The sequence below is a fragment of the Arctopsyche grandis genome, chromosome 7, assembly GCF_051622035.1.
Source record: "Arctopsyche grandis isolate Sample6627 chromosome 7, ASM5162203v2, whole genome shotgun sequence".
NCBI classification, from domain to species: domain Eukaryota; kingdom Metazoa; phylum Arthropoda; class Insecta; order Trichoptera; family Hydropsychidae; genus Arctopsyche; species Arctopsyche grandis.
Genome location: NC_135361.1, coordinates 28,448,510 through 28,520,598, shown reverse-complemented (window position 1 = coordinate 28,520,598; position 72,089 = coordinate 28,448,510). Strand labels below are relative to the sequence as shown.

The following is a 72,089-nucleotide window of genomic DNA, read 5'->3' as shown; positions in this document are numbered from 1 at the left end:
ATGAGCGCAGACTACCAGATAAATGAGTTAGAGTAATTTCCGACAATTTACGCTCACTAAGGTGGAAAATATCACATTCAGTCTCGGCAGCAACAATTTCATTAAGAAGTCGAATAGCTCTTGGAATAGGAGCCATTCGAAAAAGGACTGTGCGGGCAGGAGGTACAGCCAGCAAATGATGATGTCTACCACGCACATAGTGATATACCGTTACGATTATCGTTATATATGTTTTGTTTTCGTTATGTCTAATTTTTTTAGTTATTATTTTATTTATTTTCTTTTCTGTTATATTTTTGACCATTGTGGCGCATTATGAATTCCTGCAATGCTACAATGGTCCAAACATTAATTAAATAAATAATAAATGATTGAATGTGCAGTAAGAAGTCGAGTCAATAGTGGTGATGTAATATGTTCGTTGAAAGCATCTGCATTTAACTTTGCCTGCTTTTTAATTTGTATAATAAATGAGATTTAAGTGAGGGCGTCTCTCAGCTCAAAATTTCAAATTGAAATGTTTTAAAATTGAAAAGTCTGAAAAATTGTGTAGTTCCGTACGGAGACGGAAAAAGTCAATTTTATCAAAGCACAACGCAAACGACACGGCTAGTTTAATTACCGTGAAAGCTTTCAAATATTAAGCTCTTCTGGTCGAACGTCGAAAGATAAAGACGAAAAAAGGTTATCAACTAATGGCGCGTGCCTGGGTCCAGGGGGTTAATAAGAGCCTCCACGAGACTCCAGCAGACCCACGAGACTCGGAAAAACCTGCTTGAGCGTACATATTACATATATTTTAATGGACTATTTATGTACTCGTACATATGTACATATGTACGTGAACAAGATAAAAATTAAATTTTTGAACACATGCGTGTGTAAATAAATCTGTGGTAACAAAATTGCTAGTTTGATTTTTGTCATCACAAAAACTTAAATCAATGTCATAAAGTCTCATTTAAAATGGCCCGCTAAATACCATATGATCAAGGCATTTACATAATTTTCCAAAGCTTAGCCTATGTACTTATAATCCACAACTGGGAATATTTTATTCGTTTTTCCCATCAAATGAGGTTCATTATGAAAAGTCTTTCGAAGTGAGTTTAAAAAAAAAACATTCAAAAGACCTATAACTTGCGATCTTCTGCTTTCACTGTTATCACCAATCATAGATTAAACCCATCGAGTTTGTATATATGTATGTCATCATCATCATCATCATCTACAGCCATTCACCATACACTGTTGAATGAAGGCCTCTCCAATACGTTTCCACTCATCTCTGTTTTGCGCAACTCTCATCCATCTCACTCCACAAAAATTTTCCTAACTTCTAACCATCTGACCTGTGGTCTTCCTTTTACCCTCTTGCATTCTCTCGGGTACCATTCTAGCACTTATTTTGTTCAACCTTCATCCATTCTTCTAGCCAGCTGGCCCACCCATTGCCATTTCAATCCTTTCACTCTATCCACTACCTTTTCATACATCTCACCCACGTATTCCGTTTCCTGTCTTTCCTTATTATACCAAACATACAACGTTCATTCCATTGTACGTTGTATAGCAACTTGGCGTTCAATGTCCCAGTTTCAAATCCATACGTCATCACATTGTTTGACGATATTTTTCTTCGGGCAAAGTGATGTATGTATCCAGTATTTAATAATTACTTATATAAGACTATGTAGGACAGCCTTCTCCATTTAAATGGTTCCCCTTAACACATTTAAAAAAAATATGGAAGAACATCAACACCTTCTATATCGGTCGTTAAGTAATATTATTCTTTTCGATTTAAAGCAATTTAATTAATAAACAAATGAAAGTTTTTTTCATGGTTTTCATTTACCGAACGAAGCCTGATAGCACCACTAGTTTTATATAAATAAACCATACTGCATACTGTTTAGGAGTGACTTAAAATTTTCCACTCGTATTTCAGATACATATGTGCTGTAGGGCTACCAAAATGCTTGGATTTGTTTTGCGCAATGCTCACTACTTCCAAGATCCAAGTATAATGGTGTTGCATTATTGTTTGCTTGTCCGGAGCATATTCGAGTTTGGGTCTGCAATTTGGAATCCCACTATAATTAAACTCTCTCTTGATAGAAAGAGTTCAAAAAAAGTTTCCTTTATATGAGGAAATATAAATATTAGCCCTATTTATTTCCCCCTGCCTTTTTACAAGATATGCTAGGCTTTGACTCACTATCTTCGAGAAGATTTATTGCCATTTCCAAATATTTCTTTGGAGTATTAAAGGGAAGAATTGACAACCCTTTGATTTTATTGGAATTTAAATTTTCGGCGCCTGAATGTGGTAGAGCTTTGCTTCATCATTTACTTTTCCAACCTATTCCTGCGAAAACTTCTGCTTTCAATAACTCGTTTCTTATTTATTTATTTTTAATATATGTACAAGTATATCACAGTGTCTTTACAGGTCACCCCAATATGACACTGTGGCTTATAAGGCTTTCCGGTTCCTTAATGTGATAGATGAACATTTGGACCTGTTCAATTGTCATGTTGATGAGCTGGTCAGTTTCAATGAGATTCAACACAAGTTTATTTGAATGAGATGAATGTTTGGTTATTTGTATTGTTCTTTTCTTTTTTTTGTAAGACTGGTGTGACACTTTGGGGCGACCTGTCAGTTCACATAGGTCATATTATTGTTATTATTATTATAAAAATAATAAATAAAAGCAATCGTTATGTACATAAACCCTAATGTATGTACATAGGGTGATACGATGAGTGCGACAGAGACAGCAATCGAACCACGACTAGTAGTAGAACTGTACTCTTAAGTGGAAAACGTAAATTGAAGTATTTGACACGTCTTGGTTAGCTGGTGGGTGGTTGGGTGGGTGGGTGGGTGGGTGGGTGGTCTCGCTATCAGTCGACGGTCGTTCCCGGTAAAATTATCTCGTCGGCAGTTTCGCTTATCATCACTTCCTGCCGTCTAGTTGGAGCTGTGTTCTCGCCTTTCCTCTTTCCCTTCGTTTCATTGCCTGCTCCCCCTCCCAAAACACCACCCCCTTTACACATTCAAAAGCGAAATAACACTTGTGAAACATCGACACCATACAACGCACGATATCGCGATTCGGCGCAAGAGCAAACCCAAACTATAAATTTGATTTCGATAGGCTACAAATCCTACAACTAACCTTATCAAATAGAACCATCGAAAAAATCCAATAGATATTCCGACTTTTACTAGTTTTAATGTACCACCTTTGCATATATCGTCATCTTTATTTTTACAAGGTTTTTATTAATTTAACTTGTGCAACGATAAGTGTTCCCTTCTTAAAACTCTTCCGTTCGCTTTGAAACTTCGCCATTTTGCGAGGTTTGGCCCCCGATAAAAATTTTAATTGTGTCCGCTAATTCTATAATCAAATATAATCGTAATTCACATCTTTAAAGCGACAATTTTGAGATTGGTGACAGCTCACTCTTAGCTTAGAGACCGAAGCCTTATTTCTTTGACTTTCCGCCACCCACTCGCTTTGTAAAATTTTAGTTGTTAAACACTTGTAACTTTATTATTTTCACACTATATCTTATAAAATTTAGCCAGCAGCGTGGCTCGGTCGTTAAGCTTCTGCTTAACACTGAGAGGCGCCGAGTTCGATCCCTTGAGCTGACCTCGATTGAAAAGAATTTTTCTGAGTATATCTGTAATGCTGCTGGTCAGACCAGGATTTGTGACTCCTGGTTGATTGTTTCCTATCAGAGTTTGCCAATTTTCTCTGATTTCATTGTTGAAACGATTCCCGATTAAAAATTGGCTAAAAATCCTTCCTACTCACTATGTCACCACTATTTGAGTATGATTAATGTAAATATTACAATAAAAATGTATGTACAATTCATAGATGTCTCGTTAATTGTCGAGTTTAAGTCAGTGTCTCGTAATTTAGCGACTTATATAATAAAAAATGCTGTATTGTTTGTAATTTGGCCAGGAAGGCGCATTGGGGTTTACCTGTAATGCCTTCCTGGTATGAAAAAAAAATAAATAAATAAATAAATTTGCATTATAGGCTCTCATTGTATCTCATATACTTTTTTACTTCACCAATACACATGTTTTTTTAATCTAATATATAATTTCGAAATAGACTTTGTGTGTAAGTTTTTAAGCATTTTTAGCTAGGAACATCGAAAACAACTCAAGGTATATTATTTTTCGGATGCGTTGCATCCGCTCTAAAATCGCCAGACAAATTGAACGACAGATTAACGGACGGCTGCTTTAAATGCAATTCTCATCTTCTCGAATGATAGATTGCACATCAGATGACGGGTAACCTTTCGATGTGCACAGATGCAATTATTAAAATTGAGTTGGATCTTTCAGGCGAGTTTAATAAGGCAAGATTCGATAAGTTCCGAATCTTGCCTTATTAAACTCGCCAGAACGATCCAACTCAATTTTAATAATTGCATCTGTGCACATCGAAAGGTTGCAATCTATCATTCGAGAAAACGAGAATTACGTTTAAAGCTGCCGTTCTGTTAATCTGGCGATTTTAGAGCGGATGCACCAAACCCTATTTTTCGATTCAAATAATTTTAATAAAAAAAACAAATGAATATTTACTATTAGATTTGCCATGTTTAAGCTGTTTATATTACAAATACTGAGCGAAGCCGGGTAAAACAACTAGTTACAATATATTTTTATATAATTGAAATGGTCGATGCGGTAACCGCTCTTTGGCCAATAGTGGGACTCTAACCCGTGCTCAAAAGCATAATATGCTAACCACTAGTCCACGCTGCTGGTCCTGCATTCTTATTTATTTATGTATTTGCATAGTTTTGCCACAGTGACATTACAGAATACTCTAACGCGTCACTGTGACCAAACATACAAGCATAATACAAATACCATATATATCGTGTGCTATCGTTGTGTCTGGACGTGTTAAATCGTTCGCATTCTACCATGGAGGATATTGTTACTATAAGCCAGAGAATACTCGCGGACCTTTCAAAAAAAGGATCTGGTGCCAATGTCCTTACCAAGGACAGGGTGCGATACATCAGCGACGAAATTAAAAATATAGTATCCATCGCACGCGTCGCTTTTAATAACCTGGCCTCGCTAAAAATCGCTGTGGAGTCCCTCCAGACTATCCACACTGATGTCGGTGAAATAAAGAGGATGATGTGTCGTCCCTTTCCAGCAGCTCTGGCTCCAGCTGTTTTTGTTGAACCTACAACTCTGCAACCGGGCGAGGTAACATTACGAGAACTCTCCACACTGTCAACTGAATGTAACAATACTACAGTACATAAACAAACACCTGTCAGATGCCCGTATGACGTTATAGCGGCATCCTCTACCGTTTCACCTCCGCCTTATTCAGCTTCAACTTCACTCGCGTCTGCTTTAGCTTCAGCATCTACTCCTGGGTGTGCTACTGTTTCTGCTTCTACTGTTTCTGTTTCTGCTTCTCCTCCTTCTCCTATAAAACCTGCGAAATCTTACAGTCAGGTCGCAGCGCTATCTTCTACTGCTTCACCTCTGCCATCTTCATCTTCAACTACACTTACATCAGCTTCTGCTTCAACATCTGATTATGTTCCTGTCTCTTGTGCTCCTGCTTCTGCTTCTACTGTAGATCCTTCAAATTCGTTCAGTCAGGTCGCTGGGACTTCTTCCGGGAGACTGCCATACACTCGTGGATCTGGAGCACCTGATAAAACTTTACAGGTGGCCACTATTCCGAAATTGAAGAATGTACACGTTTTTAATTTGGCAAATAACTGCACTTGTGATACTGTGAAACAGTTCATATTAAATAAAATTAAAAATAAAAGAATCAACGTTTCTCAGGTTGCTAAAACTGACATGTGCTCGTCATTTAAAATTAGTGTAGATACTGAAACTTTTAATATAATTATCAATCCTGAATTTTGGCCTATAGGTACTGGCATAAGAGAATGGTTATTTCTCAAAAAAATCTCTTCGAAACCGATTGCCCAAACCCGTGACCCGTAACATTAAACTTTATTATCAAAATGTGCGGGGTTTAAATACAAAACTCAAGGAATTCTACAACAACGCCGCTTCTAGATCTATTGACGTCCTTGCTATTACTGAAACATGGCTAAACTCATCTGTACATGATGCCGAAGTACTTGACAGCAGTTTCAATATATATCGCCATGATAGATCTGCCAGAGGTGGTGGTGTTCTTCTAGCAGTTAAAAATACAAATATTATTTCGGTTGAAAGACTTAGTCATCTTGAGGACATTCATGAATGTGTATGGCTAAAACTAAGATTTGTTAACATTCCTTTTTTTATATACATATGTACTATTTATTTTCCACCAAGATCTCCACCAAATATTTATAAGCGATTTTTTGATTTAATTATATCTAATTATTCACATTTTAGTAATGGTCGCATTTTTATATCTGGAGATTTTAATCTGAATTCTTCTAACTGTTTTCCTGATGACCTTAATTTTTTTATATCTTTATTCAACTTAAAACAAATTAATACTATTCGAAACTATTTTAATAATTCCATGTTGGATTTTCTATTAACAAATTTAGATTGTCAGAATATTATTATTTCAAATTCAGTTGATTCCTTGGTTCCTGAAGACAGCTATCATCCTGCTCTTGATATTCATTTAAAATTAACTATAACTTATTCCTCACTTCGTTTAATAAATAACTGTCTTAATACCTCTGTCCTAAATGGATGGTTATTTACAAATGTTGATTTCAAATATTTAAATGATATTCTTTGTAATTGTCAATGGGAGCGAGTTTATGAGTGCAAAGATGTTAATTTGGCCCTCTCTAATTTCTATGACATTATATATTCTATTTTTAATGATTGTTTTCGGTTGAAAGGATTAGTGACGAGTAAAAGGATTTATCCGCCTTGGTTTACTAAAGAAATTATTAATCTCTTAAAAAGTAAATATCAAACACATAAACTCTGGAAGAAATCGAGCAATCCTCTTATCTTAAATAATTTCCGTATTTTACGTACGGAAATTAAGAAATTAATTAATAATGCATATAATGTTTATGTAGTTGATTGTGAAAGTTCCATAGTTAAAAACCCTAAGAAATTCTGGAACTTCATCAATTCTAAACGTGTAAATCGTGTAAAGTCGACCATTATGTACAATGATTCTGGATTGTTAGAGGGTGATCAAAACATTGCTAATGGATTTGCCGACTTTTTTAAATCAGTTTTCAATAATCCTACTGATTCCATGGAACCTACCAATGACTCGGAATTTACTTTCCCCACTTTAGCGATTAATCATCTTGACTCTTCCGATCTGAAATATGGCTTTCTAAAGTTAAAAAATATTTATTCTTCCGGTCCTGACTCCATCCCTAATTACATCCTAAAAGGATGTGAGGTTAGTCTCTTAGAACCTTTAAAATTCATTTTTAATTTAATTCTAAGGAACTCTTCATTCCCCAATTTATGGAAATGCTCTAAAGTAACTCCTATTCATAAGAAGGACGATAAATCTTGTGTAAGGAACTACAGACCAATAACTATCTTGTCAGCGCCAGCCAAAATGTTTGAGGTAATATTACACAGATACATTTTTAATCACTTTCAAAGTATGCTCATTGATCAGCAGCATGGCTTTCGTCCGGCCAGATCAGCTATTACCAACTTGTTATGTTTCTCTAATGACATAACCAGCACTTTGGATTGTAATAATCAAATGGATGTAATATATACTGATTTTGAGAAGGCGTTTGATAAAGTTGATCATAAAATTTTGGTTAGTAAATTAAGTTTTATTGGATTTACTTATAATCTTGTTGGTCTTTTTATTTCTTATTTACAGGATCGACGTCAATTCGTTAAGTTTGGGAGTTGCTTTTCTTATGAGTATGTTGCCACTTCTGGGATTCCCCAAGGATCAAATCTTGGCCCTTTATTATTCCTAATATTATTCAATCTTCTATTCACCATTCTAAATTTTTATTATATGCGGATGACTTAAAAATCTATAAGAGAATAATTGATTTACCTGACGCTCTTTATTTGCAAGAGGATTTGAATTCTATTTATGAATGGGCTAATGTTAATAAACTTCCCTTCAATATCCTAAAGTGTCGGGTCATTTCGTACTCTCGTTCTCGTTCTCCTATTAAATATCCGTATAAATTTCATGATTCTCTTCTTCAGAGAGAATTATTTATATCTGATCTGGGAATAGTCTTCGAAAATAGTTGGAGTTTCAACATTCACATTGAGAATATCTGTGATAGGGCAACAAAAATCCTTGGATTCGTAATCCGTAATTCGTCTGAACTAGGGCTCACTGCCATTCGTCTCTTATATTGTACATTAGTTCGCAGTGTGCTCGAGTTTGGCTCCATTATATGGTCTCCCTATCAACTTCGTTACTCTCTAATGTTGGAACGAGTCCAAAGGAAATTCCTTAGATTTTTATATCTGAAAACATTTGGATTTTATCCATATCTGTTCCCTAGTGCCTTTGTCTTGGGATCTTTGGGTTTCAACTCCCTGGCAAAGAGAAGAGATTTATTTCTTGGGAAACATTTCGTAAAATTACTTAGAGGAGAGATTCACAATCCCACTATCCTGGAGAAACTAAAATTCTGGGCCCCGGAAAATCGTAGAGTTTTAAGAAAACATGATATATTTTTACCAATTAGGGCTAAATCAAACGTGCTCATGAACTCCCCCCTCTCGAGAGCTGTTCGACTCCTTAACTTACTGGCACAATACTTGGACCTATTCGATGCCAGTTATGTTGAGTTGGTGGAACACATCCTAAATAGCACGATATAAATTTTTCAATCTTATTTCTTTGTTTTTATTTTGTGTACATATTTTTTACTTGATTTTTATTATTTTTTTATGATGTTTTTTTTTATTTATGATTTTTATTATTTTCTTATGTTTTTTTTTTTTATTTATGATTTTTATTATTTTTTTTTATGATGTTTTTTTTTGTAATTTTTATGATTTTTATTATTTGTATTGTAGCGTTGCATAGGGAGACGCCCCGTGGACCGGTGACGTCATGGTGACGCCGACCAATGGTGGAGTCGGGCGTTGTGGCCAATGGCTACACCCGACTCCTTGACCAATGACTGTACTTGTTGACGTGTCATAAACGTGTATGCGCTGAGCGCTCTATGATATAAGAACGGTACGCTCTCGATCGGTGGCATTCGGATCCTGACCTCCACCGGACGAGCAGCAATAAAGAACTGGAACCTGCCTGCGTGTTTTCTTGTACCTCGACCTGACTCCACTTACCTTTGAATACTCTTCACTGGTGTCAGAAGTGGGATCTACATGGTTGAGACAAGGAGCCACAAAGGTGCGGATTCGGGGTCTTCATCGCTGCCGGAAGAAATGGAGCCGAATCGAGAACAAAGCCCTGGGGAGCCGAGCAACGGAGGACGGAGACGGGAGGAGCAGAGGAGCCGGGTGTCGAGGAGCCGGGTGCCAAGGACACCGGAACCGAGCTACAAGGAGCTAAGCCAGGGAATGGCGAGCTGCCAAGAGCAGGTCCAGTCCCTGCAAAACACCTTCGCCACGTTTTTGCAGTCCTGGGAGAAGTCTGCGACACCAACGCAGCCGAAAGCCGACGTACATCCAGAACCACCGAGGAGATCAGAGGTATGTTACGAGGACAGGCGGACCACACAGCGAGACACGTACGGGGTGCGGCAACATTCCCACCGGTACGAATACACCACGTTCGACGGTACTGAACGGTGGAAGGACTTCCTCAACCACTTCGAGTTTGCTGCACGGCTGAACAAGGAGACGACGAACCTGGAGGACCGACTGTGCTGCCAACTCCGAGGTGCGGCCGCCATTTTCGCCAGTCAGCTGCCATCGACGCTGAGCTACGACGAATTGACGGAAGAGCTGGCACAACGTTTCAGAAGACAGGGCACACCGATTGCATGCCATGCGGCAGCGGAACAGAGAAGATGGAGTGCGGAAGAACCAGCCGCGGACCACGTAGACGCGATACGAGCCCTCTGCGAAGACATGCTGGAGGGCGTCCACACGAACGCCGAAGCAGTCGAACGCATGACCGTGTGCATAGCGGCGAACTCCTTCACGTACCCCAGTCTACGGGCCAAACTTGGCGCGCTCCGGATCACCCCGACTACAGCGGACGTGATAACCAGAGCCGACGCAACACGACAAGCCGTCATCTTCGAAGCGAAGGAACAACGGTCGGCACAACCAACGTCGAGAACAGTACGTCCCGACGCGGGAGCGTTCAGACCATCTCGACCGGCCGTGCGACCCCCACGATGGGTGTCATCGGACCAGACAGCGCGACCAGCCACTACCACTCCAACGTGTTGGAACTGCGGACAAACGGGACACATTAGCCGGTTGTGCCGCAAGAAGAGGGTCCGGAAGCTAGAGCCAACGAACGACGAGGATGAAGACGACGAGGAGGAGGCGGCTTCGGGAAACGAGCAGTGATCGGCCTGTTACGGGTCAGACCGATCACCGGTGCACGCAAAACACCCGGAGTGAAAAAACTGGACGGCAGCGGCACGGCCGGCTCGTTTGTCGTGAAAGGAGAGATTGGAGGCGTGCCGTGTCGAATGGTGGGGGACACCGGGGCGTGCATCACGGTGATCAACCCGGAACTGTTCGCGAAGATCTCTCCTAAAGATTACACCGTCGTGAAGGGCCATTACAGCAGAGCGCGGCAAGCGGCGGGCCAAACCATCAAGATCCACCGATGGATACGGGTGACCCTTAATCTGCAGGGCGAAAAGTTTCCGTGGAACGTAGCGGTGGCGGATATCCAGGATCCCATATTGTTGGGACTGGACGCACTGAGACATGTCCGAGCTACGTTCGAGTTGGGCGGAGAGGAGAAGTGTATCATCAGGGGCGTGCAACGCGAGAAAGGCAAGAAAAACGCACCTGCTGTCAAGAGCATCCGCGGGGAAGTACCCCACCCGAAGATCACGGCGTTACTCGAGAGGGCCGATATTCTGCCAGAAGAGAAACGGCGCCTCGAGACCATGATTCGGGAAAATCGGAAAGCGTTCGCCCGGGACGAGAAGGACCAAGGAAGGACCACCAAGGCGGTCCACACCATCGACGTGGGAGACGCGAAGCCGATGAAACAGCCGCCGAGAAGGATACCGCTAGCACGGAAAGAGGAAGTACGCGCTATGATCGACGACTTACTGAAGCAGGGCGCGATAGAACCGGGGCACGGGCCGTGGGCGTCACCGGTAGTTCCGGTCGCCAAAAAGGACGGGTCGCTAAGGATGTGCGTGGACTACCGGAAACTGAACACCGTCACCAAAATAGACTCACACCCCATCCCGAGGATCGACGACACTTTCGACCAGTTGAACGGAGCGAGCTACTTCAGCACACTGGATCTGCAGAGCGGATTCTGGCAGGTACCGGTCGCCCCGGAAGACCGCGAGAAGACAGCGTTCGTCACAGAGTTCGGTCTGTTTCAGTTCAAAGTGATGCCATTCGGGTTGTGTAACGCGCCAGCGACGTTCGTACGGTTAATGACAAAAGTGGTCGGTGACATAAGCAATGTCCTCGTGTATCTAGACGACATTATCGTGCACAGCAAAACTTACGACGAACACTTGGTGCATTTAAACAATGTGTTCGAACGGATACAGGCAGCCGGCCTTAAATTGAATGCAGACAAGTGTCGATTGTGCTGCCGCGAGGTCGAATTTCTGGGACACCGAGTGTCAGCCGAAGGAATTTCGACAGATCCGAAGAAAGTCCAAACCGTGCGGGACTGGACGACTCCGAAAACACAAACCCAAATGCGCAGCTTCCTGGGACTGGCCACGTACTACCGAAAATTTGTGCGCAATTTCGCCGAGATCGCGAAACCACTCCATCAGCTAACGGAAAAAGGGCGCGAGTTCAAGTGGACACCGACGTGCGAACAAGCGTTCGAAAAGTTGAAAGAAGCGCTGACTACCACGCCAATTATGTCGTATCCCCAGCCGGGAGAGCGATATGTGTTGGACACCGACGCCAGTCAACATAGCATCGGTGCAGTTTTGTCTCAAGTTCAAGGGGGGGTGGAGAAAGTGATCGGGTATTTCAGCCGGACAATGAACAAACCCGAACAAAACTATTGCGTGACCCGAAAAGAACTATTGGCGGCAATTAAAGCCATTCAACACTTCCACCACTACCTATCGGGCTCGAAGTTCACGTTACGAACCGACCACTCAGCGTTAACGTGGCTGAAGAACTTCAAAAGACCGGAGGGCCAGTTGGCGAGGTGGCTGGAAATTCTGGGCCAGTACAACGTGACCATCATTCATCGACCGGGGATAAAGCACGGGAACGCGGACGCACTATCGCGAAGGCCGTGTACGGAAGAGTGTCCCAAATGCTCACGCGCAGAGACAACCGATCAAGAAAACGACTCGGCCCGAACGGAACCAGTAGAACCCGCAGAACCGGAAGCACGAGTAGCCCTCGTAGGGATCTTGCCCAACGAGATGACAAACTCGACGATCGACAAAATCGTCGAGTGGAAGAACGCCGGAACGAGACCACCGTGGGAAACAGTATCTGCTGAGGAGCAGGAACTGAAAATACTGTGGACCCAATGGGACGCATTGGAGGTGGAAGGCGGTAAGCTGTACCGGAGATGGGAGAACACCGCGGGAACACGTCACACAAAGCAGCTGGTGGTGCCGACTGAGAAGATACCCGAAATCATGTGGGAGATGCACAACGCGCCCACGGGGGGCCACTTCGGTATCAATAAAACGTACCGAAACGTGCGCCAAAAATATTACTGGCCGACGTGTCGAATCGACGTCACCCAGTGGTGCGAACGATGCGCACAGTGCGGGGCCCACAACGGACCACACCGAAGGAATCGCGGGGCACTTCAACCGTACCTTTCGGGGACGCCACTACAACGAATGGCAGTCGACATTCTGGGTCCACTCCCGGCCACCGAACGAGGAAACCGATACATACTGGTGGCCATGGACTACTTCACGAAGTGGCCGGAAGCGATTCCACTACCGAACCAGGAGGCAGAGACCGTAGCAGACGCCCTGGTAGAACAAGTGTTCACGCGGCTAGGCGTCCCGAACGAGCTGCACTCTGACCAGGGACGAAACTTCGAGTCGAAGTTGTTCCGTCAGGCACTGGACCGGCTGGGCGTACACAAAACGAGAACAACACCATACCGACCTCAGTCCGATGGAATGGTCGAGCGACTCAATCGAACCATGCGGGCGCACTTGACGAAGTTCGTCAACGACGAGCAGGACGACTGGGACACGCTGGTTCCGCACTTCCTCATGGCATATAGAGCGGCCCAACACGATGCGACAGGAGCATCACCAGCAGCCATGATGTACGGACGAGAACTGCGCATGCCGGCGGACCTACTATATGGGGGCCCTCCACCAGACAGCGAACCTCAAGATCCACACCGATATACCACGAAGTTGACCGAAGGCATGGCCAAGGTACATCGGTTCGCCAGAGCCCACCTCCGGATGCAGAATAGCCGTATGAAGACGCGATACGACGTCCGCAGAACCGAACCGGCGTACGAAACAGGTGACCGAGTATGGCTGTACAACCCTGCCAAGACTCCAGGGCTTTCACCAAAGCTGCAATCGTTGTGGGAAGGACCGTACACCATAGTGACTAAACTTAGTGACGTAGTATATAGGATACGCAGGGAATTCGACGGCTCAAACCGATTAATGGTGGTGCACCTGGATAGACTCGCAAGGTATAAGGCCGTCGAATATTGACTGTAATTGTATGTAGCTGTTTTGTAATTGTAAATTAATGTGTAAATTAATGTGTAAATTAATGTGTAAATTAAGGTGTAAATTGGTGGGTCGATCGGGACGATCTCTCTTAAGAGGGGGGTTGTGTAGCGTTGCATAGGGAGACGCCCCGTGGACCGGTGACGTCATGGTGACGCCGACCAATGGTGGAGTCGGGCGTTGTGGCCAATGGCTACACCCGACTCCTTGACCAATGACTGTACTTGTTGACGTGTCATAAACGTGTATGCGCTGAGCGCTCTATGATATAAGAACGGTACGCTCTCGATCGGTGGCATTCGGATCCTGACCTCCACCGGACGAGCAGCAATAAAGAACTGGAACCTGCCTGCGTGTTTTCTTGTACCTCGACCTGACTCCACTTACCTTTGAATACTCTTCAGTATTAAAATCACATTGACGCTTTGGGGCAACCTGTCAAGTCTCTGTGGTATTGATTTTTTAAAATAAAATAAAATAAAATAAGAATTAGCGAGACATCTATGTTATAGATAATAATAATTTTTTGAAATCATATTCAAATAGTGGGTAGGATGGTGTCATGGAACCGCTTCAACAATTTAATTAGATCATTTGGCAAATTCTGATAGGAAGCGATCGACTTGGTGCCACAAATATCCAAGTCTGTCCAGCAGCATTTAGGTTTATACTCGGAATAAATTCTTTTCAATCGAGCTCAGCTGACGGGATCGAACTCGACAACGTCTCGGTGCTTAGTATGAACGCAACCACCGAGCCACGCTGCTGGCTTATGAACTTCTGATAATTGTAATATTTGTTTTTGGAAATCACCACAGTCGTCCATGCGAAAAAACATATATGAATTATTTCCGTTTTTATATATATAGGTACATAAATTTATTATATTTGTCTATTAATCAACCGTTGCATATTTCAATGCAAACCTGCGTTGTTTAATTAACACAAATTATCATAATCAAAACTAGTTCGTTAGGCAAATTAGCATTTGACGTCAATAAAAGGTGTGGTGTTATAAAAGCACTCTTTTTTATTATTATTACTAGCCTTTTCTTACTTCGCTTTCGATTTTTACGTCTGATTTCGTCTGACGAAATTTGGGTTCTTATCCGATCGTTTTCAAACTTTGCCATTTTGCTCGGTTTGGTCATCAATATATGTGGAAATCAAGTCCGCCATTACGATGGTGAAAAATAATCGTAATTTGACACATTTGAAAGTACTCCATTATCTTTCTCGGTGGCGTCTATCGTCCACACTGTCACATTTGTCCACACTGTTCTGATCGATTTTTCCCTTTTCGCCCCCCTCTCGCTTTGGTAGATTGAGCACTTTGCCATATTCATGATCAAAGTTTACGGAGAGAATTGGTAATTTATCAATTAGGTTTTTTATATATGTACATTTATTTTTGATATATGTCGTCTTAATTTTTCATCCAATGCTAAATGATTTCAGTACTTTAGCTCGTCACCTCGTCACCAGATTTATAGCTCGTCACCACGTCGCGTAGCCGAATCTGGAAACAGACCTTTACGCGTTTTTTCTTTCGGCGAGACATATGTACATACAACACTGTGTGTAAACAGAGTGCAGTTGAGCAAACGAGACTTGCATCAAAGGGTCGTCGTCGTTGCAATTGCAGTGGCGCGCGAACACCACATTTGCATACCGGCTGATTAACCGGTCCGTATCGCTGTCAGTCAGATGACATAGGAATGGGGCGGTGGGTGGGTGGGTGGGATGTGTAAAGAGGGGGGTTGTTGCAGTCGCGAATAATCAGGTCCGGTGCAACGGCGAGCGAATGCAACCACGGTGCAGGCGAGAGGGCAAATTGTGCGGTTGCATGCAAGTACCTAGCGATCGTCACGAGCCGTCGATAAACAAGGCCGCTTTCAAATGTAACAGATTGCATAGAATCTGCATATAGTATAATCCAAAGACTAGTTGGAGTCTGTTTTTTGATGTATTTCTAATTTTGGCGAAGAACTACACCACTCGTGGGGGTGCGTATTGACGTACTTGAAGAGGGCTGTACACCCGAAACCTTAATTTTGTTACCGTTCCTTTCTTCGATATATATATTGAGTGTATGTATATATTGAGTGAATGCGACAATATATGTATATCAATATATATATATTGAGTGAATGCGACAGTTGCGCTTCGACCAGATAAAACGTATTTAAAATTGACAAAATCGAGGTTTCGTATTCTCCTATTTTCTCCTCCAAAACTGGACCAATTTTTTAAAAAATTTCATCATCGGTATGAGAAAGATACTTTCTGTGCATCTATCGGCGTATTTTTTTTTAAATCGACCATTAAATAAGCACGCTGGACTTGTTTCGTGGGTGTAAAAAAGAGGTGATTTTATTTATGTTTGGCGGCTCCTAGCTCCTATAAAAAATAATTAATCAAAAAAATAAAACGATAGATGCACCCCAATGGTGGATATCCATAGCATATTAAAAAATAATTTCTCTAGTGCCGTAATTGAGGAAGGGAGAAGTATAGTACGTTTGTATGGACAAGGCGCTGCTGTCCAGCCCTCTTAATGACGCTTCTAATAATCTCTAATTAGTTGGCTTGGTAATTTACAGTCAATGAGTAGTGCTACATTAAAGTTAGTTTATAAATGTATCGGATAAAAGTCCACTGAACGTTCGAAATAAGAGAAACTATTGCTATCAGTTTGGTTTTAATGTCTAAATTAATCTTTGATTAAGGCCAGGATCCTTTTTCCACCTTTACAATACGTACTCGATATCTTTGTTTAAAATACTTAACATCAAGGCATTTAGGTTAATAAAATCCGTATAGTCATTTAAAACATCTTCTCCATATGATTGTCTATATTTGCCCATCTTTGATCACAATTTCAGTATCTTCAACCAGTAATATATGTAGATCAGTGGTAGGGTTGCAATAATGCAATTAATTGTCCAAGAAGGCGCATTGGGGTCTTCCTGTCAAGCCTTCCTGGTATATATCTATGTAAAATTCAAAAATAAAATAAAATATCTATGTGAAAATAGAATAAAATATAAAATTGTATGCACTTAGTATTTTTAAATAAATTTAATACACTTCATTGCTTGTCTGAAGCCAGAATATGGGAAAATGGGTGTACCTTTTTGTATGTATGTATGTTCCAAATGCATTCGCGTATATTACAGGTGCGGCAATATTACATGTTGGCTGCGACAAGCTGCACCTTCATACGAATTCAATCGAGGCGAAATGCAATTTCGTTGCAAACAGCTGCGTTACCACATATCAAAAATTTCCACCACAAACACTCAAACTTTCCCACCAATAATTACACATGCGATTTTATCCCGGTTTGGGAGTTGCGCGAGAATGCGGATGTCTTTCGCTCTTCTTACGTGGAAAATGCAATTATTCCCGAGGTCGCGTACTGTACGACTTTTCCTTTTTGCCGACCCCTGACGGCGTGATACGGCGAGAGGAAAGTTTGAGGAAAACTGGGGGGGGGCGGGGGGAGGAGGCGAAGCTTTGGCAGTTGGAAAACTTTGCCGTCTTTGTTCGCGTTTTGTGTGAGCGATCTGATACCGTTCATATGCCATTTTCTCTACGTTGGAAATGTGTGGGAAATTTTTAAATTTCATGCAAATTCAACGTCAATCTCATTTGAATACTACTTCGTGCATGAATTTTTTAATATACACAATTTTTATACGGTTTCTGCAATTACACGTGTATTTCTGATACACTTTGATATTAAAATATCACTTTAAATTTTGGGTTTCCAGATCAAATTTAATATTATAATACACCGGTATATCTATTAAGAAAAATAAATTACACGTATATTTAATATGCTTTTCTGATATGAAAATCCACAGTTTTTAAATGAAAACGTTAATGTACAGCAGGGTTTCCCAAACTATGTTCCGTGGAACTTGAATAGGTGTTCCGCATCAAATTAGCAATGGTTTTATAGGCTCCTACACATTTAAATAACTTCTACCTCAAATTGAAAGGCGAGTAATGGTCAATCTCTACTGATGTTTATGACGTCAAGAATCTAAGTACATGCGGGCGGAGAGTTTGAATGTAAATTCGATACGGAAATAAAAATTGTGGAAAAAGTATTACAATATAAGGGAAAAGTAATACAATTTTTAATACAAGAGATAAAATTCAATTTTGGATTTCATCATACTCAAAATTATCAAAGTTGTTAAGAGCTTTGTTTATTTTATTTAAAAATAATTATGAAATAAATAATAGTAGTTTTAATAATATAATATTTTATTTTATATTTACTTTCAAAATTCCAGATTTGTGAAGTATTTGCAGAAAATATATTGCAGAAAAAGTTTGGAAAACCCTGATGTAGAGCATTATCTATATATGTAAATCAGGGCTTCGAACTGAACCGAAATTCAGAACAACCGTTATTTTTTACCGGAACAAAAACCGGAACCGAACTGATGTATATTTTTTGAATTAACCTATTCTACTCTGGCTTTTTTTCCCAAAACCAACCAGCAGCTCTGGTTAAAATTTGAATGAGATAAAAATAAGAATTTTAGTTCGTATTTTCAGGGACATACTATCGAATAATTTGTGTGACTACTACCGAGAGAATTTATTTTGGTACACTTCGCTTAAAAATATTTGCTTTATTGCACTTAAATATATTAATAGAAATACGTATGCCCTCAATATGTTTTATATCCATCATTTATATCTATTTCATACAAACAATTGTGTGTTATATAGGTACTAGTTTTATGCCCGTTGAAATTTCAACCGGTGCTTTCGGATATATACATGATTTAAATATAGGTTATTTAAAAAGGATAGATGATTTAAAATAAAGTTACAATATGAATAGGAATAATTAATCGGAATCGGAACTGAAACAGAAATCGGCGATTGTGGTTAGCTCACCAAACTGAGATATACCTATAAGAGGATATTTGTGTTCGAGAATTCACTGGTTCGACACCGCCGCAAGTCTCGACGAATGAATTAATACAAATTTTAGTCTTTTTATCGATTCATTATGTTCTACTAGCGTTAGGACACGCACACAGATTACCATCTTTATATATAATATTAGAAACAAAATATGTTTATAATTCCTTTGAACAGTTTCCTTTCTAATTATATTGTCACATTTCTTCGAAAAGCAGACGCCTTCTTTAAAAGGTTTATTATTGACCCTTAAAAAAAGTTATAGTTATTTTTGAAAAATATGTGAAAATTACAGTTATGTGTTTATGTTTCATCACTTATTATTCAGAAATGTTATTATCAGGAAAATAATTGAATTATCCTTTTAAGCTGAATATTGAATAACAAAATATTAAATCAAACTTCGTGGTTTGATTAGAGTGAATTTTCGCTAATTTTCAGAAGGAGAAAATTCGAATTTTCCGCACGATTTCCGTTTACGACGGTCGTCGATGCAAACCGCGAATCACCGAAAGTGCACTAAAACCTTAATTATAAAACAATATTTTCCGAGCGGTTGCCTTCGATTTTCCTCTGTGGCTTTTCGCGGAAATTTTCCGAAATGCACCGCACCAAGCCGCTATTAATTGAAAGAAAACAATCTCGGCTAATTCTATTTCGACGGGAAAAATATTTTCACAGAATTTTCCCGATGATGCAAGTTTCCACTGCAGTAAAATAATAATCCAATCGAAACGGTTGATCTGAAAGCGAATTCGTCATCTTCTTTTTTGTATACTTTGAAATTAGACTTAGTTGTGCGGATCGGCTGCCTTTCGTACGTCAATATGACGCATCGGGGAAAATTCGGAAATAAAAATATATTGGAAAATTTTCGACTCCGTTTTACGACGACGATCTTTTTTATTGGAGTCCCGATCCGGGACACTCCCCTCAAGGGTTATCAGTTCGAATCCGTTTATACATTCAATAACGCAACGCGTATACTTGATCGTAAAAAATGAGAATTTATCAATAGAGCGGAAAGTTTTCCATGAAAACAATAACTTGAAATATGTACCTAAATATGCTTACAACTTATAATACAATCATCTCGATCGGGCTTCAAATTTTTCCTTGACCTACATATACATATACTATTATATATACTAAGTATAATATATTAACAAGAAGGAAAATCACATTTTAATGGTTTGAATTCCTAATTCCCGGTCCATCTAAATTCACCATTTACTATTTACCACACAAAACCAACTTACGATAAAGTAGTTCAAGTGGACATAATTCAAATTGATTTCGTATGGAATCGTCTGTTGAACGTATGGAAATATTATCATCAGTTAAAATAAATAAACAAATTATTATTGAAAGACGATGACACATTGAATAATATTTTTATTAATTTTGACCAGGGTTTGCATCTACGACCTCTCAACGGCTAAAGAATTGCTTAACTTTTGAATTTCCATTGACTATATTTATGAATAAGTACAACAAGGAGTTATACATACATACGTCTGACTTTTGATTATAATATTCACTTTTGGTACAGCAAGTAAAGACTGCCAAAATCAAAAACCTGTAAAACTTGCACATATTTTTAAACGCCCATATCTCTTAAATAAGAGCAAGCCAACATAAATCGTTGTCATTTTCGAATTCTAGTCAAACTTAGTAAAGATTGATAATTTTCTAAATAATAATAAAATTGAATAATATGCAAAAAATAACAGTTACAATATTTAAGATTCTTCTTTACAGTTCTTAAATGCTGTTAGCTTACATTAATTTTTAATCTTAAATATTCACGAATTGATAAATATTAGAATTACATATCCAAAACTACTAAATTACTATAAAAGCCAATCTATGCCCATATAATACTTTACCTCTTCATCTACTTACTCACTCATACAGGAATGTAAACTCTTCTTATTCTCTTTTCATATACTGCACTACCTTTTGAATATCGACTGGAATATCGAAAATTGGATTTTAAATTATACAAAAAATGTTGAAGATTTGAAAAATGTATTTTTAAACCAATTATTTAACACAACATATTCGAATAATTATTACAAATTAATTTGTTAACCAAATAATTCCATCAAACATGAATTTATATATTTTAAAACGGACAAAGTAATAGTGAATATGTACATAAGTATATGAAGTCAATAAACTGTAAAATCAAATACATAAAAATGAATATTTCTAAATAAAATGTCTACATATGTATATCAATCATGATGTAATCAATTTAAATATTCGTATTATAATCATTAGTAGTCTTCTTATTTTATAACATTAATATAAAATAAAAGTTCAAATCCTAAATTTTGCCTTCTTCTAGTAATAAATATACAACGTTGTTTAAGAAAATGAAAACTGAGCAATACTATAATTCAAATTAAAACACACGCCTATATTATTTTCATATATTATATTAAGTATATGTATAATCAAAATTTCCAACAAGCACAGTTCATATTACGAACGGCTATATCAATATTTAATTAATTTTAGCTTTCCTATCCTAAAACACACATTGGGAGATTAGGTATTATAATGCGACAGCTATACATACATACATATATGTACAAATGAATGTACGCACAAACGTAAACAACCAGTGATTAAATCCTCCAAAATCCACCATTTTAAACACACAAATTTTATGCAAAATACCACAATCACAAAATATCTGACATGCAAAATTATTCATCTAAATTAAATTAATGCATTATACATAAATTTAAATTTTTCATTTCAAAAGTTAAAACAAACATCATTATGATTATTTTATACAGCAAAACGTCATTTGGTTCCACAGGAAAACACAGGCAGCGCCACTATATTCTTTACTCAGTTCACGAACTAAGCAATGATCCCCTGCAAATTTTGCAAGATTCTATTGAAAGGCTTACGCCTTTTTTTTATTTAACATTTGTACACGAATCGATGTAACATACATAAACATTCAAACTTTAATTTTGAAATTTATTTTTGTAAGCAGATGGTTCGATTCGGGATTTATTAGCGCGATTCGTTATTAAGCAATTACGATATGCACTTAGCCGCCGTGTTGCCTTGTGAAAAATGGCGCATATTTTCTAGACATGCATATTTTTTCGACACCGCAACTAAAAATGGTATTCTCATTAAGCCAAAGCGATAAAAACGGCGAGAGCACAGTTTGGCCCAGATGTGTAATTATGCCGTAACTAAATTTACCTACGTTTTATACGCGCGCAAAAGGGTTTGTTGCATTGCCAACAAACAACAAAGTGCAAGCATTTCAAATTGTGCATTCTGCATACGTTATGGAATTATTGCCTTTTTTCACAATGGAAAATATGCACGTGTGCTATTTAATTTGATTTTGAAACGAACTCTCTCTCTCTCTTTCTCCCGCCGTAATGAATATTTGAGCGAAATGATTTCACGAATTGCTTTTTAGTATGGTAGCTTCACCCCGATTGAGATCACATTTTATTTTACACTAGCCGGTTCTTCCTGGCAAAGCTGCACTTCGTCCGGCGTTACTCAGGCGAATACAAGTTTAGAAAAATCTTAAAAATCCCATTCCAAAATTATTATCTTTTTTTATTTTTAAATGCTTTTTATTATTACTGATTTCTGAAAATATATATCGATAAATTATTAAATACTTAGTACGGTAAAAAATAACAAAAGAAGAAAGAATAAGAAAAAATTGTCATTTGTTATTTTTTTTTATTTGAATTTTTACAATGGGCGATTGTTGTAACATGTGGCGTGAACTATGTGTCAATGCAATTGATCGTATTGAGAAAAGATTTTCATCCTTAGAGCAGTTAATACGAGGCTTGAATTCTCCTGTACTTATTAGAAGTGTTGTGCCTTCTCCTTCTGTTTCTCTCGTTGCTGATGCAGCCGTGAATATGGGCAAAAAGAAAATAAATAAACGTAAATCTGGTCTGCGAATTAATCATGAAAAACCTGGACAACCCGCATTACCTGACCGACCTTCGGCTGAACAACCTCCACTTAGACGTAAATTTGAGGTGGGAACAGCAGCTTCTGGAATTATTGTTTCCGTCAAAAGGAATGTCAATATACATATATGGAAGCTCTCATTGGACACTTCGTGTGACGAGGTTTTGACTCACGTTAGTGCCATCTGTGGATTAAAGGATGGCATTGTGGTTTCCCCTCTTAATGCACGAGGATCTTATACATCCTTTAAGGTATCTGTTCCTGCTTCTGTCGCTGGCTTGTTATTTTCTGCTGGTTCTTGGCCTGCTGGTGTTCATTTTGGTAGATTTAAAGATTGGGGAATGAGCATTAAGAATATAAAATCGAATACTAATACTACTTCTATGTCTGCCACTGACGTTGTTTCATCATTAGAGCTGCGCCCAAGTGTTTCATTTGCTGATGTTTGTACGGGAGCTGCTAGATGTTTGAAGCCTGATATTAAAACTACGTCTGCAAGTATTAGTGAATCTTCTATGGAAACGGTCGCAGTGACGTCGATGTTTGCCTCTTCTCCTACATCTGCCTGCTTAAATGGTCCTGATAGTCGTGATTCTGTTGTGACTGTGTTGGCTTCTTCTTCTTCTGCTTCCTCTTCCGTTTCGTCTCCATTGGCTCAACCTCCGTTGGCTCAATCAAAACTGCCATTTCTTGTCTCAAAGAAAGTCACGCGCCAAACTGGGAGACCGAAAATTGGTAATTTATTACCAAAATGCACGAGGTCTCAGGACAAAGCTGGCTGCGTTTAATTCAGCCGTTTCTACTACATATTTGTGATGATATGGTAGCACTAACGGAAACGTGGTTGACTTCATCATTTTTTGATGCTGTACTTTTTGATTCTTCCTGGAGGCTGCATCGTCGCGATAGAGTAAATCGACGTGGTGGTGGTGTATTATTTGCTTGTCGTGATTGGTTTCGGTCAGTCCGGATGACAAATTTTGAAACTCTATCTGGTGAGGACTTATGGAATTCATAACTTGAAAATCATAATCGAGAAAGAATATTACGAAATACAAAAACCTTGTAAACATAGAATGAATTCAAGACGATAAACGATATATAATAATAATAATTATTATTTTTAGTTGTTTGTGTATATATATGTTTTGTTTTTGTTATGTCTAATTTATTATTTTGTTTCTTGTCTTTTCTGTTATATTTTTGACCATTGTGGCGCATTAGGAATTCCTGTAATGCTACAACGGTCCAAACTTTAAATAAATAAATAAATAAATTATTACTAAATTATGTTCACTCACCTGTATGGAATAACGCCTCGAATACTAATCTTTCCAAACTCCAAATGATACAAAATAAATCTCTAAAAATAATTTATAATACACCCATATATACTAAGTTGAAAAAACTGCATGCCAAAAATAATATTCCATTTGTTATAGACATTACTAACAAACTAACCAGTAGATTCTATGACAGAATCACTAATAACCATACTAACACACTTGTGAAGATTCTCGGTGATTACAACAAAATGTCTATACCCTTCAGGTATAAATACAGATTACCTAAACACAATCTGCTTTAGGTCATCGCCTTTGGAGAGTCTTTAATTAATATTATGTATTAGATGTATTATGAGCATTTATAAGAAGTGTGCGTGCATTCGCACGGCACATTTCAGGTATTGTTTCCCAATGCATGCGCGCTTTATGTGTTCATGCGTTGTTGTTTATTTTGTACTTGGTTATGTACAGTGTGTTTTTTTTTTAATAGAACAGTGATGTGCGGTTGTTCTTGTGCGATATTCATGAACAACCGTCTCGTTCTCCGACGAAAGGGTCTCTTAGACTGTATTCGTTGGGGGGGTGGTGTCATGTTGAGGGCTTTAAGGGTCAAATTCCTTGACCTTTAAAGCGGGCTTAGTATGAGCATTTATAAGAATTGTAAATAGGTTTTTTAGCTCTTTGTCCTATTACGCTGTACATATTAACATTAGAATAATATAATACTATGATTACTAACAAAATTAAATTAAAATTGTAAAATAGAAAATGATCAGTAGATCAGTAACTATTAATATATATATATATATATATATATATATATATATATATATATATATATATATATATATATATATATGTATATATATATATATATATATATATATATATATATATATATATATATATATATATATATAAGATATATTGTGAACCTAATTTAGTAATATTAAAAAGCATTTGAAAATCAAAAACAAAAATTATGTTCACCATACATCTTATATCTATTAATTACGATGCATTCGTCGATTAGTTTCAGTACCGAATAAAATACTAACATAAACAGCTTTAGGAAGAATATATGTACGTATATGGATGATAATAAATATAGTTTAAATGTTAAGCGTATTATTGTCGTTCGTAACACGAACTTTTGAATTTATGAGCACCGCTTCCCAAATTGGGGCACACATTTCAGTGAACGTCAAATGAACGACACCACCACGTAATAGATAATAATTATAATTACGGGGCTTAAATTTGAAGCAATTTAAGCACTGAACGTGGTAAAACAGTCATATTGTATTACCACGTACGTCGTTAAAAAAACGATGCCACAAGTATGTTGGCCATTAAGGTGTTCAATTTTCAACAGTACTGTATTTTATTATGGCTTCTGAAAGGGACGACGATATCAAATATTTATAGTGGTAATATATCACTATTCATATTAAATACCAAATTCTTAATTGCCGAAATAGATGAGCTAAGCTTTAAACAGCCGAAAATCCTATTCGAAATCATCAAATTAATATAAATTATCCAGCAGTATGGCTTAATGTTAGCGTATATGTACATATGTTTAGCACCAAGTGATCAGTGGGTTCGATCCGCCATACTGCTGGTTAGATTTGAGGGTATTTGTGACTCCAAATCGATCGTTTCTTATCAGATTTTGCCAATTTTATCTGATCATTATTGAAATTTTATCTGAAATACCAATGATAAGCTGTCTTAAAATATTAAAACATAATATATAGATGTAGGATCTGGTTGTTCGGAGACATGGGCAGTGCAGTATATAATACTCGTTCAACTGTTTTTAATCGTTCTCTATTTCTCAATCCGCCATGACATATGTACACTACTGACGACTAGTTAACAAATCGTTTACATTTCAGTATTTAGGTCGTTTTTTTTCTTACCTTTTTTGGGGTTCTCTCATTGTTAGCCGACTTGCACTTAAGCCTGGAGATAATCCTCGAAACAATTATGACGGCGGCTCCTTTGAGCATACGCTACAATATATTACTATATAATTTAATAATATAGACAGCAGCATAGCTCTGTCTTTAAGCTTCTGCTTAGCGTCGAGAGGCGCCGGGTTCGATCCCATGAGCTGACCTCGATTGAAAAGAATTTTTCTCAGTATATCTGTAGTGCTGCTGGTCAGACCTGAATATTTATGACTCCAGGTTGATCGCTTCCTATCAGAGTTTGCCAATTTTCTCTGATTTCATTGTTGAAACGGTTCCCGGTAAAATTGGCTAAATATCCTTCCTACCTACTATGTCACCACTATTTGAGTTTGATTAATGTACAATCAAATTTATGTACAATTCATAGATGTCTCGTTAATTTGCGAGTTTTTCAGTGTCTCGTAATTCAGAGACTTGTATAATAAAAAAAATGCTGCAATGTTTGTAATTGGCCAGGAAGGCGCATTGGGGTTACCTGTAAGGCCTTCCTGGTATATATGTAAAAAATAAATATATTCAATTTATTTGTAAATGATATTAGTATTAAACTGGTCAATTGTCGTTTCTCACTATACGCTGATGATTTAAAGCTCTATTTGAGTCTCGATTCTGACCGTTCTTGTGAGCTTTCACAAGATGATCTTAATGCTCTTCATGATTGGTCGTTAACCAACTGTTTGCCTCTTAATGTCTCCAAGTGCAAGGTTATGTGTTACTCCAGATCCAGATCCACGCCCGATCGTACCTTTCCATATCTTGTTGGTAACTTTTTATTGAACTGGATCGATTCAACTGTTGATCTTGGGGTTGCATTCCAGAGTGACCTAAATTTCTCTGTTCATATCGACTCTGTGTGTTCCTCTGCCTCACGAATGCTTGGGTTTGTCTTTCGTAATTCTCGACACTACCATAATCCCGCTGTTTTGAGATTGCTGTACAATGCTCTAGTTAGGAGTATCTTGGAATACGCCTCTATAATCTGGAATCCTTACACTAAGTCTCTATCTGTGAAGCTTGAACTTGTCCAAAGACGATTTCTCAGACTGCTTTATAAGGAACAATATGGGATTTACCCATACTTATATCCTTCAAAATTCGTCATGGGTATGGTCAGCTACACTTCTCTTGACCACAGGAGGAGTGTTGCCCTCATCAAGTTGCCCTCATCAAGTATCCTGGCTGAGTTGGGCCTTCATGCTCCAGAGAGTGTGATATGGATCCACCATCGTCCCCTTTTTCACACTCCTTTGGTTAGAACTGTGGCATTTAGTTATTCTCCCATTCCTCGCGGCCTCCGTTTCTAAAATTCACTGGATGGAGCCATTGACATTTGTCACGTCTCTCTACATTATCTGCACCAATTCCTAAGTTATGGAGGTCGCGACCATTTAGAAAGGTTGAGTTAGTGTTTTTAATTATGATTTTATTATGATTTCATGTTTTATTTAGTTATCCTTTCCTTATTTAATTTGTATATTTGTATATATAATTTTTTTATTTAACTTGTATTTTTTCCTATTGTACTTCTTAATCTTTTTAGCATACTCGTCGCTTTGGAGCAATCTGTTAGACGAGTGTGCTTGATTAATTGATTTTGTAAAATAAAAAAATAAATAAAAAATATGTACATTGTTACAAAGCAGCGATTTGCAGGTATTATTGCTATGCAACAGCCGATCTCGGATTTACAGCAAATGCATGTACATACATATGTATGTTCTACGTGAAAATGGGTCTACATTGAAATTTGACACACGGCGACATGATCCAGCGTGCATCCATACCTAATCGCATATAATGTAATATGCGATACGAATGAGGTGTGTGTATCGGGCCAATTAGGAATTCGCGAGATACGAGTTGTGTCGCGACACGCGCCAGGGGTAACAAACCGACGACGGCAGTGCTTATTAGCGGGCGTCTTGTTTTCGAAACAAACACGACGTAAGTCGAAACGCGTATGAGCTGAATAATTCTGAATAAATTTGCAGGAATTACCAGCCCCGAATATCGGGAAGGGAGAGCGCGGCAGACATGTTTGTCTAACGGTTCATCAATATACGGAGCGTACACACGGCCGCAGACTTAATCAGAGTGCTACCACGACACGTACATTTGGGAACGTATGTTTATATAGGTATATACACATTTTATACATATACATATTTTATTTTATTTTATTTTTCACATAGATATATACAGTGGTGTAGTGCTAAATAAAAAAGAACCAGGTCGGTGTTCAATTTTTATGACCCCCCCCCTCCGCTTTTTTCCTTGCTAAATAATAAGCCTAGAATTTTTTTTTTTAAAAACATACCTCTTCTAAAATTTGTATATAAAATTATTATTTTGATTGAAAATACCAATAATTTTATTTTACTACCGCCATCTATGTTTAAAACTAAGAACTGGATAGACGTCAGGCACTTTTCATAAATTCAAATTTCAAATGCGTCTTACACGATATTTTTGCACCATCGTAATGGCGGAGGAGAGGCAGACTTTTTCCTGAATTGTAATTGTAAGTGAAACGTAAAGGAGGTATGTAAAAAGTTGTATCCTAATTGTTAGTTGAAATATTAATTTAAAAAAAATCAAATAATAATTAACAAATATTCTTACTTGTTGAAATTATGATGTATTTTTTTTGTATTTTAGAGATTATTTTTATACATATAATAATGTTACGTACGCCGCGGATTGAGCGAATTGCACTTAGACCAACGGATATCTGTTATCGGATTAACTAAGTGCATTTAGGCTAAACAATGACCGTTATTAGTTATTTCTCAGAATCGGTACGGGGAGACACAATGTCGTGGAAATACATATCCGAATACGTGACTATACAACAGGTAAACAGATTAGGCGTCCTGAGAGATCTACCTTTTATAAAGCGGTACGTAGGCGATATCATGTCATTCTGGACTGAGCACTGCCAGTGCGTGTATCTCCTTAATCATCAATAAATGCTGTGAAACGATTTGAATTATTAAGTATTTTGCAAAACAGCAACTTTTTCATGTCATTTCCGCAATAAAGCATAAGCAAGGGCGTACGCAGTTTTACTTCTGAACACAGATTCCGAATCCATTCACATATTTTATTTTATTTCATAGAATAAAATATGCAGATACAATACAACAATACAATCAATACAAGCAATTTATACAATGTATTGATTGTATTGTTGCATTGTATCTGCATATTTTATTCTATGAAATAAAATAAAATATGTGAATGGATTCGGAATCTGTGTTCAGAAGTAAAACTGCGTTTGTATAAACTGCATTTTAAAAGTTTGTATAAACTGCATTTTATTATAGAAATTAACGAACCTCAAGACGCTGAATAACTTGAGATTTGCAAGAGAAATTGGAATGGAGGTGCTAATTAACAGGATCCGTTTCAATGAAAATCAGAAAAATTGACAAACTCTGGCCTGGAGTCCTGAAGACAAATTGAACTGGAGTCACTAACCAAGGTCTGGCCTACATGTTGGCCTTTTACTTGGATCCTCCACCCACCCCTACGCAACAATATGATGTGTAATAATAATTTGTTCAATTTGATTTATTTTTTATTAATATGAAATTTATTTATGTACAAAGTATAAAAAAAAACATAATTATTAACTGGAAAAAATTTAATTATAAAACTAAATTTATTTAAAATATGTAGATTCTTAAGCCAACATATTTCTGCATTTAGTATAAATATTTCCAGCAATGAAAAAAAATTTTATTACTTAATTTTATTTTTTAAACTTAAGACTATTTAAAGTTTTCGTTATTTACAGTGTTTATTTATAGAATCTCTTTAATTTGTATGTGTGTGTGTGTGAGTGTGTAAGTGACGCTCTCCGTAGTATAATAGTCGTGTCGATTCGACATACGTTACAGTTAAAACACTGCCAACATAATGTACAAATATATAGTTGAACTGAGCAAGCATGAGACTTACGTAAAATTTAAGTTTGAAGAGAATTTATTCCGAGTATTTCTGCAATGCTACTGGTCAGACTTGGATATTTGAGTCACCAAGTCAATTGTTTTCTATCATAGTTTGCAAATTTGTCTGATTTTATTGTAGAAACGGTTCCATATCAAATTGGCAAAACTATCTCACCTACTATTTGAATATGATTTCAAATATAATCTATAAATTTATATATATGTATGTACAAGTTTTATTCCAATTGTATAGAGATATCTCATGAAAATAACATTTTATCTATAAATAGTGTAAAATAAATCATGGCTGTCATAAATTTCATATTAATATCTTCGATCTTTGAATACTTTATACACAAAATTATAATTCGATAGCAAAATTCATTTAGAACGATAATGAGATGGTGATTTATTTATTGAGATTTGAACCTCGTCAACTTCTGACAGCATTAGAAAATGAAATGCAAATATTAATTAAAGCTCTGCGACACTTTATTTTTATAAATATATTTAAAATACTGCAACAGCGTAGCTCACTGATTAAGAAACAGTTTACCAGTAGAGAGGTCGTGGATTCAAATCCCTGTCTAGAATCGAAAAATTTATTCAATTTTCTTGAAGACGTTTATCACTGCGGGTAATATTTGAGTGGTAGTTATATCGGAATCATACGTTTCCTATAAGAATTTGTCAATTTCTCTAGCTTAATTGTTATAATATACTCCGATTTTGTTGATTATTGCAATAAATACATATGCTTGCGGTTTGTAATAAGGTTTGTACACCTTTATTGTACAGCTAGTGTTATACCGGATGAAATATCATCGCATGGGTGTTGGCATATTAAGTTATTAAATAAAAAAATATTAAAAGAAATGTGACGGTCCTGTATTAAATCTGCACATGGTCAATTTTTTTTTTGAAATACCTTTTAAATATGTTTAATTTATATTTAATTGTTTAATACGAACAAAGGTAAAAACGACCTTCCTACCTGCATATAAACAATATACAACACCAATTGAAAAAATTATTAATTAAATAAATTTTCAATAGATGGCGATAAATTCTCTGCCAAGAGGAAACACTGGTATCAAACAGTATATATAGAAGTTTTTTTTTCTTTTGTTATTGTATTCGTATATACGTTTTCGCAGTGGTTTAGCTGTGACGTACATATGTATGTCGAATCGAAACGTATATATGTATGTATGTTATCTCAGACAGACAGACACACAGACGTAATAGCGATATTATATACGAGTACCTATATATGTATGATGATATGATATGTTCAAATATATTATGTATTTGGATAACATGTTGTTGATTTAGGGCAACCTTTCGTTACACTATGGCATATATGTATGTATAAAAACCACGTTGATACTTTAGACAAAGTAAAAATATATTACATAAAGGAAAATTGAAACTTTTTCATTTGGATTAAAATTCAACATAAATGAATGTGATTAAACTTGTCGTCGCTTGTTTAATGTATGATTATGGATTCTGAAGTCAAGTTTTATTTTCTGGCCGAATTGTTCCGAGGAGGTCTCGAGCTTGGTCTGGTGACCAATGGCGGATGAAATTGCCAGAAACCCCGGGGAGCCATTGAGCTGATTGCGTCATCAGACGAGGCGCCATCTGCCACCAGGTAGTCCCGGGACAGAAGCGCCAAACCATTGCCAATAACAACTACCTAATATAATAGATATATAGAAGGTTTGCTCAAGCGTAACTCCACCCATGTGCACCCATGCTCGTTTTTGCCAAACCGATAGTTATCACATCGGCGATAAACTAGTAGCAGGCTCGCGAGAATAAAGAATTGCAGACGAACGGTTTGAATAAAAAATAATGATTTATATTATATTATATTCAGTACAAGAGCTGATTACGGACTTGAATTCTAACGGTATCGAGTTTATTTACTCTTCTTTAAAAAAAAAAAGTGTTGAAGACACGTGTCGTACAATTTTGGTTAGTCCAGTGCTTAAGGTGTACCATAAATCAATGGTGTTACTTATTTAATTAGGTGTGCCACAAATCAATGGTGCTACTTATTAAATTAGGTGTGCCACAAATCAATGGTGTGTCTTATCCCTACTGGTTAGTCGTTTTAATTGATTACACATCATGTGACAATGAAAGAGTCATACATGATGGTGTCATACAATTGACGAATTGGTGATATCTTAATATAATGGTAGAGGGTTGTCCTCAGCCCTTAGCTCGAACAAATTCTCATACTAAATATAATTGTTTAAACCATCAATAGAATATAAATTTATTTTTAATGCTAATACTACTTACACGATCCCTTAGTTTAATGAAATGCTAATCGTTACGTATTAATTTTTTTAATTGGAAAAAAATTATTTGTACTTGTATGCATATGTATGTATGTATATTGATCCACTTGCTTATTTATTTATTAATTTTATACCCAAACACACACTGATATAAACAATTTTTACATAACATTAAGAGACATCTATGGACAAATTTGAATAACAGTTTTGCAGCATTTTATAAATCAGAAAATTCAAGATGCCGAAAATTTTAATATTGTGCGAAAAACATAAAAGAGGTTTGTAAAAAGGACATGGTTGCCAATTTGTTTGAATGGAATCAGATACATTGGCCAACTTTGATAGGAAACCATCGACCTGGAGTCACTTATCCAAAGTCCGGCCAGCAGCACCGGTCCAGGAAATAAACCCGTGACCACTCAGTTGAAAGCATTAAACGCTAACCACTGTGCTGCTAGTTAGTTACATATATAATTATATGTCCGAAATTTAAAATAATATCAGCACAAATTTAAAAGTACACTTTCAAAATAAATAAACGATTCTTACTTTATTACAAGGCTTTTATATGTTTTACTTTCGTACCAAATTTCTTACAGTCTTCCGATCGTTTTGAAACTTAGCCATTTTGCACGATTTGGTCAACGATGGAAATTTCAATCGATTTTTATAGTTCGATGGTGAAAAATAATCGTTATAAACACTTCTAAATTTGCAAAATTTTTGAAGATGTTGACGTTTAATAGCTAGTAGGCTTACATGTTTGACTTTCCGTCACGCACTCGTCTTGTCTGATTTTAATTGTGTAAAAGCCTATAGCTTTTTCTTTTTCACACTATCTTATAAAATTTGCATTTAAAGGTTTTCATTGTCTTTTTACTTCACTCATAAGCTTTATATTAAATTTTAAAATGTTTATATTATAATGGTGATTCAATATGCTTGTTATGGCCAACGCTCAACGCTCCACATTCATCGCGACTCGTGCGCCTCATAGCGGCTGCGAGCGAAAATAAATTCGATTTAAGTGTGCAAATGCGTTTCAAACGTTGCATTTCAAAATGCGTTTTTTCACGCTATCATACATATTTTTAGTATTAAGTTAAAAAACTGTATATGTTTAAAAAAAAAAAAAAAAGCTTTTATTATCATAGCTGTGTTCTATGGATTCTTCTTATACATTAAACCTGTTTTTAATTTTATAAAACTATTTTTTGTATTTATTTTCTTGCTTATACATATATGAGTTGCGCGATTTTGTCGAGACATCCTTTAATCTGTACCATAGATAAATTTTGAAAGGCGTCAAAACCATTTGAAGAGTTTTTTCAATTTTCATCCACCTGAAAAATGACAGCCTATATAATATAATGCAATTATAATAAAACAAACAAATTAAAATGCAAACATTTTATATAAATCACTCATTAAAGCGTGCGATTAAAAGATTACACACACACATCTGCAAAATCAATAGCGATAAATCTAGTATAAAATCCACTTAAAATTGCATATCCTAACTATCCTTTCAAAGTACCTCTAAAGCTATTTAACGTTCACCTTTAAACTTTCCAAAGCTAAAAGCTTCGAGCCATACAATTTGAGATACTATCAACATGTACATATATATCCATTATTACCACTTATTTCATTAACCATCACACAACGAGACATTAAAATACACCTGTAACATACATATACATATATTCGTACGATCCTACCTTTATCCGACACATATGTACATATAAATATATACGTAATATATTAAGCACCACCCACATGCAGATCCCATGCGAAATTTGGCGACCAACTTCGGGCATATATCACAAACATTGGCCATTGCGATTGTTCAGCCAGAAACTGCAATTGAAACCGACTCACATACACATCCAGTGTACACAAACAGGATATCCTCGTAACTCCTTCAGGACTCGCGCACACTTCCCGCCGTATAATAATCCGAGGATTCGTTATCGCGGAATTAATTAATACCATCCTTGCGGATGTTGATAACCATCGAGGGGTTGTCACGAAACCCACCCCCACATTTCTCTCTATCTCTCTCTGTACCCTAAATCGTAAAATCAACGAGCTTCCTTCCCATCCTTAATAATAGCCGCAGGATAACTCGACGTTGGTGAGGGTAAAAGTTCGCTTTGATTCAACCTGAGTGTAGATTTAATTGTGGTTGTTAAATTTGCGAATAAATAGCGTGCCATGATTTTGCGCGTTGTCAAATGTTTTTTAGTAATGCTGCCACCAGGCTGTTTACAAGCTTCATATCAGCTTGTTTCACTTTTTATCAGTCAAACGGTTTCAGCATTCACAGTCATTGCGAACAATTCGCATCACAACCCCACCCGCCCCCTCCCCGTGATGCCCTCTCATTCCATCCCCGCACGCTCACCCAGCCGTCCGTCTACAAATGAACATGTGTTTTCAGAGCCAATGAGAGGGGAGGGGGGGATAAAGCTGGGCTAGATATATTATAGATTTTTACAAAATACATAATATATCTAGTACATATAGACAAACAAATGAGAAAGAAAAGAATGAAAACTAAAATAACTAAATAGGACAATGCATAATTAAACATAAAGTGATATAATATTGTAGCATATGCTAAAAGGAGCCGCCGTTATAATTGGTTTTCGAGGATTATCTCCAGGCTTAAGTGCTGTCGGCTAGCAATGGAGACCCCCGAATTGATTAAGTGGCCGGTAGCGGCATTCGGTCACTTCTCGCTAGAGTTCTCAGAACTGACAGCGTGAAAGCGTGGGACTGCATGCCGAGACCGTGGGACTGTATATCTAGTACGTGGCTATAACGATAGTATAACAAACGAGTCGAGGAAGATGCAGTGAGCGACCTGCCTTTTATAAGCAGGTACTTAGGCCATACCGAGGCATTCTGGACGGAGCACTGGCAGTGCGTGAATCTCCTTAATCACCCAATAAATGCTGTGAAGTGACTTTGGCGTCTTATTTGGATCATCCACCCATCCCTACGCAACAATATTTTATATTATTCTACATCAAAATACATATGGATATTTATTTAATGCTAAATGTTTATTATTTTTCGATCCACGTATTCTTAGTGTTCATGTGAAATCCTGCCTGTTGTATCAAACATTCTTATTCAATTATTTAAAAATATTACTACCAACATATACATAGGTATTTTTCTAATAGTTCTGATAGATTTTTCGCATATTAGAAATATATCCATAAGATTTTTTTTTAATTTGCAATTGGGCTCGGAATTACATATTTTTTCAGAGCCCGGGATTCCTCTCGGCGACCCTGTGTTTCTCCATCAATGGTCAAGTTACGATCTCCAGGATTCTTATGTACTTCCGCGATTAGCCAACCTCGTACAAATGAACATGTGTTTGTGTTTTCTTGACATTGTTAACGACGTTATCTCTTACATTTTTATGAAATTTTAAATAAAACTTAGTCCAAATTTTTATTTTTTTTATTTAAAACATCACTATGTGAATTACTTTATGATATTTATCAATATCATTAAATATTTGATGTTTTATATGTATGGTGTTCATGTATATGCCTTAATAAAATTAACTTTGACGTCTGTTTGTTGTCTTGCTAGTTATTATTATAGTGTTGAACTTTCTTTCCGTTCTTCGCTAATATAAAGATATTTATTATTCTGCGGGAGTCGTAAATTTCTCCACTCTTTTTGACCTGCAATTCTTCGAAGCACCCTATAAAATTACATGGCAATTACTATACATCTTCATTTCGTCGAAAATCTATAGCCCAGGTAGTATAAATATAGTGCATTCGTTGAAAATAATAAAACGAACTTTGTTTTGAAAAAATGTATTATCTTATTCATGGAAAAACCATATTTTTATACATAAATTTATATTTAGATGCAAGTTTTTGTATTATAAATACAAAAACTTACATAAAAGTTATTCCAGGAATTTTATTCTGAAGTATAAAGCTACAGAAAGTTTGTGTAAAAAATTTAAATACTTAAATGCTCCAAGAAAGAAAAACTTTATTTTAAAGAATGAAAAATTATGGATAATTGAACTTATGTATAAGGTTGTGTCCGATTTTCACAAGGTTTTATAAAGATAAACGGAAACGAACTTCTCATTTAAATAATATGTATTTTCCTATTTATTGAATTTTATTTATTTTACTAGCTGAACCCGGCATGCGTTGCAATGCCAGAATAAGGCATGAAATTCCCGTTCGCGTTCCCGTTCGCTTTCCCGTTCCCGTTCCAGTTACCGTTCCCGTTGCGTTCCCGTTCCCGTTCCCGTTCCCGTTCACGTTCCCGTTTCAAGTGATGGTTGGAGCTCAACTAACGTCTCTTTAAAGCTGTGTCGTCATAAACCAACTGGTAACGTGGTTTACTACCAACGAACACATTTCCTTGACTACACAATGGCGCTTCAAACTTTCGTGACGGTAAAATTGTAATTACGAATATTATTATTAAGATGTTTTTTTCACAGTAAGCTTTCCGGACATGCATACAAGAAATCCTGAAAGTTCCATTGTAACCGGTTGAGTGGTTTGGGAGCCTATACGAGACAGACAGACAAACAAATAGACATTCAATTTTATGTATATAGATTATAAAATATATTAAATTTATATTTACCATGGTGACTTTGCAAGCTTTGTCCAAAGTTGATACCTATGACCAAATGTGTACATACATATGTACTTTATACATGTTCATACTGTAATGTACCTCGCTTATCAATGTAGTTCCCACAATAATCAAATCCACTTTCTCACATTCATATACGTGAGTAACAAGTCCATTAAAATTCCTGTAAAGGGATAGTCAGATAAGACAGAATTTCCGGACTTTTCCCAATCCAGGAATGCCCGACTTTGCCCAACACAAAAGATAAAAATCATTTATATAGATCACGATTCGATCACATAAGTTAGTCATCACCATCGATACTCCGAGGGTGGTAGTCATCATTATCGAGATTCCGAGATTGGTAGTCATTAATATCGACCCCGCAAATGACGGTCAGCACAGCAGCAGAACAAAGTGAACCAAAGTTAATTAGTGAAACAAAGTTCTACGTATCTCATTTTGAATTCATCGTCGTTCCATAATTACATCTATAGTTTTCGAATATATCTACTAATATAATAAAGAAATCTTGGTTAGTTATCCAAGTAATTTAAAAATATATAAACTGCGCGTTAGAACATGACAATACATTACATTATTGTTACAAAATTGAAATTTAATTCAAATAATGGTTACAAATGAAGATAGATTGGCAAACGCTGATAGGAAACAATTGACCTGGAGTTACATATGTACATATATCCAAAGTCTGGCCACCCACACTGGGCCAGGGATTGAACTCATGACTCCTCAGTTGATGGCATTATACGCTCGCCACTGCACATGTTTTTGGTTATTCTATATTGTATTTTAAATGATGTAATTTTGCATAACGAATCTAACCCTCTGTATATGATTTTTTAATACAAAATCATGCCCATAAATCACAATGATAATACACAGAAATTTTATATTATATACATACATATATAGATATACAAAAACTATTCTATAAATTACATATTGGTTTTATATGAAGCCACGCATGCTGTAGTGAAACTTTCAACTCGGTTTTACAAGCTTTTTGTTAAGTCAGTGAGTTTAATTATTAAAAATTACATCTAAATCTTGTGTCAAAGCGATGACAGCTAGCTATCCAAACGCGGCTTTCTTCCGCTTCTTTGCTACTCACAGGCTAGAAACTTGATCAGTATTGAAAGTTACTTTTTTCACTATCATTTATTTGATAATGTTTTTGCAGGAATATGGATGTAGCGGTGCAAGGCGTGCTAGATCTGTCGGAGAGAGTGCAAATAAAACCGAGCAAGCATTTTTCGTTACGCTTTTTGTAACGGTCGAATTTCAGAAACGCTCTCAAACATGTTTTAAGTTAAAAAAAAATGAGTCATGACAATAATGTAGGTCCATTACGCAAAACTACAGCCGTATAATATAAGCTTACTGTGTTTTGCCCTTCATATTTTCATACGAAGCACGTGTTCCTTGAACTTAATGATAGCACTGTACGTAATATACGATGTAAAATAATACATTTCTCTCGAGTGCATTACGTCTTCGCCTTTTACGACTAGCATGCGCCGAAAAAAATCCGCAAATAATATAAATAATAATAAAAATCATAAAAAAATGATATAAAATACGACCTGAACGAGACCCCTGTGTCTCTCCAGCATACATATACACATATGTTATTCCGAGGTGCAATATCGTTTTTTATAAACTTTTTTACGGAAGCACTTTGTCGTTTTATTATGATTATAAGGCGACCATATACTACTTAGAAGTTTATGAAGTCGTAAGGGCGTACGATTAAATTTATTATAACCCTTTGAGGACGCTTAATGCGAGATTTATGACTGCGACAATATGTTACGAGAGTTGAACTTTCTACTTTATTTTTTTCCTATCGCTTCTTAAAAAGGTTCCGACGGAAAAAAATACGCTCGCATTACTATAACGGTTATTTATTGTGCTGAATTTGCATGTAATGCTAATAGTATAAATATTATATTTTATTCGATGGCGATGTTGCGCAAGAACGTATAGTAAGAATAGGCAGCTTTCAGCACCTGAAAATATTACCGATTTTAATTTCAATACACGTATTATATAATTAATTTAAATTTACCATTAAAAGTGTGTTAATGGAGAGTGGTACAAATCTTCCAGCTTTCAAAATTATCGGTTTGTTGACCCTTACCATCATGATGGACATATTCAAAAGCATGGTTTTATCCATTAGATACCAATCGCTCAAGTATATAGATTGCGATAAAAAGTTGCTCTGAAAATATATAAATAAATTCTTTTTTTAGGATCGAAAATATTTTCGTATGATTTGGATGCGTCAGATGAAATTTAGTGGTCTGTTTAATTTGTATATCAGAGTTTTTTGACTTTTTTGAATATCTGTTAAATCTTATTGACCAAACTAGAAATTGATCATGTATTTAATTTGTATAATGGTATTTTTGTTTTCAAAATAAAAAAAATTATGAACAATATTGACCTATTTAAGAGGCAATTACTATACATATATGTACTAGATGGGAAAAAGTTCTATTATAAAACTGTACATGAAAAATCTTAAACAAAAATGCAAAAACACAAAAAACCACACATGTAACAAACACTATGATGCTTTCTTGTACTTTTCAGTTTATATGAAATTTTTATATGAACATCTTTTCATGTACGTTTTTATCATGTGCGCATTTTTCGGTGTACTAAATTCGATGTGACCATTTTATATTGACTTTTTTTTGCGATTTTTCATCCACAATTTTATCCAATCATCTGATTCAAGTTAAATAAAAAATTAATACCATGTAAAAAAAGTTTTTTAAAAACAAACCTCTTTTTTAGTTTTGTATATAATATTAAGATAATAAATTATTATTTTGAATAAAAATACCAATAATTTTATTTTACTACCGCCATCTATGTATAAAACTAAACACTACATAGACGTCACCCAGATTTAACATTTGCCATTTTCAAACGCGTCTTAAACGAGATTTTATCTCTATCGTAATGGCAGAAGATCCATTTACTTATATTGATGACCAAAATGAGCAATATGGCAAGGTATGAAAACGATCGGATAAGAGGCAAATCTTTTCTTGAATTGTAATCGCAAGTGAAACGTAAATGAGGTTTGTAAAATTAGATGAATCCATTTATGAACCATTTAATTTAATTCAAATAAAAATTCCTCACCTGTAGTATTATTTCGTTTCCAAAATAGCAATATACAGTAAGCTCCCACATACTACACGCCAAAATTATTAAACAAGTCATCCTACTCGACATTGCAGAATCATTCTTAAATCATCCAAACCATGTTAGAAAGAAATCAAATAAAAATAAAAAGAAATTGCAACACAACTCTAACTTACACTGGTAACAATTAGAATAGTGAAACACACCATCAGACAGCTTATAAAGAATTGCATAAAAATCATCGTAGAGAATATTTTCTCGAAGCCACTTGTGATCCTTTAAAATAAAATAAAACCTTATCTTTCGATTTTGGTAACACTTCCAAATGATGTTGTGCGTATAATCGATGTAGAAATTAATTTTTAACCGCAGTTTGAATACTTGATAAGATAAATATATGCTCACGCTTAGAACGATCCACTTTATAATGGCCTTACGAAGCGATAAATATTTAAGGCTCTATTAGGGGAGGCAAGGTGTTAAGTGATACGCGTTATTAAAGCCTTTTACGACACTATCCGACTAATATGTATTCGAAACGCGCGATTCTAACAATAACCCATTAACGCTTTCGAGACTCTCCATGTATGTAGAAATCACCTGATTATAGCCTGATGGTGCTTGGCGCATTTCTTGAACATTTCCAGAATTTTCACATCGATTTTCTCCAAACGCAAACTTTTTACTAGAATAAATACATGTTTTAAAAAACAAATTGAATGTTCAAAATTTATATCATCTTTTGGTCAGAATTTATTTTAAAATTCAGAATGTTTGAAAATAAAATTCAAACCATAAATAGCCTCATCCACTTCGTCGACAGCTCTAAAACGCAATGTTTCTAAAGCCAATCTCAAAATTTTCAAATTTCCAGCTATGTGTATCATCAATCCGATGCATATCTATAAAAAATATTTAAAAAAATCTTAATATAATAAGTACGTTTCAGCAATCAATCATTTATACATGTCTATGATTCAATACATATAATACTTAGTACAATGTATAGATACATACATATATATACATAACAAACCTTTAACTTAATCAATTGACCTTTTAATTTTTTAATCATAGCAATCTACATATGTATATACATACCGTATCGTATACGATGATTAAATTTGCAGATATGAGAAACCAAAAATTTGTCAATAAAAATGACATTTCGTATAACGGCGATTTAGAATAGTCGTATGGCAACCAGTTAATGAATGGCAATGCCGGGATGCTCGTGTTTTTTGAGGAGATTACCTAAAATCAATTGATATTCAATAATTATTAACTATAATATCTAACGGAAATTTAGATTTAACATAATTTCATTTTTGATAAAACATATACATATGTATATTTATAAATCCTACCGGATCTCTAAGTATAGTGTCTATATTCGTCATAATCAATATTCCAATGATTCCCATACAAACGGAAACTTGAGCATGATAAAGCCAAACGCATCGTTCAATTATTATATTCGGATTGAAATATCTCGACGTTTTGTATCTGAAAGTATTAAAAGTAAACAGCATTACGAAATAAATGATATTTTAATCAACTCAAGCTATTTTTGTATAAACTTTCTCCTATTAAAGAGAGTATATATGTACATATGTAAATGTAGCATATGCTAAAAGGAGCCACCGTTATAATTGGTTTTCGAGGATTATCTCCAGGCTAAGTGCAAGTAGGCTAAACAATGACCACCGAATTGGCTTAGTAACGGCACCCGGTCCCTTCTCAGAACTGACAGTGATAGCGTGGGAATGCATATCCGGGTACATGACTAAACAATAGGGAAGTAACTGGACGTCGAAGAGGCAGGGAGCGACCTGTCCTTTATAAACGGGTACTTAGGCGAGTATAAACATATGTGTGAGAGTATATATGTATGTAAGTGTAGCATATGCTAAAAGAAGACGCCATTATAATTAGTTTTCGAGGATTATCTCCAGACTTAAGTGCTGTCGGCTAACAATGGAGACCCCCGAATGGACTAAGTGGTCGGTAACAGCACCCAGCCACTTCCCGCTAAAGTTCTCAGAACTGACAGCGCGAAAGCGTGGGACTGTATATTTATTACGTGACTATAACAATAGGTAAACAAACGCGTTGAGGAAGATGCAGTGAGCAACCTGCCCTTTATAAGCAGTGGTACTTAGGCCATATCAAGACATTCTGGACGGAGCACTGGCTGTGCGCGAATCTCCTTAATCACCCAATAAATGCTGTGAAGCGACTTTGGCCTTTTATTTGGATCCTCCATCCACCCCTACGCAACATAAGTATTTAATAGGAAAAGTCGCAATATGAAATCTTAAAATTGGAATAAATCTGAGATTATAGTATTTTGCACAACAATTTTATTTATATTATTATTGGAGGAATAATGATTATTCGTAAATACATAAATACATGATTATTCGTAAATACATGTCTATGAAGACTTACAAATCAGCCCGTACTTTTGCGACAAAGTTATGCAAAAATTGTATAAAATCCTGTATGTGACCGTAATAAATAAAACTTTTTTCAATTCCATTGATTTTCATTATGAAAATGTACAATTGAATTATTAAATAAATAAGTCTTTTGCAAAACAGCAACTTTCTCATGTCATTTCCGCAATAAAGCATAAGCAATGGCGTACATACATACGTAGTTTTACTTCTGAACACAGATTTCGAATCCATTCACACATTTTATTTTATTTCATAGAATAAAATATGCCTTTACAGATTGCTCTAAAGCAACGAATGTACTAATACAGATACAATACAATAATACAATCAATACAAGCATTTTATACAATGCGAATTCATACAAACATCATCCACAGTGACATCTATGGAGAAATTTATTGCATCATTTTATTATAGAAATTGACGAACCTCAAGACGCTGAATAAATTGAGATTTGCAAGAGAAATTGGAAAGGAGATTAACAGGATCCGCTTCAATGAAAATCAGAAAAATTGACAAACTATAATAGGAAACGATTGACCTGGAGTCACTATCCAAGGTCTGGCCTACAGCTACTAGTGGGAATCGAACCGTGATAACTCTGCTCGAAAGCATAATATGCTAACTATGTCCGAGTCAATGGCTGAAATTAGGATTTGTCCAAAAATGCACTAAGAAATTTTTTGTTCTTACATTATAAAGTTTCAAAAAATTAAAATTAATATGGTTTAGATCTTAGCCTTCATATTAAAGTCAAAATAAATCTCAACTCAATACTAAATATACATATGTATTTACATACATACATATGAATCAATGAAAACCTTACCAAGATATTGACAAAGAGAAATTTGCCAAGGGCGCAAAAATCAGTCTCAGTTTGTCTGATTTCGAATTTTTGCAGTAAAAATTTAATGGAAAATAAAAATCCGAGTACTATTTATCACATATGTATCTAATGAGCGAGTAGAATATACAAGAATCTTATTCATTATAAAAAGTATTATATTACATATACAAGCTAAACGGATATTTTTGACAATAGCCATGGCCGAAAGAAGTTTCAGCAAATTAAGAATAATCAAAAATTATTTAAGATCTGTAAATTGTCAAGATCACACTTCTGACTCTAGCCTTTTCTCCATAGAACATTCTTCGAGATTGCCATTATTTTTGGATTCAAATTATAAAAACTGCATACAAACTTTTAAATACATCAATGCATCTGTTGCTCGTTTTTGATAAAGCTTTCCCGTAAGTTTTGCATCAAATTTTAAAATAAAAATAAATAATCGAAAGATTTGACGGTACGCTTTTAGGATTTCGCTAACGTGCGCCTACGTGACGTTTGGAACTGTCGAGAAAAAACCCTTTCGCCGCGCGAGAATTCGACCATAAATCATCAGGGGCGCTCAGTTACATTCTGGGGTTGGAAAAAATAAATAAATAAACGTAAAACTTCCGCGAGTGCTTCCATTATACCTTACATATCATACGTACGGATGTATTCGAGGAAAACTCACGTGAAAGTCTCGTCTTCGAATGCGTCCATGTATTTTTCTATAGTTTTCGTGTGAAACAGATAGACGGATATCTTAACACATCCCAGCATCATGGCCAAAGTCACTGAAAACCTCGGCAATATGTCCATCCACACTCCGGATTGAAATTGAACGACTGTATCCACAATCGAGCATATGATATATGGAAAAATTGTGCCGAGCAAGACCTGAAAATTCGATTTTAACGAAAAGTTTTTAAAAATCAATTGAATTATGACATGCAATATTACCAAAATGCCGTAAATCTTGTAAAGGGTCAATGAGATCGGCGAAAGTGTGGGATTTGGCCACAAGCCCCATAAAGATAGCATGGTTTTTCCGAATTTGAAATGATTCGTCAGTCGCTTCGGATTGTCGGCCATTTTGTTTCGTCGCAACATTTTCTCAATTTGTATGAATTTCATTTAATCTCTATTTGTACTTCATATACATATGTATGTACATATATAGTATTAGTCCGTTTCAAACGAGCTTAACGCATTGCAATGCGTCATTGAAATGATATGTACGTTTATATAAAAGATCCACTGTGGATTCATTTGGACGAGTACAATCAATCCAACGGATAGTGTGATTAATTTAAATTTGATATTTAACCCTTTACACAGTGAATTAAAAAATATGTTATCATTTAATAAAAAAATATACATACATACATACATATGTATATCGCAAGATATGTTGAAAGAGTTAAGGATAAATGTTTATATATACAGTACATATGCTAATGTTAAAGTGATCCCTTTTACTAATCCATTTACTATAATATAAATTTATATAAATTGTCTATATTATCCAGTTACAGGATATACCTACGGATATACAATAGATAGACATTTACTTGTCAATATATAAAATAGCTACATAAAAGTTGCCAGACGTGGTCAAAATGTAATCATTCGAATTGTAAAATGTGTATTAGAATAGCTGTTAAATTTGTAATTTAGATTAAACTTGAGCATATACATATGCGAGCTTATATTCTCACTCGTTAATTCATTCATTGTCTAATTAAAGTAAATGTGGAATGTATTACTGAGAGCTTTAACTAAGATTTATAGTTTCTTTTGTGCTCTAGTTTTGAATACATTGATTAGCGAGTTTGTATATTGACTAGATTTAGCATTTAAACTGTTGCATATATGTATGTATGTACATGCGAATTATTTTTTTTGTTATTATTACAGGATAATTTTGTATATTACAATATACAATATCATATACATATGTACAACACAATATGCACAGATTAGATATACAGCAAATTTTTGCGACAAATACATACTTTTTAATACATAACTCAATTTTTCTCAAGGTTGCAAATTTGGTGGAAACATTTCAACAGTGGGATCAGATAAATTGGCAAACTCTGATAGGAAAAGATCGACCTGGAGTCACATATATGTATGTACATACATACATATATCCAAGATCAGGCCCGCAATACCTGACCAAGGAATGAACCCATGATCCCTCAGTTATAACCAGCAACATACCACTGAGTTATGTTGCTGGTTATATAATCGTAAATATGTACATATAATATACAAATACACAATTTTTAATTCAAGACACAAATTCATAGATCGCAGACGGGTTTTGGAACGGCTTTTTTTTAGCGAATATCGTTTTTGATACTTCTTATTTTCTTGAAATATGTAGACAAATAAGTTGTGAGTTGGACGAATCTATTTGTACAAGGTTTTTATTAGTTTTTTTGTTCTCTTCCTTATATTAGTTTCAGTGTCTTAAAATGTATCACCTAAACGGTTCATTATATTCCAATTATTTTTGTGACTAAAAGCAATCGCATATTTTTCTACCTCCTGTTTAACTATCAGGAATGAAAAAACGTATATGTTTCTATTATAATTGAACTAACATACGTTTTAAATAAAATTATATATCAAAGAATCGACATGAACGCAAGTAGGGGGTACTTGAAAATCCAACAACGATCCACTTCAAATTCTCAATACCCGAGTCTTTGAGTATTCTTTTTGTATTTATTTTTTACATCGATTTTGTCCGCACACGAGAGAATCAAACGGCTACATAATACCGTCAAATAAAATTCATTCCTTTCTACGGCCCTTTGATCCTGACGGCCTTCAGAAGCTCGGTTTGGTTAAAAAATACATTTTTTAAACCGAACCTTCCCCTTACCCTCTGCGTGTTTGGTCCAAAAGTCAGCTAATTAAATACGTGTGACCTGATTTTATTTTTGTCCATCTGTAGACGTGCATATTTATAATATATGTATGTATGTATGTGTCAAGTTGGAAAAATCTACAAAGTATTCTGTATATGATTTTTACCTTTGATGAAAAAAATTAAGTGTACCCTTCGTTCGTTCCCTTCACGCGCTATTGGTTCTTCGGCTTATCAAAGGACGATAATTATTTGCCTAAGCGAAAGCTATTTTTTCTACTCAATAGGTATTCAGATCGACAAAATATATCACGTAATATAAATTTTTCAAAATCATTATAAAATCATAATTATATTAATGCTTTTGTAATTTTACTTGTGTTTATCCTTTATACAAATCCACAATTTCTCATTTCTATCAAATTTGATATCCTGGTACTCCAATTTAGATCACAGGCAAGTTTAAAAAGACTCGAAGCCTGGACCTGAAGGACTCTCATATAAAAGCTCAAACTATACAATTTCACAATTTCAATTGACAAATTTGGTATTATTTTTCACTGTACCTTAACCTAGAATGTAGGTGGGTTTTGGAATGAATAGAAACATTTTCATCTACCCGAGTAACGCCGGGTAAAGCCCGGAAGTACTTGGCTTCACCTTGAAACGTTTAGTAATCAAGTATCAAAGGCTATTCAATTAAATTGAATAAATAATATAATATAAATTTAATACAATTTTTAATAAAATAAAACTTCATTAAATCGCTTTCTATTTGTGCTTGTCATCAAGTTAAAAATTAAATAAAAAATAGCTACAAAATAAACACCCAATTATTCCTTTATTACACAACCGGTCATTAACGGCCCCATCCCCGTTTAACGCATCGTATATTCAGCAAATCGCCACTTACAACCGCTTTTAACTAGCTGATCGAATAAAAAATTTAGTGGAAGATTGGTGGTTAAAGTGTTGAAGTGTCGATGAAAAAATAAGCAAGGCATATTTACGAAAAATTTTATTAAAATAGACCATTCTGTTGATTCGATCGATCGTCTTTAAATTACGTAGTTGAAAATGAATAAACATGTTATATAAATTTTCGCAGCGTAAATTAGTACCTCTAGATAAAAACATAAATGGCTATGATGTAATCGTATGATTTCAAGAATAATAATATAAGATATTAAATTGGGTATGAATTCAATAATTGAATGTGAATCTAAGCGTATTTTAAATTACAATTTTTTGACATAATATGACCTTTAGGTCAAAATTACGATATCACGTGTCCAAAATTATTATAAAAATCTATTTTATACAGATTTGTTTCAGTTTTTTAAAAAATTTTAAAAATCCTTTTTTTCATCAATTCATATTCGAATTAATGTGCTAGTGCAATGAATGTTTTTCGGTTATTCTTTCCCCTTAACTTAGTTTAATTCGTTTGAACTATTTCCCATGATTACATTTTTGGTTTCCATTTTTTAAATATTTTCTAATATGTAATTTCGAAAGATACTTTGTATGTAACTATTGTTGGTTCGTAGAAAAACAAATGTAAAATTTAAATAAAATAAAACTATTCAAATAAATTTAATAAAATGTTTACTATTATATTGGCATGTTTAAGCGGTTTATATTATAAATACCGAGCGAAGCCAGGTAAAAACACTAGTGAAACGCGACGTTCTCCACACTCGCCCTTTATTTCCAGTGGCCACACAGGAAAAAGCCTTGTAGGCGCCCGCGCATGGAGAGTGTCCCTCTCTCACCCGCCATCGACCGACGAAGAAAGATCTCTCCTGTGCACGTCTCCACGAGGAGACGGGGCCCAGAGATCCACCATCATTGCTGAAGAACCGCTGTGAGGTCAAGTGTAGCATCACTCCCTCTCCTGAGTTCCAGCACAACGTCTCCTATATTCCTCACGCCGTTTCCGGAGAAACATCCAGCCGTGAGAGGACCGACCAGAGGACCGCAGAGCCAGCTCCCAACCACGAGGAAGCTGTTATCAACGAGATGATTTGCAGGAACCTCCAAGACTATATATAACTGTATCCCAAGGTTAGTCCATGTTTCCATATAACCCGACCCTTGGAAGAAGAACGACGTAAACGCCCTCTGCATCACCATCACGAGATCAGATAAGCGCGCGTAAAACCGTTCGTTACACTAGTATAATATATATTTTATATAGCTGATACATTCATTCAATTTAAGCAATAATCTTTTGGATTAAACCTGAGAAGATATCATTATTAAATTGATTAATACATATTAAATCATAAATGTGTAGGTCAATATTATTGATTTAGTTCAGAAAAGAGTAAATTAATTATAAAAATACATTTCTTTTATTTGTTCAATACACTTGGGAGAGACAGCTTAAGCGATCGACAAAGGGGCTTTTCTGCCATAAAAACGTGTATTTAACAAAAATTAATGAAATTTACAAAGAATTATGACTTTTAGGTAGAAGTAAAAAAGTTCAAGGTCATTTTTTTTGTATCTTTGTCGTCTGGTTCACTTTTTCAGTGGAATCTTCTCGCACCACACGCACGAAAAAAACCGTTTAGCTCCGCTGCGCTGACCAAAACACCCATTTGCATATATTTAATTTGGGTTTCGCTGCGGGTAGAAACGAGGGGGGTTGGCAGGGGGCTAAAATCCGTTGGCCGAGTCCCACAGCGCCGTTAATCCCGTTATAAGTCAGCGTTAAACGGCCGAATCAGATACACAAGCGGCCGCCGGCAAAAACCTCGTTTGAATCCCGAAATCCGGATTCCGGATTGACACCGGCCGGAATCGGGCTAAAGTGGGAGAGGAGGGTGGGAAATGTTGTTTCGACGATATATTATGACGACGATACAATCCGAAACAGATGCGATAGCGAATTCTGAAGCAGACAAAAAATAGTCGGATATCGCTTTTTTATGCCTGTGCGATAAGAGTTATTAAAGATTTTGAAGTTAAGGGTAGTAAAATTTGAAGACATTATAAAGTTATAAAATGTAATCATATTTTTTTTAGGTAATTTAGAATTCTCGTTGATAATAAAAAAAAGGAAAATAACATTATATAGGGATTATATATTCGTATATTATAAAATATTTCTCTTTAAATTAACTTAGATTACTACCTAAAAATTAAAAACTTCCAAATTATCATTTATATAATGTTATACTTTTAAATTGTTGAACAATAAAATTAGTACATTGAAGTTTAAGAAACAATATTATATGCCGTAAATTAATTATATGTTTATATAATATGGTTATTTTTATATATGTATGTAGGTGTATGATATTTTCCAATTTAAGCAAACGTCTTTATATTTGTTGATATTACAATTTTGTCATATTAAAATTAATACAACCCATCGAACTAATTGAATCGTTTACGAAAGGGTCGTTAAAGGTAACCGCGACAATAACAATTTTAATTAATAACAATCGATAATGAACGATTATATTTAATCCCCTTGTAAACATACACATAGTACAATAATTACAAAATATAAATTAATTAAATTACAGCACGTGCCGAACTTAAAATTAAAATTTCGTTTATTTATATTATTTAATATAATGTATACGAGACGTCCGTCCGTGTGTAATTTGATTATCCCCGTTCGTGGTTAGCGAGTCACTTCCGGTCTCGTGTCATAATTTGCCGTCATAGTGGCTCGGTCCGGAAAAGCGGAAAACTCAAAACGGCCGGAAAATCCGAACGAAAGCGCGCGAATACGATTCCAATGATACTACGCTCACACGAACGCTTCCGTCCGTTTGACCAATTGTGGACTAATGTGGACTAAACTCGGTAGAATCAATGCGGTGAAAAGCTTACGCTGGATATAATACGGATGCGCAAATTTTTTTGAATTGAAAATAAGCTAAATATGCAAATATCAAAGGGTTTGTATATACATTTATTAAATAACTACAAGAATTAAAAAAAAACGCTGTTTAATATTTTTTTATACTTATATAAATCAATGTAACTCTTCTCATCATCATATGTATACATATATATCATCTTATCTATTGATTTACGCATTTTGTACTTCACATGAAAAGTAACGAAAAAATAAACCGACAAACGATGGACAGGCTAGTTGAAGATATCATCTACTATATAATTTCGAAAGAGACTTTGTAAGTTTGAATCTTTGGTTGGGAACTTAGTAAATAATACAAAGTTTCTATGACGACAATTCAATTGGTTGAACATTATATTTTTTTCGATTCAAATAAAGGAAAATTTACTATTAGATTCGCCATGTTTACGCCGTTTATATTACAAATACTGAGCGAAGCCGGGTAAAACCACTAGTATTATATAATTTCGAACGAGACTTTGTATGTTCGTTTCGCTCGTAGAAAAAAATAAATGAATTTTCAAATAAATTTAAATAAAAAAAAAATTTTACTATTAGATTGGCCATGTTTAAGCGGTTTATATCACAAATACCGAGCGAAGCCGGGTAAAAATAATAATGTATAATATCATAATCATATCAAGAATATTATAATTACAATTTTTAATTAAACCTTACCTAATCTAACAATGGTAATACATTAGTTACTGCAAATCTATGTAATCAATGTCGATCGAAAATAGTATAACCCCACAGTACATATAGAGACTTGCAGATCTGCTTAGACATTTTCGTTTTTTTAAATTTTTCGGGAAATCATTTTTTTGCATTTTATGTTGTCATATATGTACATACATACATATCTGAACTTTGAGACACTGTTTATAAATTTTTGAACAGAATTGTTCTAGACGCATTTGTGACATTTAGAATGGAGCTCATTTTTCATCTATTCGAAAAAATATTGATAAATTTTTAAATTAATTAGGTGAAGTTTATACAAAAATATTAAATTACAGTTTCACATAAATTAGTAATTATGTGCAAATAATGATGATATTTATTTATTACTGTAAATTCTCAACTACATTAGACGTGTTATTAAAGTCACCTCAAGCACAATTAATATACATACATACATATGTACGTAGCGTGGTCTAGTGGTGAATGTTGAATTATCGTACTTGATGTTACGAGTTCGATTCCCGCTAATGTCTCGTTGTTGGCCAGTCTCGCTATTGGTTTGCAGACCTTGGTTTGTCAAGGTCGATCGTTTCTTATCAGAATTTGCCAATTTTTCTGATTTTCATTGAAACGATTCCTGTAAAATTGGCGTTTCCTTCCCAATTTTCTTTTGCGAACCTTTAGTTATTGTTATATCTTAGGTTTCACCATATTGCTCACCATAGATGTCTCTGTGGTTGTTTATCGAATATAAAATTCATATTGTTACATGAAAGTTATTCATCGTTATTTATCGTATTAATACGATGTTTGTAATATCTGACCATAGATGTCAGATATTGTTTAGATTTACATGTATCTATGTATGTAATCATTATGTGGACCAGGAAGGCGCATTTGGGGTTTACCTGTTAAGCCTTCCTGGTATATTTGTATATATGTATGTATGTATGTATGTAAGACTTGAGCCATATCTATGTACTTAGTCTCTAGTGCAAACTAACATCTTCGCGTTTGTTTTTTTTTTGTATTTTATGATGGCCATTGTTGAAAACCACAGCGACCCCAAGATTGCAACCGAGTTTAATTACCAAAGAGAAAATGAGAAAATCCATTGTAACAGTCTAAGGGTGAAAAGGTCTGAACAGGACCGGCCGAGGCTTTATTGGTCTTCCACCCCCAACCCCACCATCGCATCGCTTCGTCGAAACGTTGCACAATATAAAAGCTTTCATTATCGCGAAAGTGCAGTCTGAATCAACACGGTTGCATGCACTAGCCGAACTGAGCTCTGTGATCTTTTGAATTTGTACGGTTCTTCGTTTAAAACATACCTCTAACGCTTATCGAGCCCGTCCTGTAAAATTTACTTACATTTAAACTTTCACCTTCGCTACCCATGCAGTGTTATTGTTCGTTGAGACGTATTGTACAAATTCGTGTACATTGAAACAATATAACTCGAAAAGTCATCGATTGGTGGAAACTTTCATGAGGAGGTAACACGGCCCTTGTGAGATGAATTACGCTATAAAACACTACATACATATGTGTATAGCAGTATAGCTCGATAGTTGTGTTAATGCCAACCACCAAAAGGTTCCCAAGTTCAAGCACTGGGTTGACCTCGATAGAGAAATAATTTATTTAGAGTTACTTCTGTAGTACTGCTGGTCAGACGGATATTTATGACTCCAATCGGTTGAAATGGTTATTTCCCATCAGAGTTTGCCAATTTATCTGATTTCATTGTTAAAATTTCCCATCAAATTGGTAAAACCACCCCAACCAAAATTTTATTTAAATGAATACAAATGTACAATGATTTCAAAAAAACTATCAAATGTGTGTATATAAAGTTATTAGAATAGTTAAATTAAATTATATATATATATATAAATATAATTCCATAAAATGAATTACATGTAAATACGGCTTTTTATAATAATCCTTAGATATTAACAAAAATTATTAAAATGTATAAGAGGGTCCGTTTGCCTCAAGTTTACTATTATATGTATATGTATGTATTATAATAGTTATAATATGCATATGTACATATGTATATCACTATTGAAATTCAAATTTCCTGGTTTAAGATCCCTTCTATAATTTACCTTTCAAATATCACAATATTTTCCTATGTATAAAGGCTGATAAAAAATATAAACTGTGCAAACTTTTCGCATCAAAGTCCCGAAAAACAAACAAGTAAACTTATAGTATCTATAATATAATACTTCTCCGCTCGAAATAGCAATTTTATGATTGAAAAACGAATCAATTTTATGATTGAAAAACAGCAGCTTTTCAAATCGATGACATAATTTGTGATATTTCAATACTTTTAAAGTGATAAAATTGGGTAATACCTTATTTATTTCAATGAAACTTTTCAAATCAATTTTTTACTTCTTTGGCGTATAATTCTTAGGGATTGTAATACCGGTATACCAGTAAATCGACAATATTTCCCCATTTACCGTAAAATATTTTATCGCAAACTAAGTACATATATAGTCATGTAATTGCATAATATAACATTTAAAATCGATGCAAATGGCGTACTGTGGATTAAGTTGTCTGGAATTTGTTTATTTTCAGTACTCAATGTGGAAATTTCAAATTGATAAATTCACTGGCAACACAGACTAACCAAATCGTAATAAAATGCAATCAGATGGTTGTTTCAATTATGTTCGGAACTTTCAAATGTTGAAACTTTAAATAAATAAATTTGATAATAATAAACATAAATATGGTTAAAAATTAAGAATATAAAATAATAAAATAAAATTTATTTATCATAATGAATTTATTTTCATATATTTATATGACACTACTAGTGTAGTGCCCGACGAAATATCATCGCATGGGTTATGTCATATCAAATTATTAAATAAATAAAAAAATAAAAGAAATGTGTCGGTCCTGTTTCCGATCCGCACGCGATCTAATTTTTTACAAATACCTTTTAAATATATTTATATTTGATTGTTTAATATGAAAAAAATGGTAAAAATGGTTTATATGTAGGTAACTAACTACCTACATATAAACAATATAAAACACCAATAGAAAAATTAAATAATTAATTAATTGAATAAATTTTCAATAAGTGGCGCTAAATGCTCAGATACTTGCTTAGGGGAAGCATTGGTAGCAAACAGTATATATATGTATATATACATATATAGAAGTTTTTTCTTTTGTTATTATACTAGTATTAAATTCGTACATTTTGTTGGAGTGTTTTAGCTGTGACGCACATATGTATGTAGAATCGAAACGACTATGTATAATATGGTGAGCATAATAGCGATATTATATATATGATGACATTCTTTCTAGGAAAGTCTAGAATTCAATCTAGGAAACACATACATACATACAGTTATCAAATCCACGATTTTTTTCCATTCACTGGTAGATACCGGTTATTATATTTATTACGGTATGAGGAAAAATAATTTACCGTTTACCGGTTTATGAAATTTGACGATAATTCACAATTCCTGTAAAGGGACAGTCAGATAAGACAAAAATGCCGGACTTTGCCCAATCCAAGAGATAAAGACTCATTTATATAGTCACGATTCGATCACATTAGTTAGTCATCACCATCGAGACTCCGAGAGTGGTAGTCATTAATATCGACCCCGCAAGTGGCGGTCAGAACAGCAGCAGAACAAAGTGAAGCAAAGTTAATTAGTAAAACAAAGTTCTTCGTATCTCATTTTAAATTCATCATCGTTCCATAATTAAATCTGCAGTTTTCGAATGTATCTACTAATAACATAAATGTAACGTTTTTATGATAATAAAGAAATCTTGGTTTGTTAACCAAGTAATTTAAAAAATATATAATCTGCGTTTTGGAACATGACAATATATGTATGTAAATATACCTATGTACTACATAGGTATATTTTTGAAAATGTTTCATTTTTACTTACCTCCTTTACGTTTCACATGGCTTTCGTGTCAGTGGTCATTTTTATCTCTTATCCGATCGTTTTCATACTTTGCCATATTGCTCATTTTGGTCATCAATACACGTTAATGTATCGTCTACAAATACGTTGGAGATAAAATATCGTATACAACGCGTTTTAAAAACAGGGAAACTAAATCTTCCTGACGATTAACAAGCGTTGTTTAACAAGGCGTAAACTGTTCGCCATGACACGGCCTTATCAATTTTAATTGTTTAAACGCCTATAATTCACTGTATATTTTATGAAATTTGCTCTATTGGTTCTCGTTATCTCTAATATATAAATATTTATAGTTTTAACTCTCATATGTATATATAAATTTCAAATTTGGCGTGTAGCTTCTTGTAGGGTAATACACGATATATATTGATTTATGGCCAAAGATGTCAAATCTGACATTTCACGGCTAAAAGTATATCTCTTCACGGAGTTTTATCTGCGAGATAAGTATTCAATAAGAAGTTATGTTGTATCTAATTGTTAGTATGATTTACAATAAGCTTATGTACATACATTTAATTTTTTACAATAAGCTTACATACATACAATTAGTTCAACAGCTACCCATAACCTCAAATTGCATTTTTTATTTCTCCAAAACAAACTTGCTAACCAATACAAGCTACACATGTACACAGATCAAACAGTGATAGTTTTATTTTTAGTTATCAGCTGATTTATTACAGTTTTTTTTTCAACTTTGTCAAGTAATTCTACTTGTATTATATGATAATATTTGTTTGTCATAATGTGTATTAAAAAATTAAAAAGTGACGTTCTTGATTTATTAAGGCAAAAGTCAATTTATTTGTTTTTTTTAACGAATCTATTACGTATTTTCGGCGAGTGTTCGTTATACAGGCCTTTGATGATTTAGCTGAAGAGCTGGAAAAAATGAAATTGGACGTTTGTTGGATGAGTGGGCGGGAAAGTGGGTGTTGTCGAGACGCCATTTGAACGCTAGCCTGCCGAAGAGAAACGCCAAATAATTTGCATCTGTTTACCCCATAAATATTATAATTAGCTACCGAAGAAAACTTTCGCGGACATTAGACACAGACAACAACCGGAACAAGGGGTCGGATTCTACTTATTTTTCTCCTATAAACCTCACTTATATACTGCCCCTGCCGCTACTGACTTTTGCATTTATTATTATTATTTTCTTCTATTTTTTATTTTTATACTTGGCGAGAGGAGAAAGAAGCGAATGAAACTTTCAGTCGGAAGGACTAATGAACAAACACCGGCAGTCGTGAAAATATTTTTCACCAAATCTGAAAAATTAATTTCTTAAATATACCGTCGTGTTTTTCTTTGCGAAGTTAAGGTGAATCTATGGAGTCGACTTTCTGGAATAATTAAACGAAAACAGTGCTTGCACAACATCTCTAAGAAATGCTTCCTACGACTCATGATTAATCTACGATAATATTTGTTTAGAACTGATTCAAGATTCAGGAGCAAAAATAATATGAATTTAAAAACACATGCTTTTGCTTAATACATAAAACAATCAGTGAACTCCAACGTATTTCTTGAAATCAACAGATGCTTTAAAAATTTCAGGAAAAAAGCAACGGGATTGTTTCACGAACTAAACCTATTTTTTACTAATTGACATATTGAAATGTATGTATTTTTGTTTGCTTTGTATATGTCCAGTTTTTACATACCTCCTTTATTATCTTATCTCATTTGTTTATAAATGGGTTTACGAAAAAGTCAGGGCTGTTGTAGTTTTTTATTTGACAATGTAAATGTAAATTTTAATGAGTTCGTTAATGATTAAACTCCTCTAGCTTCATATTGGAAACATTAGCTAACTTGGTGGTTCAAAATCACAATTTTTTGACGCGAAGAATTGTCACTGAACAACAGAGCGAAGTTAATTAAAAGCTGTATCTATCGATCTCATCTATCTTTGTTTTCAACTCTCTGATTTCGACTTTTTGGATTGATTTTGGACTGAGAGCGTCTCTTCCAAACTGCGATAGACATTTTACGAACCTTTTATCATACTTGATTTTATAAGACAATTTAAAATCGTCCAACTTCGTTTTTGTCATCCCACATGTTGAAGATTATAACTGTCAAAACTTTGTTGATGAAACAGAAAATATAAATGCATCCACATATTATGTAATTAAACATACGAAGCACAAAAAAATTATATCCGAACCAGACCCAGATATTAGTTTTATTATTGTGTCATTGATTTCGTTTGACAGTCATCGGCGAATACATAAATTTGTAAATCGTATATTTCTACAGTTTCTGATTACTTTGATCAGTTTTGATTTTCCCTAGCATATTTACCTGCTGGATTGACCCAGATATTAGCTTTAGTATTGAAGTATTTTTAGTATTAAGTTATGCATACATATTAAAGCCCGCTGGACAGACTTGCATTCATAGCTGTTACGACCCAGTTCCCCCTCCATTCTATATAAATTGCAATGCTCACGCACAGACACGTCTCTTAGACGAACTGTTCACATCACTGAGCAGTTCGGAAGTATAGACACGTGAAATCATTCACTCGAGACCCACTCATACACACAGCAGTCGTCGGCACGCACCTTGTGGAGCAATAAAAGAAAGTGTACCTTTAAATTATAAATAAAAGTAAGACAAAGAAAGAAAGACGCATTTCATTTCATCATTCTGGATCCCGAACACAATCCTGATACAAGCCCAAACAAGGTCCTTCGTACGAACCCGAACACCCGCTTTAAAGGTCAAGGAATTTAACCCTCAAAGCCCTCAACATGAGGCCACCCCCCCCCTCCCCCCAAACGAATACAGTCTAAGAGACCCTTTCGTTGGAGAACGAGATGGTTGTTCTTGAATATCGTACAAGAATAACCTCACATCACTGCTCTAATAAAAAACCACACTGTACATAACCAATTACAAAAATGTATACATATGTAAGTACATCAGCAGTTTCCAACAGCATAAATAGCATATTCAATCAAATTAAATACATACACAGTATTACACATTTAAGTATGAATGCCCGCGTAAAAATCAACAAATGACCTCCATAGGTATAACTAAAGTCGCAAAACTAAACCGTGGACTTTAACGGCCGAGCTCGACTCTTCTTCGGAATAATTGTTACGATCAACCGCTACGACGACGACTACCCAAAGTTCACAATTCGCTAGTGTGGCCGCCACTTTATGACGGAGATAAAAATGAAGAGTGTACTGTACGTAAATGCCAAACGACGAGACCGTGTACGAGATTAAGTTTTACTTTGTCGGATTTCGCCCTGAGAAAGAAGAACCTGGCGGAGCAAAAAAAAGGGAAAACCAAGGGAGAGGCGGCAATAAAACGCAAAACCTCAAAGTATCGTCGCGGCCAAGTAATAACCTTTAGCGCGTCTGGCGCTACACTTCTTGCCCCCTAATTAGCATCGTTGTTGTTCGCAAGGAATGGCCGTAGTTATGCAAATTGGTGTAAAAGGCACACCGAGACCTTCACAACACAATCTCGTATACGAAAACGGAATGATCCTGTCTGGATCGCTAAACTTCTCCGCCATATTGCCTTATACGAGTTGATTCGAGTTCAACATTTAAAAAAATATGGAGAATTTCTTCTCCACTACGTGCACTTTTAGCCTGAAGTTCTTTGCTGAGTATCATATTCATACACATATAAACTTTCAACCCAAGACAGAACCTATATGCAGATGATACCGCTTACTTCACAAGTAGCAAAAAACCAGACACTATTCTTAAAAATCTTGAATTTGCAATTAAAACAATGACTGAACACTTCACTAAGTGGAAAATTCAAATTAATCAAACCAAAACAGACGCCATATTCTTTAGTGTTAGAAAGCATAAGCCAAGTTTAGATCTGAAAATCCCCTCTGGAGAAAATCTGAAATGGCAGTCAGTAATAAAATATTTAGGAGTAACCTTTGATAAAAGAATGAGATGGGCACCTCACATTGAGGCAGCGAAATGCAAGGCGATGCGGGGTATATCCTCAATATATCCAATATTTAATCGCCATAGTTCTTTATCAACTCAAAATTAAATAAAATTATATCGCACGGTCATATTACCATTATTAACCTATGCGTCACCTATATGGAATAACGCCTCGAATACTAATCTTTCCAAGCTCCAAGTAATACAAAATAAATCCCTAAAAATAATTTATAATACACCCATATATACTAACTTGAAAAAACTGCATGACATATATAATATTCCGTTTGTTACAGACATTACTAACCAACTAACCAGTAGATTCTATGACAGAATCACTAATAACCATACTAACACACCTGTGAAGAGTCTCGGTGATTACAATAAAATGTCAATACCCTTCAGGTATATACAATCTGCTTTAGGTAATCGACTTTAGACAGTATTTAATTAATATTATGTATTAGATGTATTATGAGCATTTATAAGAATTGTAAATAGGTTTTTGAGCTCTTTTTCCTATTATGCTGTACATTAGCATTAGAATAATATAATACTATGATTACTAACAGAATTCAATTAAAATTGTAAAATAGAAAATGATCAGTATATCAGTAGCTATTAAAATATATATAATATGTATTGTGAACATAATTTAGTAATAATTAGAAGCATTTAAAAATCAAAATCAAAATATTTTATATGTAATATGAAATGTTTGTATTTATTTATCTTCAAACAATTTGGATTTATAAAATGTTCAAGGCAACAGGCAAATATGTAAATTTAAGGAAAATAAGAAAAAAATTTAGATGTGACTAATCCACGACTGTATCTATATATTTGAGGAAAATAAGAAGTATAACAAACAATATTCAATAGTGAAACATATCGGCTATGAGAGCATTTTCCTTGGGATATCTAGGTGTATTACCCGAATGATTTGTCAATTATAATTACAAAAAACTTTTAAAATATATATAATACAAAATAAGACAAAAACAAGAATCGAAATAAAATAAAAATGATAACTAGAAGAAGCAGTATCTAAAAAAATTCGGATGTTACCAACCCATGACTCTGAGTATACATATGTATGTATCTGAGGAATATAATGTCACAAAAGAAAATTCGATATTTAACCGTACAGCTAGCTATTATTATGAAATAATAATAGCTATGACAGCATTTTCGATATAAATTAAGCGCAAAAGTTCTACTTCCGGTTGTTGGAATTTGTTCAAATTTTTTATATTACTTTAAATTACAATCAGTATTATACACATTAAATATCAAGAAAATAAAAATAATTTAAAAGGTCAAAATAAAATAATGAAATATTGTTTTAAAAACAATACTACTTCTGGTTTACGAATTCTGACCAAAACCTTATCAGCTCTAAGTTAGTACATAAAGAAAATAAATATATAAATTTTCAGCTTGATACGTTCAGGAGTGTGGAGTAGTGTACACTATTTTAGTGGTCACAACATTTTTGAATTTTCTAAGAGGACAAAATGCCACTTCCAGTAATTTAATTTAATGATTTTTTTTATTATTCATCACATTGATACGAGGATTTTAGTTAAATTTTCTCGTAAAGAGTACACATATTTAAAGGGTCAAAAAAATAGTGGAAGAAAAATCGAACAAGAGTAAACTGCCATTTCCGGTCAACGGATGTTCACCAAATTTTATATAAAAACCTCAATTCTTTAGAGTAAGCTAGAGCTAACCGGTTCCTGGTTCCACTTCCGGTTTATTAAATTTGATGATTTATTTTTTATTTTTATCATATTCACAGTGACATCTATGGATATTTTTTATACAAAACCAGTGAATCTTAAGACGCTGAATAACTCAAGATTTACGAAAAATATAGGAGAGAGAATGCCAATTTTGCAGTAGCCGTTTCAATGAAAATCGTAGTTTATAGATGATTCAATATACATTATTACAGTAGAACTGATATAAAATTAGACATTCGTAAAATGTACAAGCTATCGCATTCACCCCCCACTCGACCTGCGATGGCCAATTACATTTCGTTTCAGTTTCGCATTGCATTTTGGTAAAAAAAATACAGCATTGTTCGTGATTATAGCTTTTAATATTAATAAAATTTTAACGTAAACTATGTATGTAAGCTATTGATATTATTAATTTATTTATGAAATCCGTATACATATATTTTATATTAATGTAAATTTATATTTTTTAGACGATAAAACTAATTGTCAACGTCATGTTATGGACATCAAAACTTACAGTAATATTATTAAAAACCTTACATTGAATTGTATTGTAATAATATTATATATAATTTCGAAAGATACTTTTTTTAAGTATCATTGGTTGGGAACTTCGTAAACTAAAAGTCAAAATTTCTATGACGATGAGTCGATTTTTTTTTTCGGTTCAAATAAATTTAATAAAAAAAAAATGAATATTTACTATTAGATTCGCCATATTTACGCTGTTTATATTACAAATACTGAGTGAAGCTGGGTTAAACAACTAGTAATATTTTATAGTTAAATTATAAATAATTAAAAAAAATAAAGAAATTATTTTACATCATTTCAATGTTACAACACATTGCACGACAGCACGCTCGGTTTTCGTAAGTCTCACTATAATTGCGAAATCAGAGTCGCTTGATTTTTTTTAACGACTCCGACTCCACAGCCTCGATTAATTTACAATTCCCGACAGCTTTTTGAGTGTCCCTCATTCATTACACACATCTCTTCCTCCGATCCACTCTTAACTTGGATCATTCCACGCTAGAGTTTTATTTAAAAGCGCATTTTTTAGTAATCGAGTGCACTCGAAAGCTAGTGTACGATGCGGTGCAGTATCGCACGGGGATAATGCACGTCGAGTGCACGTGCAACTTAATAAGCCCCGCGTGCATTTGACGTGCATTGCGGAAGCGCCCGTGCAAGACTACTTACTTTACGTACGTACGTTCTAATGGCGCAAACAAAACCGACACACCCCCTCATTTCAAGTTGCCAAGAATTAACACAAGAAGCACAAGAAATTGTCCAGACGGTTCTCGTAAAATTAGCAATTGATATCCGGAACTGGGTAGCGATTAAGCCCAGCTCTTCTCCATCTAGATGTGCTTTTACGATACTGCTCGTACGTACAACGTGCTCTGTGTGTCACTTAATGTTTTGTACACTTTATATAAATACTACAATACCCTTGTTATATTACAGCTATGATTCACTACTAATTTTCAATGAAAAGCAATCACTGAAAGTGAGCATTTGCCAGCAGCGTGGACTAGTTCTTCTTCTTCTAATGCCGAGTCCGTATTCGGACGTAGATGACTACCATGGGCAGACATCGTTTATGGCCCGTGCGAATTCTTCCCTATTATGAGCAAGCCGAAATAACTTTTCGAGACCGAGTCCCATCCATGACCTGATGTTCCGGAGCCAAGAGAGCTTCTTTCTCCCAAGCCACCGTTTGCCTTCTATTTTCCCTTCTATGATTGTTTGTAGAAGGCGATATTTCGGGCCGCGAATAATGTGGCCAAAGTATTCCATCTTACGGCGCTTCACCGTGTCAAGAAGCTCTCTCTTTTTATGAAGAAGCTGGAGGACTGTTTCGTTTCTTACATGCTCCTTCCACGAGATCTTTAGCATCTTCCGGTAACACCACATTTCAAAGGACTCTATCCTGTTCATAGATGCCACTAACAGCGTCCACGTTTTGCATCCGTACAGCAACACCGACCAAACATAGGAGTGCAGGATTCTTAAGCGCAATTTCATAGACAACCTTCGACAACGTAAAATATTTTTCATGCTGCCGAAGGCATATCTTGCTATTTTGATCCTTCTTCTTATCTTCATTTCGGAACTGACTTCTGTATTGATCATTGCTCCTAGGTATTTGTATTGTTCGACCTGTTCAATCATTTGTCCGCGCACACTCAGGTTTAATGGATCCGTCTTTTCTTCACATATGACCATTGATTTTGTCTTTTTGATATTAATAGACAGACCCCAATTTTGACATGATTCAATTGCGATCAATAACGATTGCAGGTCTTCGGCACTCAGTCAATATTGTCGTATCATCAGCGAAACGGATATTATTTATAATTTCGCCGGCTATTCTTACTCCTATTTGATTATTGACTGCCTGGTTGAACACCATTTCCGAATACAGATTGAAGAGCATGAGCGACAATACACATTCCTGCCGTACCCCCGACGAATTCCTACTTTTTCGGTTACTAATAGTTTTTCGGTGGACTAGTAGTTAGCATATAATGTTTCGAGCAGATTGGTCACGGGTTCGAGTCCCACTAGAGTCCCGCTGCTAGCTAGACCTTGGTTGTGACTCCAGGTTGATCGCTTCCTTTCCGAATTTGCCAATTTTTCTGATTTTCGTTGAAACGGTTCCTGTAAGTTGGCATTTGCTCTCCAATCCATTTTGCAAATCTCAAGTTATTCCAAGGCGCACGCGCACGTATTAATAGTAAAAAGTCTAGTGCGCGCATTACACGCTTGCCTTTTTGAAATAAAAATAATTAAATTATTTTATTACATTTTATACCAGGAAGGCCTTACAGGTAAACCACAATGCGCCTTCCTGGTCAATTACAAACAATACAGCATTTTTATTATACAAGTCGCTGAATTACGAGACACTGAAAAACTCGCAAATTAACGAGACATCTATGAATTGTACATAAATTTTATTGTACATTAATTATACTCAAATAGTGGTAACATAGTAGGTAGCAAGGTTTTTAGCCAATTTAATCGGGAACCGTTTCAACAATGAAATCAGAGAAATTGGCAAAGTCTGATAGGAAACGATCGACCTGGAGTGACAAATATCCTGGTCTGACCAGCAGCACTACAGATATACTGAATTGAACAGAACAATTCGATTGAACAAAAAATTGAACCTCGATTGAAAAATTCTTTTCAATCGAGTTCGGCTCATTGGATCGAACCCGGCGCCTCTCGGCAGAAGCTTAATGACTGAGCTAAAAAAATAAAAATAAAATAAAAGTTTTGTCTTCGATGGAACGCCTATACAGCAAAGGGAACAGAATTGAGACGGCAAGTCCATGCAAGTGAATGACGCCTCGGGCCATTCCATGTCAATCCACTACCACTACCACTACATCAAGTAAGTCCGATTCCAGTTTCTGAACTTCGCTCATCTGAGTGAACAATATGTGGACAAATATTTGAATTTATTGTAATTGAATTGTGGATATAAATTTAAGGAATAAGATTTTGGGGGACTAGTCTAGTGCTTATAGTCCAATGTTGGCATGCCATTGATATGTATGTACATATAGCCTTTTATCTGAGGGAAAAAGATTTGAACCAATTATTTTGCTGTATTACCACATATATAGATAGATATTAACTTGAGCATTGAATGCCAGAATGATTTAAATTCCAGTGTACTCAAAAATTATACTAGCGCTCTATGTATGTATACTCTACATAATGAAAAGAGACAGGAAAAGTAATACATGGGTATGAATTATGACAAAAACACCATTGAAAGGAGTAAAGATATTGGGCAAGTCACGTAACTAGAAGAAGGAATGAATGAAAGGTGGACAAATGAAGTCCTCAAATGGTCCCCGATGGAATGTAAAGGGGTGCAAGGGAGGCTACAAGAACTTGGAAATCCAATTACTGTGATTTCTACCGGAATACAGAATAGCTCAAGTTGCAGCATCGGTATTTCGAACGATTTAACGACCATCTACGGGAAACATATTTCGAAGAATCTAGCCATGCAAATTGTTAAGTCGTTATTATTTTATACACGTGTAATAATTTTCAACGTGTGCACGTTTCGACAAAGCCCCCCAGGGATGACACAAAAGCCATTCATTTGCTTTTTCTTGCACCGCAACGGTACACGCAAGAAAAAGGTGGTTGTGGGGGGTTGGGGTTGTACGTGAGGTAAGCCAAGTGAAGGGGGAAGTTGTCGGGCGGGGTAAGCACTGCAGTTTTCTTTCTGCAAAAGCTTTGACTGAAATATTAAAACAAAGAAAACTCTTCACAATGCGATCCCACAATCGGCCACACGAAGTACGTACGATGTGTGGTTGTATATTTTTTTTGTTTTGTAGTTGATGATGTTTTTCCGAAGCTGGTGATTTATATAATTGAAAATTTAACAGAAAGGTATGTATATGTACATATGTATATATAGGTACATATGTATATCAAAGGTTTTCCTTTCGTAGATTTCCAGGTATTGTCCGTGGGGGGTGGTAATAAACCTTATTAGCTTTAATGGATGTTATTATTATATCTGACTAGCTGTATTACCCGGCTTCGCTCAGTGTTTATAATATAAACCGCTTAAACATGACTAAGCTAATTTAATTAAAAAAAAAAAAAATTTTAAAATTTAAAAAAAAAATTAAAAAAAAAAAATTAAAAAAAAAATAAAAAATAAATAAAAAAAAAAATAAAAAAAAATCAAAAAAAAAAATCAAATTTTTTTTTTGCCTTCTAGGGCTTCGCCCTCGGCACCCCCCTGAGCCTTTGCCTTCTAGGGCTTCGCCCCTCCACGCCCCATGAGCAATTGCCGTTTAGGGCTTCGCCCCCATGATCAGTTGCCTTTTAGGGCTTCGCCCCTCCGCGCCCCCATGATTCAAAGCCGTCTAGGGCTTCGCCCCCCTTAGTTAATGCCTTTTAGGGCTTCACCCCCCGCGCTCCCAAGATTAATTGCCGTTTAGGGCTTCGCCCCCCTTAGTTAATGCCTTTTAGGGCTTCGCCCCTCCGCACCCCCATGATTAAATGCCGTCTAGGGCTTCGCCCCCCCTAGTTAATGCCTTTTAGGGCTTCGCCCCCCGCGCCCCCAAGATTAATTGCCGTTTAGGGCTTCGCCCCCCTTAGTTAATGCCTTTTAGGGCTTCGCCCCTCCGCGCCCCCATGATTAAATGCCGTCTAAGGCTTCGCCCCCATGATCAGTTGCCTTTTAGGGCTTCGCCCCTCCGCGCCCCCATGATTAATTGCCGTCTAGGGCTTCGCCCCCCTTAGTTAATGCCTATTAGGGCTTGCGCCCCATGAGGCTGGGCCCCCCGGGCCCCCTTCGGGGCCCCACGGGGCTGCGCCCCTTGTGGCGCCCCCTTTTGAGCCCCATGGGGCTGCGCCCCATGAGGCTGGGCCCCCCGGGCCCCCATTCGGGGCCCCACGGGGCTGCGCCCCTTGTGGCGCCCCCTTTTGAGCCCCATGGGGCTGCGCCCCATGAGGCTGGGCCCCCCCGGGGCCCCACGGGGCTGCGCCCCTTGTGGCGCCCCCTTTTGAGCCCCATGGGGCTGCGCCCCATGAGGCTGGGCCCCCCGGGCCCCCTTCGGGGCCCCACGGGGCTGCGTCCCTTGTGGCGCCCCCTTTTGAGCCCCATGGGGCTGCGCCCCATGAGGCTGGGCCCCCCGGACCCCCTTCGGGGCCCCACGGGGCTGCGCCCCTTGTGGCGCCCCCTTTTGAGCCCCATGGGGCTGCGCCCCATGAGGCTGGGCCCCCCCGGGGCCCCACGGGGCTGCGCCCCTCGTGGCGCCCCCTTTTGAGCCCCATGGGGCTGCGCCCCATGAGGCTGGGCCCCACGGGGCTGCGCCCCTTGTGGCGCCCCTGGCGGGACCCCATGAAGCTACTCGCCTTGCGCCCCCGCGGGGGTGAATCCATTGAATCGAAAAAAACAAATCGGCGCCCATGGATCGAAAAAAAAAATAAAATCGAATCACGTGTTCGATGACGTCACCGATCTACGGACGACGACGACGACGACCAAGGATACATACAAAGTCTCTTTCCAAATTATAGATTAGATAATCTAATATATGTAATACCGTTTTATGAACAAATTTGACTCGTAATAATTATAAACGCATCAATGTCACAAACTGTACTTATGCAACCCATAGCATCCATCATTAGTTTTAGTTTATTTCGAAAAAAAATGATATCATATATTATACATTTTTTTATGGCTTTGTTATACTCTCGTCGGTTCAGATCTTTTTTTTTTAATTCAACGAACTGAATTTATATATCATATAATAAAATAATTGTCTATTGCGAGCGTGTCGAGTGTGTATGAATGTAGACAACTTGCTACGACTCTCTTTCTCCCCTTGGAATCGCACATATATCGTGGAAAGAGACGCGGCATAGTATGGTCTTTTTTTTGAAAAAAATCGTATTTTTTTTAATTTATTCTTTTGTTAATGTCGGCCGATCAAATGGAGTGCACAAGTATGTGCACAAAGGCCACTAGTTTAATATATGTACATACATAGGCTGACTGCTTCAAAATTTTATCAAAATAACAGATTTAAATGTTTTTATAAAATAAATTTAATTAGAATTTAAATTAATTAAAATAAAAATTTTATTGAGATTAATTAATCCCATAAATTTTATCTTAAACATTATTATCATATATTTTTACCATCCATTTATATTCCATTATTTTTAAATTGAAATAATTTATATGAATCTTATTTCCAAAATAAAGTCTTAATATATATTAATAATATTTCTTTAAATTTTCAATATAATATTTTTACCTAAAAATAAAAAAAAACTGTAATTATTTTTATTTCAAGAAGACAAGCGTGTAATGCGCGCACTAGACTTTTTTTATTACATACCTCTTATACGTTTCACTTACGATTACAATTCAGAAAAAAATTTGCCTCTTATCCAATCGTTTTCATACTTTGCCATATTGCTCATTTTGGTCATCAATATACATAAGTAAATGGATCCTCCGCCATTACGATAGTGCAAAAATATCGCGATAGACGCGTTTAAAACTTCTCCCACGAAAAAATGCCTGACGTTTATCCAGCGTTTGTTTAGACTTTTCTCACTTTTCGCCATGTCAGATTTCAATTGTATAAACGCCTATAACTTTTTCTTTTTTCACTTTATATTTTTACTATTAAAGGTCTGTTCATTCCTAGTCAGCACGTAACGACGTCAACAGGTATCCGGCCGTACGAAACGTATTATTTGGTACATTTTGTATGGGTATATTCATACCAACCGTCACGTTTACGTCACGGCAGGCTTACAGCAGTACCCGACATTTCCTGTTCATACCTTACAGCAACATCCGTCAACGTATCGTATCCGTTTTTTTGGCCATCGTGGAAATATACACGCGAATTACGTGCCATGAGTCCTGCCGCTTTGCTGTTTTGGACCAATTATCGATAGTGACAGTTGACAGCTGTTCAAATATGGTTTGACACATGGTTTTGGCGCAAATATTTAAAAAGATTTAAATTTTTTACGGAAATATTTAAAAAAAATTTGTCCATCAACCACAAGCTCCTTATACAGTGTCCAAAACTCTCCTACGGTTTTTCTATTTTTTAACATGGGATGCACATCAAAACGCCTCCGTGCTTTTTTATTGCCTTCTTGAGCTTCTTCTTCCAACAACAACGTGATTATACGTAATTTTTCGTTCGATAAACGCCGAAACATTTTTGCTGACTTGTATTCTGACGCGTAGCTACGAATGCACGTGTATGCATTCATATTGTAAGTACTCGACAATACGACGTAAGCAATATTGCGCCGTATCGTCATGGCCTGTAATGTATAAGTAAGCTGATTTTGCCTTGCACTCCGCCAAAGTGCTGTGAACGTGACGTGACCGCGACGTGTAGGTAGATATGAATAGAAATGTAATAAAATGACATATTTGAAACGGAGTCGTGCAGTGCTGAAGCTGTGCAGTGCTGTTAAGTATGAACGGATCTTAATACGTGCGCGCGCCTATAAATTACCTTACATTATATTTATATATATATATATATATATATATATATATATATATATATATATATATATATATATATATATATATATATATATATATATATATATATATATATATATATATATATATATATATATATATATATATATATATATGTATAACATATAACTTTATTTTAATTCGTGTATCAATTGTATCTGTAATGTCACTATGACAAATATGTAAAAAAAAAAATGATTAAGTTTGCACGCTTGAATCAAGTGAATGCTTAAGTTGGTATGCTGCGTAACGCCACGGCTAAACGACAGTTTGTTTTCGCGCATCAAAAAATATACGCAGTTCAAACAAGTCTTATTGTCTATCTCTACCGCGTGTCCTTTCGCGAATTTAATCTTATATTTACATATGTATATACATATTCTTATATTTATATATATATGTATATATATATATATATATATATATATATATATATATATATATATATATATATATATATATATATATATATATATATATATATATATATATATAATCACAAGAGGCAAAATTAATTACGTCATGTGAGTTTTGGTACAAGATTTGCTTTTCAAGTGGCACAAAAGCACACATCCTCAGCTCATTTGCATCCGCACTGAAAGCGTATCGGCGAGGTGACAAGCCCAACAGTGGTGTTCGCATAATCAATATGATAGTGCACCCCCGAATCGGGTAAAAAATTCGACCATATTATGCAATTCGAGCGATCGCCATATTGGATATTTAAATAGGGCACGCTGTCGAAAAGTGGCCGTACCGTCTAGAAGACTCCCCTCAAATCCGGGATCCTGGAATATAAATTTATAGGGACGTTATGTTTTACGACTGGCCGTTCCCAGGTCATCAAACGGCCGTTCGTAGCAGGTTGATCCCCTCCTCTTGGATAATATTTGGGAAGACAAATAGAATATATATTGTTTTGAGATCGAAATGTGACGCTTCAAAAATATTCTGAGAAATAAAAATTATTTAATTTTTATTAAATACTTTTTTATATGATACCCGAAACCTTAATTTTGTTGCCGTTCCTTTCTTCGATATATACATATGTATATTGAGTGAATGCGACAATATACATATATCAATATATATGTATATGTTACACCGAATCCGTGAAATTGTCTTTTACACGTCTTTTACCGAATGCGTGAAAAATGCAAACATGTTGCCCAGTTCACGGATTCCGTAAATTCTTTGGCGAATGCGTGTATTCGCCAAGAATTTGTCTGCTCAAAGCATGGAGTCGGTAAATAGACAGCAGCTCTCCGGTGTTGTTTTTTAGAACTGGACAGCGTGGACAAGTGTCAAAGTGACAGCTGAATGAGGATGTTTAATTTACATATTATTATGTATAATATGACTACATACATATGTTTCGATCATCTCATATGACTTATACATAAATTAATGTCATTTTTATACATTTTGATCAATATTTTAACAGTGAAACATATGTATGTAGTCATATTATACATAATAATATGTAAATTAAACATCCTTATTCAGCTGTCACTTTGACACTTGGTTATAATATAGCACGCCGTCCAGTTCACGCATTCGGCAAAGAATTTACGGAATCCGTGAACTGGGCAACGTGCTTGCATTTTTCATGCATTCAGCAATTCTCTTGCCGAATGCTTGTAATAGACAATTTCATGGATTCGGTGTAACATATACATATATTGAATGAATGCGGCTGTTGCGCATCGACCAGATAATACCTATTTTAAATCGACAAAATCGAGGTTTCGTATCCTCCACTTTTCTCTTCCGAAACTGGACCAATTTAAAAAAAATTTCATCCTCAATATGAAAAAGATATTTTCTATGTTTGTGTACTCGTATTTTTTTAAAAATCAACCTTTAAATTAGCAAGCTGGACTCTTTTCGTGGGTGTAAAAACGAGGCGATCTTATAGATGTTTGTTGGCTCCTAGCTCCTATAAAAAATAACTAATCAAAAAAATAAAAAAAAAGATAAAAACATGCATATGGTTGATATCTATAGCATATTAAAAAATAATTTCTCTAGTGCCATATTTGAGGAAGGGAGATGTGTAATACGTTTGTATGGACAAGGCGCTGGTGTCCAGCCCTCTTAAAACTTCATATGTACTCATCAAAAAAAGACGTTCGTCGTTTAGCTATGTATCCCACTGCTGCTACCAATGATTTTTTTTCGTCAACTTTACTTTTTTAAAACCTAAAATTTATTCAGCTGCATAGCTTGGTGGTTGCGTTAATGATTACCACCAAGAGGTGCCGAGTTCGATCCCGTGGCCTAGCCCCGATTGAAAAAAATATATATTCCGAGTATTATATGAAGTTCTTCTGGTCAAACTTGGATATTTGTGACCTAAAATCAAACGTTTCTTATACTATTTCATTGTTGAAACGATTCCTCATCAAATTAGCAAAAACCACCTTTTCCACCAGTGGCGGCTCGTGAGAATTAAAAGTGGGGGGGCTGCAGAGATGAATCCGACTGGAGTGGCTCGTTGACCTTAACGGTAACCAAATGCAAATAAAAATAGCATGCACATGTACTATACTGGGAGGTCTGCAGCCCCGCAGATCACGTGGACAACAAAAATAGCATGAATATGTATTACATTGGGAGGTCTGCAGCCCCTCATCCCATATGGACGAGCCTCTACTACTACCCACTATGTCGCCAAAATTCAAATATTTTTTCAAAATTTATATACGTACAAGTTTAGTATCATAGATATCGCTCGATAGCAACCTGGAAAAAATGACATCATGAGAAATATAGTGAGGTTCATCAGCTACGCCGCCTTTCCCAAGTATAAATGTATAAATGAAATTGAAAATTGTATATATGTATATGTGTATATATATATATATATTTTAAATTACGTCTATCGCAGCTGGTAAGATTTGAATGGTTATTAAATACAAATCGACATTCTCCAGTTTAAATTTGTCAATTTATTTAAATAAATTGTTGTGACGGTTCCAATAAAATAGGCATCCCCCCCCCCCTCTCTCGCAAATTTGGCTAGGCTGAATTTGTTAATTGTTGCTAGCAAACATCTGCTTGTGATTTTTGTAATGTATATCTTTATACCGACTTTAGTAATAGCATACTGAAAAATTCTAAGCAAAAACGCATAAAATTCAGAACAGAATGTAAACTATGTACATATGTACATTTATGAAGTACGACAATCATTTGTATTTCATATTGTAAAGGGGTGAAAATATCACAAGAAAGTGAGGGTTGATTAAAGGGCAATTCTGTAGGCTTGTGTCTCTAAGGATATGCCCTTTAAAAGTCCTTTTGGATTTTTTTTCGTATTCGCACGTTCTGTCTCGTACGTCATTTTCGTCCGTAATAAATTTTACAGTGTCGGACGGGAGGGTGGGTGGGGGGGGGGTTATTTTCTTCGAATTTTTCCGCAAA

General features: G+C 35.6%; 2 protein-coding genes across 2 annotated transcripts; both read right to left on the bottom strand.

Moving 5' to 3' along the window:
• Window positions 1-38,923: 38,923 nt before the first annotated feature.
• On the bottom strand, window positions 38,924-40,211 carry LOC143914130 (odorant receptor 4-like). The gene is made up of 3 exons (XM_077434219.1): window positions 40,131-40,211; window positions 39,040-39,195; window positions 38,924-38,980 (listed from the first exon to the last, which is right to left on the bottom strand). Exons 1-3 carry the CDS (start codon window positions 40,209-40,211, stop codon window positions 38,924-38,926), a joined length of 294 nt encoding a protein of 97 aa, XP_077290345.1.
• A 518-nt stretch (window positions 40,212-40,729) lies between these two features.
• Window positions 40,730-44,519, bottom strand: LOC143914129 (uncharacterized). Its single transcript, XM_077434218.1, has 6 exons — window positions 44,388-44,519; window positions 44,119-44,324; window positions 41,501-41,639; window positions 41,235-41,387; window positions 40,927-41,035; window positions 40,730-40,818 (listed from the first exon to the last, which is right to left on the bottom strand). The coding sequence occupies exons 1-6, from the start codon at window positions 44,517-44,519 to the stop codon at window positions 40,730-40,732; spliced, it is 828 nt and encodes a 275-aa protein (XP_077290344.1).
• Between the last annotated feature and the right edge of the window lie 27,570 nt (window positions 44,520-72,089).

Excerpts from the sequence above, each read along its gene's own strand:
- LOC143914130 (XM_077434219.1), bottom strand. The coding sequence starts at position 40,211 with ATGACTTGTTTAATAATTTTGGCGTGTAGTATGTGGGAGCTTACTGTA. Across the intron at positions 39,196-40,130 it reads GAAACGAAATAATACTACAG|AGCAACTTTTTATCGCAATC; the intron begins GTGAGGAATTTT and ends ATATATTTTCAG. Across the intron at positions 38,981-39,039 it reads CCATTAACACACTTTTAATG|GTGCTGAAAGCTGCCTATTC; the intron begins GTAAATTTAAAT and ends TAATATTTTCAG.
- LOC143914129 (XM_077434218.1), bottom strand. The coding sequence starts at position 44,519 with ATGGCCGACAATCCGAAGCGACTGACGAATCATTTCAAATTCGGAAAA. Across the intron at positions 44,325-44,387 it reads ACAAGATTTACGGCATTTTG|GTCTTGCTCGGCACAATTTT; the intron begins GTAATATTGCAT and ends TCGAATTTTCAG. Across the intron at positions 41,036-41,234 it reads TAATCATCGTATACGATACG|ATATGCATCGGATTGATGAT; the intron begins GTATGTATATAC and ends TATTTTTTATAG.